The sequence below is a fragment of the Bidens hawaiensis genome, unplaced genomic scaffold (genome assembly GCF_021521415.1).
Source record: "Bidens hawaiensis isolate Kalapana, Puna unplaced genomic scaffold, B.hawaiensis_p1.1 tig00052513_1, whole genome shotgun sequence".
Classification (NCBI taxonomy): domain Eukaryota; kingdom Viridiplantae; phylum Streptophyta; class Magnoliopsida; order Asterales; family Asteraceae; genus Bidens; species Bidens hawaiensis.
The window spans coordinates 10,352-82,440 of record NW_027499450.1 but is presented as its reverse complement, the minus strand read 5'-3'; the positions used below and the strand labels follow the sequence as shown (position 1 = coordinate 82,440).

Here is a 72,089-nt window from a genome sequence, read left to right as displayed (position 1 = left end):
CCCCCTTTGGCAGGGTGTGATATGTATGCCCTACGTTAGTTATGATTACACGATATCTGAAAGTATCCCTACACAACATTATGTAGCTACACTACTAAGATAATGCTGCGCTACATTAATTGATTAAAAGAAAAAAAAATTGTGTAGGCTGTTAAAAAAATTATATAGATATATGTTGGTTGTGTAGTGATTTGTCATTTAATCATTCTCCAAGCATGTTGGTTGTGTATGTGTATGGTTGTGTAAGGATGTACTGGTTGTGCAGGGACGTGCAATTTAATAATCTACAAAATCGTATTATGGGTATAAAAAAGATAGAATTTAATAATATGTTGCGCATTTGGTTAGCGAGTGGCAGTTGATGTAGATATTTTAACCCAAAATGACCATAATATCGTTTCATGTGTTGTGAAGTAAACATGTCAAAATAAATGAATATATAAATTAAAAAAAGGACTAAAAGTTAAACAAGAAAACAAGTAAAAAGAAGCTAATTTCACATCATCTTATTTTTAATATATTGTTAGACTTGTTTAAAAATTTCATGTTAGCTTAATGTAATTAAAGAATAAATAATATCATTTAATTGTTAAAATAACTTTTGAAATGTAACTTATGTTGAATGGTTTAATTACCAAAAATAAAAATTTATCATTTTACTATAACACCCTTATATTTAAATAATTCAAAAATAAAAAGAAATGATATGATTGGTTATAACCTCTTCTCGCATTAACAATTACATTTGAAATGAACATAATCCTATATATATATATACATATATATGTGTGTATGTGTGAAGGGGGGTATAGAATGAAAATCCATTTGAGTTGTGAAAACTCTATATAGCATATGTTGTTACATTTAATACAAAATATCGAAAAATTAAAAAAAATGTTTTGCCATTTTTTACAATTTTTACTAATTGTAAAAAATTTACTTTTACATGAGAGAGAAAAAGTTATATTTACTTTTACATTTTTTATTAACTTTATTGTGGATCACAAAATTTAAACTTTAATTAAAAACATATGGTTTAAAATGGGTTTTTAAAGTTTTCACAATTCAAGTGAGTTTTTATATTAACATAACCCCCCCCCACACACACACAAATATATATATATATAGGGGTGGGATCTAGAGAGAACTCATCTTAAAGAGAAACCTAGAGAACTAATAAAAACTATTTTTAACTTTTTTTATAAAAATATTTTGCGATTTTTTTTCTTTCCTCCTTCTAATAAGATGATATTGTTCCTTAAAAAAAAAAAAAAAAAAAAAAACCATCGATGTAGTGCATATATACAATAGTGTTTTATTGCATATAATACAACACAATTGCATTATACAATACACACTATTGAATATATGCAAATACAAACACAAATAATTGTACTCAAAACAAACTATCGCATATACGTAATACAACACTAATGCACATATGCACTATATTATTTTTTTGGTATTTTTGTATATAATATAACATTATTTCATTAATACAATACAAAAAATTGCATATATGCTATTCAATATTATTGCACATATCAAAATACACACTAGTGCACATATGCAATAAAAAAAAGTCAATGTATTGCATATTGCACTACGACGAGTTTTTTTTTATTTTTCTTTTTATATTTTTTATAATTTTCGAGTGAATGGTAACAAAATATAAGAATAATGACAAAAAGGGAAATTTAAAAATACTTTTTTTAATTAAATTAAAAATATTTCTTTATTAGTTCTCTAGTTCTATCTTTAAGAAGGAGTTCTCTCTTGATCTTCTCCCTATATATATATATATATATGAGAGGGATATTTTGAGAACCTTGTTGAGTTTTAAGAACTTAAGAACTTTATTCTTGATCACACATTTAATTAAATAAATTAGAAAATGTGGTTAAGATTAAATATGATTAAAAAAATTAAGTAGAAGAGAGAATAAAGACGTACAACAATGATTATTCTAATTTAAACGTCCGTTACACCTATGTAAAAAGTCGACTCGGTGCGTACAAAATTATTTAATTTTTCTACGTACATGTAACCTACATATATTACATATATGTAAAAAAATTCAAAAAAAAGTTGTTACGTTGAGTTATTTCGAGTTCTTAAAACTCAAAGTGACTCTTAAAAGAAATCAGTCTTATATATATACAACCAACCAACCATGTGCTAGGGGTGTGCTTCGGGTTATTTATTCGGGTTTCGGGTTCTTTGGGTCCGGTTGTTCGGGAACAAATTGACCAAGAACTGACCCAAATAAGTTCAGTTTATTCGGGGTTCGGGTTATACTGGTCGGGTAAATTCGGGTTGGGTTTCGGGTTTAACCAATTATAAAAAAATCCACCTTTAACAATATTATAAATTAAAAAACTATATTTCAAGCGTTATAAAACCATAATATACAACCATTACAATAGCATATATTATTTAGCAAAATATGAAATTTATCATACAAGAATGCATTAGACAGGATGAAGGAGCGTTTTAGACTGTGGATTAATACTTGTGTAGATTGAAGAAACATGCTCAATAAATATTGATTTAAATACTATACTATTTAAGTTTTTGAATTGAATATACATTCTCAGCATACATTATGGTCATTAATACATTGGGATGTGAAAGATCCAATATTAATTGGAGTCTTGAGAACAACCGAACAAGAATATATAAGGTCATTGTACTACTTCACCGCTAAACTACCATATAAAATTAGGGATACATGCATCGATGTATTATACTTCGGGTTATTCCGGTCAACCAAAATCTGGGTATTTCAACCCAAGTACCGACTCGAATATTTTATCTCGGGTTCGGGTTAGGAGTTTAATCAGTTCAGGTGAATTCGGGTTGGGTTATTTGGGTCTCAGGTCGTTTCGATTCGGGTTTGTTATTTGGGTACGATTAAAAAACACACCCTTATCATGTGCCGCCCAATGAACCGATAAGATATGTTTGCGGTACCAATGTTTACTATTTATGTATAGTCTTAATATTCCTTTTTCAATATTTTTTTGAACACACTTTTCTCGTGTGTGAACCACTATGTATTTCTTCTTTAAATAGTCCAATCGCTCTTGGCCAGACTTCCATGGCTCATGTGAAGTTATTATTATTCAACTTCTTAAGAAGTAATATTGTTACATATTTTTCGATATCAATGTCACAAAGCTTCTAGTTTTATGCTCATTATTCATAACGTTATGATCCAAAATCTATGAACATAGTCTTTTTAAAAGACTTGGTTTTCCTATTTCAAACGGGCTGGCGACACAGTTTGTTGTCTGTTTGCCTTCTGTTTCGTTGTAAACGATATGTTTTAAGATGGTTGTGCATGGTTTGGTTAGTTTTGGGATAAAACCGGCCAAAAAACCAAAATATTTGTTATTGAGTTTTTGAAAATCGTCTGGTTTCAGTTTTTGGTTTGGAAGCAGGTTCGGTTTTGGTTGATTTGGTATTGCAATTTAGGCTTGAAAATTTTTGGCTAAAATAATGTTGGCCAAAATAACAAATTTGGGCCTAAGTTTTCCAAGTTAATAGTTAAGTACTTATTATACATTTGGGTTAAAATATATGGATTAATCTACAATAAATTATTTAAAAATAAAAAAAGGAAAATCTATATGTCCGGTTCATGTTTACTTAGATGAAAAAACAGAAACTGAACCAGAGCATGCCCCTATACATGCAAGAGCATCATTCTCCTAATATAAACAGCCAGAAAAAAGCCATTTGACGGATTAACATATAAAAAGGATATGGTGGATCAGTATGACGGTGATACGCCACCTAAGACAAAAGAACCAAAAAAGAAATGGTTTGTTGAGTGCTACAGTTACTAAGCAAAACCAATGTTGTGCATGAATTAGTTTGCTTATATAATACGGTGCGTGTATAACAAACGAAATGTACCAACATCGTCAATATATTATATGGATCACATACTATCATGGTGAATGAGCCACTTTTGGATGAAAATGTAGAAACTCCAGATGCTAATGAGAAATTTCTAGGCTGGATTAATCAAATATTTGATTTTCAGCTTGAGGGCATGACTGTTGTTATTGAGGAAGACTTTTGGATAAATCAGAATGTTGAAAATGATAAGTACAAAATCTGGTCAACGTTGAAGTCTTGAAGATGTTTACAAATCTGTTGTTACTATTGCAGTAGAATAAACATGGATTGTGTTATCTCTTGAATTATGAATATTCTTGATCCTTGATGATGAATTGCTATCTAAGATTATTTGGGGAACTCGGATGATATGAATTTGGATGCTCTTTTGTTTCCTTGTTGATGTGAGTAACTAGCTTTATCACTAGTGTCTTTGATAATCACAACGGTTCCGACTACTATACTTAGCTGCTGCCTTAATACCGAAAATTCATGTGAAAGGGTTGAGATACTACATGGGATACCTGGTTGAAGGATGCTTTACTTATTCTTTTTAACAACATAACTTGCCTGTCTAAAGTCAGACTTGCTTCTGTTGGTTTGTGGTGTAAATGTGTTTTATGGATTTTCTTGGGATTAACATACGCATTAAAAATTAGTGTATAATTGAATATAGGACATGGTGTTGATAGTTACAAGATGTTTTAGGAAAATCACGCTATAAGATGTTTGTTTTACTGTTACAGAAACATGGACCTTCCTAAGGATAATGGTATCATGGTAAACGGACATATTTTGGATGTAAATCAAATGAACGGGCATATTTTGGACGAAAATCAAGTGAACAGGCATATTTTGGACGAAAATCAAGTGAACAGGCATATTTTGAATGATAATGAGGCTGTTGATGAAGACTTTATCGGGTGGATAAATCAGCCTTTTGATTTTAATTACCAAGATAACGTGTTTTTTTAATGAAGATGCCCTTAATAATCAGCAAGATTTGTTTTTTAATGAAGATGAAGCCATTAACAATCAGGATATGCTCTTTTTGCCTCCAGGAAATGACATTATTTTAGAGAATGGCCATGGGCCAATGATGTCTTTTGGTAACGGTAATGTAGAAGAGGCGGACAATGAAGGTGCCAACGGTGTGTTCGATTTCAATGAAAATATAATGTTTTTCCCTCTTGGAGATGGCATGATTGTAGAAAATGGCCATGGGCCAATGATAGATGGTAATGGTAATGTGGAAGAGGCTATTGAGGGTGCTGTTGGTATTAATCAAATTGTAGAAAATGAGCCAAATGGCAATGTGAACGAGCCCATTATGGACTTGTTCTTTGTGCCACATATAGTGGCCCAAAATGGGATAATAGCTAGTGGTGGTTTTATTGTGGAGGAGCCAAATTTGGTGGATGAGCCTAATGCAGAAGCTCAAGATAGAGGAATTTCAGGGTATTTTTTATTTTCAGCCCAACATGCGCTCAATTGTTCACGAAGACTTTTGGCAAAATCAAAATTTGGAAAATGATCTACAAAATCCTGTGATTGAAGAGGACTTTAAAGATTTGGACTTGGATGATCCAGCTTTTGGCTTTTAGTTTTGTAACACATTTTAGGTGGATTTGTATATTTTTAGGTGGATTTGTTGTCAAAGATACATGATATGATAATACGCAATATGATAATACGCAGTTAATAATAGATGATCTTTGTTTAGTAAAGATTGAATGTTTGAACCTTTTTTTTTAATAAAGATTGAGTCATGTGTATGTGTGATGGTATTTTAACTCAAAACGGTCAAGTGTTTTCTCTAAAACGGGCCAAATGGTCAACTTAAAAGATTTTGCTAAAATGGGCCAAGTCAAAAGATTTTTTTTCCTTTCTTTTTTTTTAAAAAAGATTGAATCTTTATTTGTAATTTTGATAGTGTTTTAGCTCAAACAGGTCAAATGGTCAGCTTAAAAGATAAAAGGGGGTAAGTCAAAAAAATTTTTTTTACCAAAGATTAAATCTTTATGTGTAAGTTTGATAGTGTTTTAGCTCAAATAGATTAAATGGCCAACTCAAAAGATAAAAGGGGCAAGTCAAAAATTTTCTTTTTGTTACCAAAGATTGAATCTTTATTTGTAAGTTTAATAGTCTTTAAAAAAAAAAGATTGAAACTTTATGTATAAGTTTGATAGTGTTTTGGCTCAAACAGGTTAAATGGTCAACTCAAAAGATAAAATGGGGCAAGTAAAAAGTTTTCCTTTACTACCAAAGATTAAATCTTTATGTATAAGCTTGATAGTGTTTTAGCTAAAAGAGGTTAAATGGTCAACTCAACAGATAAAATGGGGCAAGTAAAAAATTTTCCTTTTTTACCGAATACTGAATCTTTATGTGTAAGTTTGATAATGTTTTAGCTCAAACAGCTTAAATGGTCAACTCAAAAGATAAAATGGGGAAAGTCAATAATTTTTCTTTTTTACCTTAAATCTTTATGAGTAAGTTTGACAGTGTTTTAGCTCAAACACGTCAAATGGTCAACACAAAAGGTAAAAGGGGCAAGTCAAAAATTTTCTTTTTCTAACCAAAGATTGAATTTTATTTGTAAGTTTGATAGTGTTTCAGCTCAAACAGTCGTCAACTCAAAAGATAAAATGAGGTAAGTCAATTTTTTTTTTTACCAAATATTGAGAAAATGACAAAAATGTCCAATTAGACCATAGTAATTCCTAAAATGTTCACACAAATCCTACCGTTTCTATTTTGTCTAACTCAAAACCAACTGGACGGCCCTTATTTTTTATAACACGATGACCGAGCGACATTTGTCAAGAATGTTTCCCGTCGGCACCTCGTTTTATGACCCGTCCGACAAAAACGTTTTCAGCAGCGCCTGGTTTTTTCAAATCTAGGCACCGGGTGGATCTATCTTGAAGACAGGTTGATTTTTTAGGCGGCGGGTGGATTTTGCTTGGTACCTCCTAGATTTTTCTAGGCGCCGGGTAGATTTTTAAAATCCATGCGGCTACTACATTAATCTAGACGCCACTTGGTTTTGAATTTTTTAAAAACTAGATTTTTTTGAGGTAACTCTTTAATAAGATCCTTCAAGAAACAGGGTTGTTTTACGGGTTTAAAACGATTACCTAGCAGCACAGCGACTTCAAATAATTTGATGCATTTCGTGCCCTCTTATGTCCAACCGCCTCTAGACAAGTCTATACACTAAACACTAAAAGATCAATATTTAAAATATAAATAAAAAAATCAAACTTTAAAAACTAGGCGCCTAAAAAAATCCACCCGCCACCTACAAAAAAATCCATCCGGCGCCTAGATTAAAAAAAAAAACTAGGGGCTGCTGAAACATCTTTGTCGGATGGGTTAGGAAACAAGGCGCTGACGGGAAACATTCTTGACATGTGTCGCTCGATCATTGGGTATTTGGGTTAGAAAAAAACGACCCGATTGGTTTTGTGATGTACATAAGAGAACATGTAGGATTTATATGGACATTTTAAAGATTACCATAGTTAAAATACGCATCTTTGTCATTTTACCAAGTTGTTTTAAATAATCACTTGCCATATTAATTAATATGCTCACAGATTATAATAAAATAAATTCTTCAAATCATTCACCGGTTAATATTCAATTGTTAGCTAGCGTTTGGTAGAAGGAAATGAAAACGAAATGGAATTGGTCTTTTCAAAGAAATGAAAAAAACAATGTTTGGTTGGCATATGGTAATGAAATGAACCATTCTATAATAAATGAAATTCTTTTTAAATATAGAATTTTCATTCTTTAAGGAGTATGCATTTTTTTTTTCCAATTCCTTCAAGGAATGGAATCAATAATAATAATAATAATAATAATAAAATATGGAAAATTCTCAAATTAGCCCCTTTTAGAAAGAGAAAACCCAAAATAGCCCTTTTTCCTCAATATTTTTTAGAATTTGGAATGCCCAGACGCATTGGGAAAAGATAATAATATAGAGGGAGCAGGCTAAATCTTTAAAGAAAGTTAGGAAGGAGACCATATTTAGGAAAATAATGAAGGGAAAGTCCAAATAATTTTAAAATCTTTGAGCAAAAGTTCAAATTTTTCCTAAACTTTTTATCTCAAAATACCGTCTGAGCGTCTTGAGAGACTGTTTTTTTATATTTCCTACATTTTTCGTCCATATTTTCAAATGCTAGGAAAAAGAGATTTTGAAATCTCGTCTTGAGAGACGAGATTCCACCACCATCACCCACCGTTCGCCTTCTACCACCACCACTACCGACACCATCCACCACCACCACCACCCACCGTTCGTCACCACCACCATTCACCCCCACCACCCACCCACCGTCCGCCACTACCATCGATCACCACCCACCACCATCGTCCGCCACCACAATCCATCACCACCACCCATCGTCCTCCACCACCACCGTCTACCACCCACCCAGAAATAATATCTCCGGCGAGGTACCCAAACATTTTCCGTTAACCCTCCGGTACCTCGATTTATCGTCAAATTCTCTCTCCGGCGAGTTACCCAACAACCTGTCCGACTCACCGGATCTGCAAGTCGTAAACTTTTTGTACAATCACTTCACCGGCGTAATTCTGGCGACGTACGGTACCTTACAGAAGCTTCAATTCATCTCGCTTGAACACAACAACTTACAAGGAACATTACCTTCAGCGTTAGCGAACTGGATTTAACTTACCCATTTTAGCGCCGACGGAAACTCAATCGGCGGTGTAATTTCGGCGGGGTTAGCTTCACTTCCGAACCTTCAAACAATCTCACTCTCTCACCACCTAGTCGGGTGGGTGGTAGACGGTGGTGGAGGACGGAGACGCTAGTGGTGGTGGTAGAAGACGAACGGTGGGTGGTGGTGGTAGAATCTCGTCTCTCAAGACGATATTTCAAAATCTCTTTTTCCTAGAATTTAAAAATATGGAGTATGGACGGAATAAGTAGGAAACATAAAAACACAGTCTCTCAAGACGGTATTTTGAGATAAAAAGTATAGGAAAAATTTAAACTTTTGCTCCAAGATTTCAAAATTATTTGGACTTTCTCTTCATTATTTTCACAAATCTGGTATCCTCTCTAACTTTCTTTAAAGATTTGGGCTGCTCCCTCTATATTATTATCTTTTCTCAATGCGTCTGGACAGTCCAAATTCTAAAAAAATTTGAGAAAAAATAACTATTTTGGGCTTTCTCTCTATAAAAGAGGCTATTTTAGGAAATTTTCCTAATAAAATATTATGATTATTATTATATTATTATTATTATTATTATTATTACATTATCATATTATTATATTATTGTTATTAATTTTATTATATTATCATTATTTTTTATATTATAATATAACAGTTATTATATTAGAGTTATTATCGTAATATTAATATTATTAAAATTATTTGACGAGTCAACACTTCATAACACGCATGCATGACTCAACATTTTATGATTATTTTTATTCGCTTTAGTGTTCTCGTTGCATGTCTTAAAAATGAGTTAATGCGAATTCATATTACTAATATTATTTATTATTATTACTACCAGTAGCAGTAGCAGTAGCAGTAGCAGTAGCAGTAGTAATAATAATAATAATAATAGTAGTAGTAATCCCTATATGATGGTAACTAAACATGGCAATGAAATGGTAATGATTAACTTCATTCCCTCATCAATTCCATTACGTCATACCAAACATACCCTTAATTGTTTTTTTTTATTTTGGTTAATATTTATACATTATTTTTTTCATCAATTACCTGTATAGTACACAATCTCAAACTAGTTAATATGTATACCTTTTGTACTCGCGTGTTATAGATATATAGTAGGTGACGTGTGTAGATAATGTAAATGAATATCCATATTAATATCAACATTGTTTGATCAGTATCGGTTTGGTTTGTTTCATTACTGGTAAGCTACTAGTAATTGATATGTTTATTGCACAATTAGTTAAAAATAGTAATTTACCCACGCGTTGCGCGGTAAAATCGGTCAGTGAAACCCGGTGTTGCCGTGACGAATCAATGCGAATTCAGTTAATAGTAGCAACGTTCGTTACGGTACTGGAAGTAAAACGAAATGGAAACAAAAAGATTAAAATAAAATTTGGGGTGTTGTCGTGGCGAATCAACGCGAATTTAGTCAATAGTAGCAACGTTCGTTACGGTACTGGAAGTAAAACAAAATGGAAACAAAATGATAAAAATAAAAATTGAGGTTGGCAAATGGGGTGGCGTCGGTTGGTCCCGGACAACGACAGCGAATCATCGCGAATTTAGTCAGTATTAGCTTCATTCGTTATGGTACTGGAATTTAATTAATATGAAAACAAAAAATAAAAATTGAGGTTAGCCAATGGGGTGACTTCGGTCGGTCCCAGACGCTAAGGTAGTGGCTCTACGACACTCATATAACATATTATAATTTTTTTTTGTTAACATATTTAAAACAATGTTTATTTGGCCGGTAAACCCGTGGCGTTGGTAAAACCCGATTATTGCAAAGGCGAGTCGACTCGTATTCGAGCGTTCCAGTGATGAGTTGGTAAACTGGGACGCTGGTAAAATCGGGGCTTTCCGGCGGAGGGTCAACGTAAATTTTGTCGATTTCATTTACATTTGTTACGTTACCGGAACTAAAATTAAGTTCGGTAAAACCCGGGAGTCGTTAAACCCGAGCGTTGTCGGTACTGGACGTTGCGCAGTGAGTCGGTAAAACCCGAGTATTGTCAGTCCCAGGCGTTATGGTGGTGAGTCGACACAAATTCGGTAACACAAAAAACAAAGCGATCGTTACGAATCTAGAAAAAAAGGTGAGTCGGTAAAACCCAAGTATTTTCAGTCCCGGACGTTGTGGCAGTGAGTCGACACGAACTCGGTAATACAAAAAACAAAACGTTCGTTATGAATCTAGAAAAAAAAACAAAAAAGAAATAGCATTTAACTAATAAAACAAAAAAATTTAAAAAAAAATTGTACCGTTAAGATGGTGTCACTTGGTCCAATCAGGGTCTTGCGATATCAACTATCGACTTTACTAATAGGTATATAATATTCCAAACGCGTACGATACAGAGAAAAGTTTGTTACCTCTTTTTACTAAAAGTTATTATATAATTTGATAAAGGCTACCACAAATTAGAAAGTTGTGTATCTACCTTTCAAAAAAAAAAGAAATACTTAATATGTGGTTTTAATTTTTTCTCTCTCCCAATGTTTCGTTTCGACAGGGACGGAATCAGAAGTTTTCACTTGGAGGGTCAAAATAAAAATGTTTTGAATTCGTTATTGTAGATTACATAAGTTAAGTAAATGGGAACTTTACCAAAGAGCTTTTGGCCTAATGTCTCCTTAGTGATTCTCGAGTTCAATCGAATAATAACTAATCGCTTTACGCAAGGTTGGATAACTAACATTTTTTTTTTCTTTTTTAATAATTAAATTACTTGAATACTTTTTTATTATTATTTTCATTAGTATTTTATTTTTTATCGCCCAATAAAATAATACAAAAGATATGACAAAACAATAAGTATGTAAATGATAAATATAAAATAAATCCAGGACAAATTTGATAACCTATTTAATAATATGCAGTAATTTTTTTAACAGCAATATGCAGTAAACTTGATTTATAAAAAACAAAGCTCATATCCAACTTTTTAACTCATATAGTAATATAGAGTAAACAAAATTATATTTAGCTATAGAAATTAGAAATATATAATTAAAATGGTACGGAGTACTTTGCAAACCTAGCCCTGCATAGTAGGCTTGTAAACCTTTTTTCACACCAAACAGAAAAAATATATATATTATAACTTTAGCCCATATTCCAATAAAATCATCGTCTCCTACTCTCCTTAGTTCTTCTTCTTTCTTCTTTTCTATTACGCCGAAGGCTACCGGAAAAAAACAACAAAGATTGAATTCCCACTCTTGTCTTTTAACTTCAGATACTCAAAGAGAGATAATAGAGGGTCAAACAAGCGAATGCTTCTCGGTTGGGTTATCTAATTAACGGGCGGTTTAGTCGACCGGAGGGTCAGGTGACCCCTGACCCTCCCCTGGTTCCGCCGATGTGTTTTGGTATAAACTTTGTTAAAAAGGTATTGGGTTTGTGTTCGAAATAGAATATTTTTATATGTGGCGGGACATTATAGTGAATTATTTTGGTATCTGTTAAGTTCGTTACAATACTGATACTAAATTGAACAGGTTAATATACGTAGAAACAGTAACGACACACTCGAATAGCTCATAACAAAAAAATTATTGTACTAAAATAAAACAAATACAACTTACGATTAAAACAACACAAATTTAGTTGGTATTTGTGTAATACGTTACGATACTGGCACTAAACCAAAAGTTAAATAAGAAAACACCCAGAATACTCGTATTGCTTAGATACAAAAAGATAACATATTTACAACAATGTTTGTTCAGTTGGTAAAAACCAGACGTTGCAACGATGAGTTTAAGGTACTGTTACGAATCACCTTTTATGTATCATGAAAAGTTTTATTCACACATACCATTTCCATGTGAACATGTGTATATTATTTGCAATTCCATTTTTAATATATACGTATTCCAAGCCCCAAGGTACCACATTCACTTGGAATACGATTAAATACATTACAGCTTCACATGTGAATACGTATATATTATTTCCATTTTCATCATCGTTTGACTCCAAGGTACCATTACAGATTTACGGATGTAACTCTCAGGCAACCTACACCGAAATGGAGAACTTAAACAAACCGATTATCAAACCCAATGTAACACCTATGCATTTTCATGCATGAAATCATTAGTCTTTTATACTCGTATTTAATAAGGTCCATGTATTAGTTTACCATCTATATTATTATGGAATCATATATTATTAATTTCTAGTTATTAATATTATTTTCATATGCGCAATTACATGTTTTTATGTACATTTAGTTATACATGGTTAATCGTTAACGTGACATGTTTAACCAGGAATGCCTAGATTTAATATTTGTCATTGTCAATTTTATCCTAAAGTAATTTTATTTATATCCTTAAATTCAAATTAAGAATAACCTTCTAGAATATTCTATTCTTGATCTCCAAGATTAACCTTATCCAAATTTGAATTCAAGTCCTATTCAAATTCTATCTCTAATTCATCATAATCTCTTCTCTAAACACCCCTATAAATAGAACTCTCTAGCACCCCTAAAATTCATTCCAAACCTGCATATTCCAAAGCCCCAAGGTTGAAAATTCGTGATCATCATCCTCTCAAAGATTCACAACTCGTTTCCTTCCTAGTAAGTTCTAATTTCCGTATAATGTTTTGTTCTTTCATTCTGCAGAAAAACCTTTTATTTCAACGCTTAGATCTCGGTCATAATATATCCAAATCACGAATTTCAAAAGCCTAAATTGGTTCTTTATGTGTCTAGTATCTCTGTAATTTTTGGTGTAAAATTTTATAAACTTTAAAAACGTTTTTATTATTTTTCTTTAACAAAGGGTCTTGCTGAAAATCCTAACAGATAACTTTAGCCTCAAAACAAATGTCATAACTCACTCATGTTTACGAATTATGACCCAATTTTTGGATATATTGTAGACCTTCTAATTATAAAAATTATCCAACTAGAATCTCCTCAATTTGTTAAAGTATCGATTTTTAGTTATTTTTCTACTAAACTGACTCAGAATCAGACCCCTCGGTAGTCTATGAATTTTATATTTTTTTTATAATCACTTAAATATTATAAAAAATATACATGTTAAAAAACTCATACGGTTACAAGATATAAAATTTTCGTAATCTAACTCAAAGGTTTACTATTTTTAAAAATTCGTGTCTTGAACAGTAAACAACCTATTCTTTTCTAGAAAAGATAATCTAAAACCCTAAACCATAAAGTATCACTTGAAACCCTAAAATCCAATTGTACTTCCAAACAAACACCAAGTCTATAGATATTCAACAAAGGGTTTTGTCACCAAGGCTAACGGCCTAAGAAAAAACCAAGTGGCGTGTCCGGGCGTGAATGGACCCACTTACCTTTTCCTGGGAACCTGAGGTCGGAGATTCTATTCCACTGAAATAGGGTCACATTCTAACAACTTTCTTGATCATTAGGGCTCTAAACAAAAGCGTTACAAGTCTCAGTTCATCAACGAATGTGAGTTCATAGCCCCTTTTACATGCTTTTAAACGTTTTATACTTCGGGGTGGAAACATGCATAATCAATTTGTTTTACATGTTATTTGATTCAAGCTTTATTCATGATATTCATTGTGTGATTATTACAAGTGTATACTTAATCGCATGTACAACCATTAACTTGTTAAAGCCCGTGGTAGTATGATGATAGATCTATTGGCCCGACCCGCCCACGCAGGCCTTAGGTAGAGGCTTGTGTGTTCAGAATCCGACGATCGTTAAACATTAAACATAATAGTCTAATCGTGGATTAGACGACTCGCTAAACGTGTCAGAGATTTGGTTGTAATCACAAAGTATACAAAGTAACTTAACACATATGGATTGCTTTCAACTTAAAACTTATTTTATTAAAACCTATGTTCTCACCAACTATTTTTAGTTGACACTCTCGCATGTTTTTCAGGTATTGGAAATTTGTTTGTTGAAGATTACTTGATGCAAGATATAGGATTGCATGATTGGACCTAGATGACTATAAAACAATTCATTGTATCTCTGTATTGCTTGATATTAAATTAAATTTAACGACTATTGTAACACGTAGTATCATGTGCTATGAACGATAACCGTCTCACCTCGACGTATTCCGCCATCGGTTGGGGTGTGACACCCAAACTGACAAGTGCAGGAAGACCGTTCATAGACTAAAAATAACACATTTTATTAATATAAACTACAATACATAAAGGAAATAAAAACGGTAAATTACAATAGTTGGAAGAAATTACAACTAATTTTAAACGAGATACAAGAAAGTAAATAAAGCAGTAAAAGGGGCTGAGGATTCGTGTTCAACAGTCAACACGGGTACTTTAACCAAATTGTAGGTTTCCAAAGAGAATGTCACATCGGACCCTTGAAGTATAGCCGGCTTTGATAGAAGGAGAAAGGTGATTGGCAGTCCCCGACCCGATCACCCTGCTAGGGTAAAAATTATTTTTAAATATTCTTATGAATAAAATATGCATTTTTAATGTTTAAACTAGATTACTCAACTTATTTAAGCTTATTTTTATAAAAATAAATTTTTGTACAACCCAAATCATAACCAAGCAAGTCCATTTAAATTTTTAACTTTTTAAACCCTACAAAAATCCATTTTACTTAAGGACCAAAATTTATTCGCCATTAACCAAAAAAAAATTTAGTGATTCTTAGAGACGACCCTGCCTTGAAAATAGGGGTATTAAAAAAATCCGATTCTTTACCCGAAATATTCGAAAATCTGAATCCAAATTATTCAAAAATTCGGATATCCAAAATTTCCGATTCGGATAGTGATTTTGAAAATTTCCGGATAGTCGGATATCCAAACTATCCGAAATATTTTTTTTAATTATTAAATACTAAATATTATTTACAAAATTTTGAATATTTAGATAGTTTTCAAATATTTCGGAAAATTTTTGGATATTTCAGATGATTTTTCGGATATTTTGGATAATTTTTGGATACTTCGGATAATTTTTGGGATATATCATACAATTTTTCTAACATTTCGGATATTGGGAATATATTTAAAAATAGTTTTTTTAATTTTTTATAATTTTTATTTTTATGATATTTTGAATATCCGGTTAACTATCTGTAGGTTCCCTGGATGGATCTACACGAGACATCTCGATGTACGTAGGTGCGGAATCCCTGCGAAGGTCGTTACGAGCGTAGAAAACTAATCGATAAAACACACGATACGAATAAACGAACACACGTTATATTATAACCGAAACATGTGATGTAATATCACTGATTACAGAGAACTCTCGAATACACGTCTGACGACTTACAATTCACGAACTGAACGAACTAGATCTCTTCTTTAACCTAAGCCGTAACCTAGGTATATATACACGACAACTTCGCTTGATATGTTCAGGCGAAGTTGTTGCTAACTTCGCTTGACTAACAAGTTCGCCTGATAAGCGAACTTGTCAGTAACTTCGCTTAAACATAAACAAAACACAATTAACATTACAGACTCGATTACAGACACTAGACTATGAACTACTGACATTATGCACCAACATTATCCGATTGAATATCTGAAAATCCAGATATCGAACTTTAAACACCCTACTTGAAACGTCTCAAATGAACTATACCCGCAGTCATATGTAAACGTGGTGTTCAACATAGAAAAAGAAACGATGAGAATCCAAATGAATATAAAAAAGATTTTGGAGCAATTAAAAGCGTCTATATTTGTTCTATCTTGCTGCTAACTCTTAACTATGTAATCACATTTTATGAATATAAATATAAATATTAATCTTTGTATCTAAGGGTGTAATCAAGTAAAGCCGAGGTTTGGCTCGTGAGTAATTTGTTTTTCAAACTAGATATTGTCTCATCTTTTAAGCCTATTTTTAAAGCTTAAGCTCGACTTTAGCTCCACTTATTATTTATTAATTATTTTACTTATTTTTATGCTCTTTTTCATATGCATAATATATATTGTATACTTATATTATTACTACACAATAAATAGAAAGTTTGGTTCCGCAACTACCCTATTGGACCGTTTGGCGGCACCAAATTAGTCCCTAGTTCGTTTGTTTTTTTGTTTTTTTTTTCCGTTTTAGTTCAACTACGATTTAGAATGTGATGGAAACTAACTTAATGCCATTTTTTTGTTTAGTTCTGTTATCATAACGAATGTGACGAACACCGACCGTATTCACATAGACTCATCGCCTCAACGTTCGGAACCGACAACGCCCGAGTTTTACTGACTGACGTAGGGTGTTCATCGGTTCGGTTATTGATTTATTTGATGTAACACTCACAAAGTTTCGGTCCAAACTTGACAAATTTATAAAGATAAAGGACCAAAAATATTCTTATGATAAGTAAGGGAAACAAAGAAGATAAAAGGAAACAAGAGCATATTATGTTAAGTAAACAAAGAAAACTCCATCCCACATGGAAAGTGGAAAAGAAATAAGAGCACTTTATAAGGAGGGAATTTTCCATGGTAATGTTCTTATGAGCCTAACCACTCTCACTGGTCCTAGCGGAGGGTGCGAAGCACCCGACGCGCACAGACACGGACTCGGACTCGAGCGATGGGTGTAATGTGGCGTTTTGATGGCGCAATCGCTCAAGTATTTTTGAACTATGGAAGATAGACCAAGAAGTGACGAGTTACCAAAGTCCAGGGGCTGAAAATAAACATTTTGGTTTTTTAGACCCATCGCGCTACGCGATGGGTAGAACATGCTGATCATCGCACTATGCGATAGTGTTTCTCAGGAGTTTTGAAAAAGGGGCGTCGCGCTACGCGATGGTCTAGAAGGAAGGGGGTATCGCGCTACGTGATGACCCGGTTAAGTAACCGGATACACGTGTCCACCCATGTGCCAACACGTGGCAGGACCTCAGCTATTGCGGTGTCGCGCTTCGCGATGGCCGAGGAGAAAGCCCCATCGCGCTACGCGATGGTGACCAAAACTATGCCTCTAAAAGGGGATTACGGGTTTGAAGCATATTCATCCCAAAATCACCTTTTCTTTCACACACATAACATTGGGGAGCGTGCCTGACCATTGTGAGGTTCCGAGGTCCCAATTTCTCATGATTCGTGCATGAACTGAAGTTCTAACGCTCTGTTGAGTCGTTAAGCAAGTTCGAAATAAGGTTCTAACGGTTTAAGCTTCAATAAGTGATAAGGAAGTAGAAGTGCTGCCTGTATAAAGCTTAGGCAAAATACCTATATAAGATAAGAGTTCTGCTTAAGTTATTATTTTATTATTATTTTATATGGCTTAGACCCTAGTCAGGGGTATAGTTTATACCTTGATCAAATAAATAAGTGAAATATAACTTTCATAAGATAAAACTATATATGTAATATTATTCTTTATTTCATATAAAGATATTTCTTATGAAATAAGAAATTTGATATATATGTTTCTTCATGATGAAGAAACATAGCATATAAATGTTTTATAAAAGAAAAGAATATCAAGGTAAAGGTTATGCAAAGAGGACTTAAGGTCTAAAGCTAGATTGTAGATCTAGTTATTTATAAAATGCTATTCTCGTACTATAGGTCCGAGATAAAGAACATACATTTGTCAGTGAGATACATTGATATAACAAAAGGTGAATACGCTCAACCTTTTTATAGTATGAATATGTTTTCGACGTAAACACGCCTATGTACTGTCTTTTTGAAAAGATATTTACTCTTTAAACTATGGACTATTATCCATATGTAAAAGAGTTATGGAAATATTTGCATGAGGGTTGGTTCAAATCCTTGAAAACGTTTTGATACAAGGTAGTACTAAACACTCAGGGTAAAATACACATGTGTGTGGATCCTTACATAGATGTACTGTAGTGGGCACACTACAGACATACGAAACCATGAGGCAAGTGACTGTCTCTAGGGCGAGTGAAATCCAATTATGTGGTTTGTGCATATGTTTAGTTCCGATGAGATGGGATTGAGACTCACTGAGTCGTTGAATGCTATTGGTGTTGTGTTATTACGAATTGTGAAAACCTTTTATCGAGTCTGCTTGTTCACCAGCATATAGCTGGCGTATTTTCAAACTGTTTTCAGGTAACCAGAAGTAATGTATAGTGGTGAATATGCCAGTGGAGATAGAAGATCAATAGACATAGAATGCAGCCGGTGGCTCAGCTAATTTTGTAATGATGCATATGTAAAACTTATTTTTAAACAAGAAATTTTGTAAAACAAACAAGGGTGTTTAATTCCCTATGTTATAAAAGTAAATAGTTTAAATTAACATTTTCTGCTGCAAACTTTAATAAATTGACAAAAGTGGTACCAACTATTGGTCACACGCCTAGGCCCGAAGGTGGGGTGTGACAGGTTGATATCAGAGCCATCGGTTTTAGCGATATCCAAATTAATTGATATAGTTTTTTTAATCAATTAATTCGGTTAACCAAATAAATCGAACTAATCGCCTAAAAGAAAAAAAACATAACCGAAAATCGAATCGTAAATCAAATTCAGAATTCGTTTTCGGTTTTAATCAAATCAAAAATCGAATTCTGAATTCAGATTCTCTTTTTTCGATTACGGATACGATTCGGTTATTGAGTTTTTTGGTTTTCGGTTATTCTGAACACCCGGCCGAGAAAAGCCCACTGGTCTACCTCATTTTTTATATTATTTTTTTGTTTTAGTTCCGATATCGTAAAAAACATGATGGAAACCAACTGAATTCGCGTAAGATTCACCACCTCAACACCTGGGGCCGACAATGCTTGGGTTTCCAAGCATCCAAGTTTTACCGAACCATGCCACCCCATTAATCCACCTCAAATTTTTATATTTTGTTTATGTTCATCATTTTGTTTTAGTTCCAGTATCGTAATGAATGTAAGTTTTTTTTTAAATTTTATAATTAAACATTTATTTTCATTGACTCACCATTGCCATGCCCGGACCTACTACACTCGGGGTTTACCAGCACCCTGGTTTTCGCGTCCGTTATGTTTTAGTTCGGGTACCGTAACAAACGTAACTAAAATCGACCGAATGCTTGAGTTTTACCACCGCACGGGTTTTACTAACCCGCCCCGGCACAATGCGCCGGGTGAAAACAATAGTTTATTATAATTATAGGGCTAACATATCGTGTATACCCGTACACGATAAGACACAAACACGTAACATGTATGCTTGCACACGACACGAAAACTTATAGTGTACATATATCCCAAACCCGGACACGAACCTGTTAATACCAGGTATACACGATAAGACATGAAGCTGTTAATACCGATGGCGTCGCTACAACTGCGAGGAGGCCGAATTGCCAAAGAATCGGAGATGTAGTGAGGTAGACCAGAGGATCGAAGGGTTGCGACTACTGGAGATGTGGAGGGAAACAACTAAACTACTCGAGATCCGGAGAGAGAGAATCGGAGAAGGGTATGTGCTCTGTCTGCTTGATGTTGGATTGGAACGATACGCGTCGTGTTCTTTGGTATAAAAATTTAGGGTTAACTATTTAGGGTATATATCATATTATATTATTATATATTTTTATGTATAAAAACAAATCTAATCAGGTACTAATGGGCACTTAACAGGTAAACGTGTATTTTTACCTGTTTAGACACGAAAATTAACAGGTCAATTCGTGCCTACTTGTTAAGTACACGAAACCTGTTAAGGCCATACCTAATACCTGTTAAAGTCGTGTAGGTTCGTGTCAGGTATTCGTGTGTCATGTCTAAATTGTCAATCCTACATAATTATCCCATATATATGTGTGTGTGTGTGTGTGTGTGTGTGGGTGTGTGTGTTTAAGTTCAGGAGAGAAGTCAAGTTATTGTGAAAAGTTGATATAGCCAATAAGATTTATTGTTTTTTTTTATTTTCTTTTACTTAAATATAGGGGTAGTATAGTAAATCATCATATTTAATTTATATGGAAACTATTGTTGTAAATTCACAGTTAATGCTGTAGATGAAATCTTCCTTTAATACATGTCTTCTTTAAACTCATTAAAATTGTTTTAAAACCGATTAATATAGTGCTTGGTCTGAAAATTCCCATCCACTCTCTAATTTTTTTTTATGTTACACAACAGCTATGCATCCACCATACTAATAAGCCATAATAATTATAAACACGACATCCTACACAACAAATGACATTCCCTACATACTAAAAACTAAAAAAACGTTCATACATAACTTCGTAGTTACCACATACACAACAAAGTAAACAACCTGCATACATAACTAAAAACAATTCCTACGTAATTTCATATACCCACACAACAAAGTAAACAACCTACACATAGAATGTCATAAACAATGTTACTGTATAAAACACAAACTAATTTATACCTACACAAGTAACTTAACATCTACCAGTATTCGTAATGGATCCCTACATTTGAAATATATTTCCTACATAACATAACTGATAGTCACACAAGTATATTTATATTTAGTAACTACACAATAGGCTCAAACATGTGTGTAGGATTAGCGGTTTAATTAACATTTTTTAGGGTTACGATGTTTAATAATTTTACATTCATTAACTACATAAGCATTAGAATATTTTCCAACATGGTAGAACGTTTTATACACAACATGTTTTTCATTGACTAAATTAAAATACACCCTACACAACAAAGTAAACAGCCTACATACATAAGGTAGAATGTTTCATATACAGTTTAGGCATAGACATACACAGTATAGGTTGAAACTTCATTTGTGTAGGTTAGAAGTTTCATAAAGCTACAAAATTTCATATATTTAGGAAATTCCATAAGTGCATCAATCATTTGTCGTTAATTTTTTCCCCTTAAGTAAGAATTTAAATAAAAATCTCTAATTAAAATGTAAGAAGATGCAGGGAGAAATAAATAAGACTAGAGAAAAAATGAAGAATGTTGGACTTTAGAGAGATACACAGGAAGCGTTTAGGAGTTACTATTTAATGCTATAAATTGATTGAGAGCATACTTTCCTTATCAAACTGTAAGACTAAAATGCCCTTTCTCTTAAAAACATTCTATATTTTTTTTCTTTTTTATTAAAAGTTTGCCATCATAGTTATGAACCATTGATTAAAATCAATGGTCAACGCCCGTGAATACTTGCTTTTAGATCTAGGGAAAACAATCACTTAAAGTCAACGCCCGTGAATACTCGCCCTGAAGACGCAACAATGCGGTGAGATAAAATTCGTTCAGTTTAAGGATGCAACTAGTGAATGCCACATACGCTTTAAACATGTAATAAACATTTATCTAAAAAAAATGATATCAGGACAAATTTCATTAACTTACATTAATTATTCACACGAAAAAATCAACCAATGTAAAGAATTTTCTTTTTAACGACCAATGAATTTTTTAAACGGGCTATAGGCTGAATTCACCATATGAGGATGCACTTGCTTTTATATTCTGGGAAAACCATCACCTAAGGTTAACGCTTGTGAACACTCGCCCTGAAGGCACAATAATACGGTGAGATAAAATTCGTCCAATTCAAGGATGCAACTAGTGAATGCCACATACGCGCCTAATCTCCTATCATCACCCGTTGCTGTCGAAACTAAACGACAAGGACATAAATTTTCTATATCACTCCACCACCAACTTATCGGATGATAGTATTCAATGCGATCTATAATCTTGTAATATTATTCTAAAGTCTTATTGAAAACAAAAATGATATCAGGACAAATTTAATTAAGTTTTTTTTTCTCTGAAAGGCCAACAAACATAGAATGCCTAGGTATTTTGTATGTAGCGATCCAATGGCAAAAGGCCATCGTCAGCTAACTTGAGCGTCTCCAAGTTATCACCAGTTCCAGAAAAAACCCACCCGCCTGAATGTCACTGGTGGTAAAACCCGAACGCCCTCATAATCAAACTGGAGATCACAAATATCCCAGTTTTCCTTTATTAAACCACTCATACCTTCTCCAAAATATTGTTTATGAGGATCGATCCTAAATCTCCATTAAAATCCAAACATTCTACCGGTTCACATTAATTATTCATAATAAAAGAAAAAACAAACCAATATAAAAAGAATTAGTAACTTTTATCAATTGCCAATAATAATAATAAAAAATAAATAGTATAATAATATAATAATAATAATAATAATAATAATAATAATAATAATATCCTTTTTCTAGATTTTTGCATACACTTTTCCCCTATGTGGACCAAATATGTGTTTTCTTTAAATATCCATCCTTCTCGAACCCACGAAAAGACCACCATCCATCCTCTCTACTTTTACTCTCTCCTCTCCACCACCCAGAATCTTCTAGAACACCCTCCATTCTCCGGCAACAACAACCCATTCAGGTAATCAATTATTGTTATTATTATTATTACTCAACTTCTTCTTGAGTAATAATATTGCTACATTTTTATTAGATGTCACAAAGTTGTATAGAATAATATATTAATATGACTCCGAGGTTTTTAAAAGACTTTGTTATGGTATTAAAAAGGGCTAGCGGCAGCTTGTTGTGTTGTTTATGTGGATGCTTATATTTTTATGTAAAGAATACAACACTTCGGTTGTGATTAATTAGTTTTATTATTTAGAGTAGGATCAATGGCGATGGATAAAACCGGTGACTCGCAACGAACGATTCCGACGCCGTTTTTGACTAAAACGTATCAGCTCGTTGACGATCCGGCATTAGACGAAATGATTTCGTGGAATGAACATGGAAACGCGTTTATTGTTTGGAAACCGGCTGAATTCGCGCGAGATCTGCTTCCCAAGTACTTCAAACATAATAATTATTCGAGCTTTATTCGCCAGCTAAACACTTATGCAAGAACTAGACCCTACCAATAGCTCTGTTCTGTTTTGATAGTGCCATTTATTGATGTGTCATTTATTTTAGAGTGAATTGTGTTTTTCGTGTACGTGGTTTGTCTAAGTCTGCAGTTTTAGTCAAATAGTTTCAAAATTGCGATTTTCGTTCTTGTGGTTTCATTTCGCTTGCAATTAAACCGGAATTCACTGAACCCATTAAGTCTAGTCGTTAAACCCAACAACATGTCCTTCACGTGAGGGGTAGTTTTGTCCTTTTTTCCCAAAACACACACTAGCCCCTCACGTGATGAGGCTTGCGAATTAAGACCGGGGTTTATTTGGGGAGAAAAAGGACAAAGCTGCTCCCTCAAGTGAAGGAATGGGTTTAACGACCAGACTTAACAAGTTTAGTGAATTCGGGTTTAATTGCAAGTGAAATGAAACTATGGGGACAAAAATCACAAATTTGAAACTATTTGACTAAAACCGCAGATTTGGACAAACCACGGGCACGAAAACCGCAGTTTACTCTTTATTTTATAACTTATGAGCTATGTTATATTTAGCTTCCTAACCTTTTTGTGTATTGTAGGGATTTAGGAAAATTGTATCGGATCGTTGGGAATTCGCTAATGACTACTTTCGTAGAGGTGAAAAATCTCTCCTACGGGAGATTCACCGTAGGAAAATTATCACTCCGACTACACAGCCTACGCCTGCGGTGACAACTTCAATCCCGATTGTAGCTATGCCCGTATCAACATCTGGAAATTCAAGTGAAGAACGAGGCGGATCATCAAATTCGTCACCAACGGCTACTATGATTAATAATAGCCAGTCTAGTATTTCAAGAACACATCTTATTGAAGAGAACGAGCGATTAAAAGAGCAAAATTGTAATTTGAGATGCGAACTCGATCATCTAAGAAGTATGTGTTGTAATGTGGTTACTATGATGAGTAATTTTATGGTGGGCCAACAGGAAATAATAGAGAATGCATCATTGGAGAAAGTTGTTGAAGGTGGCGGTGGTGATCCGATGGAGGAAGAAAAGATGTGTCCGCGGTTGTTTGGGGTGTCGATTGGGGCGAAGCGTGTGAGGAGGTTAGAAGAGAACGCGATTGGAGAACGGCCCGATGATGAGATGCAAGAGCAAACATCAATGTAAATTTGGAGTTGTATTTAGTTGTATTAATTTGTATTCTTGATGTATAAGTCTAGGCACAAGCCAAAAGAGAAACGGTAGTCTTCACATGAATAGACAACATGTTACATTGTTTATTTCATTTGTATAAGTAACATGACAAATGTTTGAAAAACTGATTTTGTGTTAAATAAAGTATAATAAAAATAAAAACACAACTGGAAAGGTAAAATGTTTGAGAATAGAACAAAATTTGAAAGTATGACATAATTATTTGCTTATTTTTATTATTTGTTTACTATTACTAAGAATTTTATCGGTACCCAGCATTTCAGATTTTTGATACAGATACAGTATCCGATACAATAGACATCTATCTTGGGATGGTGGGATTGAAAAACAATCTCAAACTATGTTTTCTATAAGTGGAAAGGATGTCATGACTATGTTCTTCATAGGTTGTATAAAAAACTTTAGTTTTCTTTTTCATATAATAAGGGTCTTATATTCTTCTAGACACCTATGCAAAATTGCAAATTGTCACGTTGGTTATGTGGGACCTACTTTAATAGTCAATTATATATCTGAATAGTCAATTGTAGTACATATTCCTATTGTCAATTTTGGGATTTTAAGTTTGATAATTTCTTCGGTAAATTAAGTAGGAAGTTAATAATAATAATTTATCTATATTGTTTGTTTGTGTTTACTTTAATCATACTTTACATAGACTAGTTAGTTGTATTTTCAAAGATTATAATTTGTCGGCCACATGATTCATGAACGTGAATCAACATAGTAAAAGTCAATAACTTGGGTTCACATAGTCCGATTAGGTTTCTCACACAAAAAAAAAAAAAAAAAACCCAAAGTGTAAGGTAGGGAGGGATGTTTCTGGTTTCACCGCTTTTGTTGAAAATTTTGGACCGAACTGTTAGCTATGATTTGTGAAAAATATACAATATGAATATCATGCATATACCTATATAGCTTTGTATTCCAAAATGATAAATAAAAAAACCTTCAGTTTGGTTTACACCGTTTCAACTTTCAAGCTGTTAAAACCAGACCATGTATATTTCATACCGAAACCCATCAGGCTTTTGTTTTTGGTTGTTGTATAGTTCAGTTATGCTTGTTAGAGGTGCAAATGCTGGTTAACCAGTTTTTGGAATACCAGTTATGGTTCCTAAGTGGCTTTTGAGTGGAAAATCCCTAACTTATGTAACCGGTTCGTTTATTAACCGATAATAACCTACTTAAATAACCATTAACCTATCGAAATTGAAATTAACCTTGCTAACAATAACCGTGTTAACATGCATATAATTTATTCACTATTAATAATGCATTTCATTAAAAAGTAGTGTTTACGTCAATACAAAAGGCAAACGGTTATTAATTGGTTTTAGTTTCGGTTCAGTTGAACGATTACGATTTGTACATTTAGTGTCGGTTTTGGTTTATGAGCTAGTTATGGTTTGCTTAATTATCGCCTAACTGGGCTGGACTGATTTGAGTTCAAAGTGTCCAAATAAATATCGGTTAAGAATAGGGGTGTCCAAACCGCTCGCGCTCGTTTGGAATTTGCTAGGAAAATGCTCGCTTGTTTTTTCGCTCGATTGTAATGAGCCGCTCCGCTCGGTTCGGTTTGTAAACGAGCCAAACAACGAGCAAAGGTCCGCTTGATTCAGTTCGGCCCGAATATTTTTAATTCATTATATATATATATATATATATATATATATATTTATACTCATAAATATATATTTTGTTTTAATAACTATCTTGAATATTGAAAACTGAATATTAAATATAACATCTTTTAATTATTAAATATTTTCAAGTACTTTAAATATAAAAAATAATTATATTTAGTTTTCAATATTTTAATATTAAAGATAATTATAAAAATAAGTTATATATTTGTGCATATATATTTATATAACAATTATTTTTTAATTATAAATTGTTTTATTATATTATTTTCAACTTCAAACTTCAATTTTATCAAAAATTACAAGCTACTACTAGTATTTTTCTAAAACTACTAATTTATTTTCATGCACATCATATTCAACTTCAAACGTGTTCCTTATAAAAGAATTTAAAGGGAAAAAAAGAAAAAAAAAGTAATGCTCCGAACTCGCTCGATACCGGTCGAAAAATGCCAGAAAATACTCGGTTCAATTTTAGCTCGGTTCGATTTAAAACGAGCCAAACAACGAGCAAGCCCTCGCTTGGTTCGTGAACAGCCCTACTAGTTAAGACACAACTTAACTCATAATCTAAAAAGAGTTAATGGCCATTTTCGTCCCTGTGGTTTGCTACTTTCGCCACTTCAGTCCAAAATTTGTATTTTTGTCAATTTAGTCCTCATAGTTTTAAATATTAGCCAATTACATCCTATCCGTCTAACGGCATCCAGCTATGCCGTTAGTTTAAGGGTATTTTTGTCTTTCTCCTTTTTATTTTGAGTTATTGGTCATTTTCGTCCCCGTGGTTTGATACTTTTGCCAATTCAGTCCAAAGTTTGAAATTTTGTCAATTTAAGTCAGTTTTTTTCTATAACCCTAGAGAGCATTATCCAAGCCCAAAACAAGTCTGCATTTACTCTGTCGACAGCAGTAATCATACCCCCTCCTCTCGTATTTAGTTTCTAGACGGTTCCTAAACTCTCCCCCATGGTGGAATTCAATGGTAAAGTGGTCAAAGCAATTCCGTGAAACCGAATTGTACGAAAAAAATTAAAAATCGTTTCTTTGATGAATGCATAATATTTAGGGTTTAGAGATTAACATATCATAACGAAAATCTGGGTCGTAATCAACTATTATACATTAATCAACAAAACAATTTTTAGTTTTTTGTGTATAATTCGATTTCAGGGAATTACCTTGACCACCTTACAATTGAATTCCACCATGGAGAAGATTTTAGGAAATGTCTAGAAACTAAATATAAGGGGGGGGTATGATTACTGTTGTCAACAGAGTAAATGCATACCAGTATTTGAGGTTGCTCGATGGTTTTGGGTTTGAATTATGCTCTTTAGGGTTATAAACAAAAAACATAAAAAATAAAAAAAACTGAATTAAACTGAACATTAAATTGACAAATTTTCAAACTTTGGACTGAATTGGCAAAGATATCAAACCACAGGGACTAAAATGACCATTAACTCAAAATTAAAAGGAGAAAGACAAAAATACCCTTAAACTAACGGCATAGCTGGATGCCGTTAGACGGATGGGACGTAATTGGCTAAAATTTAAAACTATGAGGACTAAATTGACAAAATTAAAAATTTTGGACTGAAGTGGCGAAAGTAGCAAACCACAGGGACGAAAATGGCCATTAACTCATCTAAAAATAAAAATAGTTTTAAACAGGCCCATTTTAATAATTGGGCCATCGAACAATCCACTAAACAGCCCAATAACAGTTTCAGAGGGAAACAAACAGATTAAACAACTAAAAAAAAACTAGGGTTTTGAAAATTGAAACTACCTCTCAACGATGAAGACGAAGAGGAAGAAGACCAACAAATCGAAAGCTTCATCCTCCGAATCTCAAGCAAACACTTCATCGGAATCACCACCGGATCTCCACACCGCCGCCGTGAAGCTCGCCGTGGCACAAATCTGCACCTCCGTCGGATACAAACGCGCTCAATCGTCAGCTCTCGAAACCCTAGCCTCCGTCACCGTGACGTACATCCAGTCGTTAGCTAAGTCCGCTGCGGTTTTCGCTAACTCCACCGGCCGTACGGATTGTAACCTCTATGACGTCATCCACGCACTCGAAGACGTTCATTATGATGTCGGATTTAACGGCAACTCGGATGTTGTTAACAGACGGTTATCTGTGTTTAGTGATTCAACAATTTTTCGTGATATAATGAGATTCGTTAGGTTCACTCGCGAGATTCCGTTTTCGAAACCGTTGCCTCGCCGGCGGCAGGAGCCCCGGCGAAATCCGCCGTGTTTTGGCAACGAGAGTGATGAATTGAGACTGAAAATGAGACACATACCGACGTGGCTGCCGGAGTTTCCGAAACTCGCCGGAGAGATAACGGTTGAAGATGAAACCGTGTCGGAGATGAAATCTGGTACGGTAGAATTAAAATTAATTAAGGAAGTGAGTAAGCTGCCGGACAAGAGGAAGAAGGTGAGGTTTACGATAGGCGGTGGCGGTGAAAATGTAATTAAAATCGGATCTGGAATTGATGAATCAATGATGATGATGATGATCATGAATTAATGAAGAACAATAATTATAAATTTGAAGATGAATTATTATGCTGATTAATTTGCAAGTTTTGATTTTGAATATTGTTTAAAGTTAGAAGTTTAATATAAGTTTTACAAATTAGAAGTTTTGTGTAAGTTACTGTTTTGGATGATTGGTTTTTATGAGGTGTGTGAAGCTCATGGAATGAAGGAGTAGAGGTCACGAGTTCAAGGCTCAGCTGCAGTTAATTGATTATTACATTATTATGTTTATTAGTATTAGTGGCCTTGATAGGTTATTTCATAAAGGGAAAAATAATGTATTTTATTTTATGTTTGAATTGATTATAATTTAATGAAAGAAAAATGTTATATCTTTAGGTCTTGTTTTTTAACAAGCCTCACAAATGGCTCTGGAAACTGCTAGTTGTTTAAAGTAGTAAAGTTGCCTCACTAGATCACTTGTCATATCACTCTTACTGATTGCTTGTCAATTCCACAACATGCATCCAAGGTGTGTAAACGAATAGAGCAAGCATGGACGGAACAGGGTATATTCATGTTTGTTCGTTTAACTTTAGTCAGACACGAACAGTTAAGCGAACCCTTTGTTAAGAAAATGAATGTGTTCATGTTTGTTTATGTCCATTCGTTAATAGTTCAAACGAACGGTTTGTAAACACAAACGAACAAAAACTTCACATGGATGATTGATGAACGAATATAGCCAAAATAATAGAGCAAATACAAACTAAAAAGTAAACGTAAACATCAAATTATTAGGCTTAAAATTAATAAAACTAGACTAAATATTAATACATAATATTTTAATTTCATCAAGCTAGACTAAAATTTAAATGAGTATATCAAACAAATCATTCTAAACAAATGCACATAAAGGAACTAACATAAACAAATGAAAAATATGAAATGGTGGTGAACAATGGGCACATGCAGACATATACAAAGCTGAGTTATATCCCAAAATGGTCCGGGTTGGTCAAGGCACAGTCAAAACCGGTTCGAAAGAAACCGAATCGGTTTTTAAATCGGTTTGAAAGCAAGAATGTTGAGCCGGATGAAAGCAGTTTGGGAACCAAAAAAAACATTTCTTAGCATGTTTTTAAAATCGGGTTGGGTCCAAACCAGTTTGAGAAAACGAGACTACGAACCAGCATACGAACTAGTGGGTTGGCCCGAGTCCTAACCATTTTGATCTAAACCTGTTTATTGACACCATTAGGCTCATGAGTGACACTTTGAAAATCCAGGCCCAACTAGATCCGCTAATAGTTGTTGAGCAGCCCACCAACACATTATTTTATTAAATTATTTGCTACATGAAGCACTTCATATGAAACTTCCAAACTTGAAATTATCCACTAAGTTTGACACTTAAACACATCAACACCATCCACTTAAAAAAGAAACTACTCAGTCACTCTCCAAGCACCTCCCTAGAACCACCACTCACCACCCTCACCTCCCATATATACCTCCACATCCTATCACTCCACCAACCATTGTTTTTGCGGAAACGGTTTTTTAGATAAACCTGTGACAAAATTTCAACTGTTTCATGTCTCAGTTATTTAACATTACTCAAAAAACCCTAACAAATGAGTAAAACCTGTCTTGTGACCTCTCTTTTAAGAAGCAACCAGGCTACCACTAAGTCAAAACACCCATGATCACCAACCAATAATAAGTTCTTATAAATGGAGATCACTATAATATCAGCCCAAGGCCTAAAGAAACTATCTTTTTTTACTCACAACCTCCAACCTTTCATCCAGCTCACCACCACCCCTCCTGGTGCTCACCGAAGCCACGTGTACACAACCACGGTGGACCATGAAGGAGGAGTTAATCCCACTTGGGGTGACAAGTTTGATCTTTCCAATATTATTGACCCTAGTGAATTTTTCTATAATAAATGTTCATGCATTTATTTATATTTATACACCAACCGGGTGTTATTGGGTCCTAGGTTGTTAGGGTGGTGTGGGATTCCGGTGGCGGATTTTGTCGATGGGATGGCGTCGGTTGGGACGGTGAGGTGGTTGAGTTATAGGTTGAGGAAGAAAGATGGTTCCAAGGGTCATGGTGTTGTTAATGTGATGGTGAAGTTGGATAGTTCGGTTTTTCGAAAGAAAGGTGGTTCGGATGTGCGATGGTTGCCGGAGGTGAATGTTGGTCGGGTGGCGATTGGGATTCCGGTGAGAACTTTGCCGGTAGTTAATTATATAATTTACTATAAAACGATTAAATAGTGTACGCCATCATTGGCGTCCCCACGACATGTCCCATAGTAAATCAGATGGTATAAAAGTATGATAATGTAGTAAAAAAATTTTAAATGTTTGTGTGAAAAATGAGTTGTTTTTTATTATTTTATAATTTATTATTCTTGATAAAGTCAAAATTATAGTTTACCAAGAAATTGTGAGAAGAAAAAAAATGTCAACTTCTTGAATATGATTTGCTATGAAACACGGTTTTAAGTTTTAACTTTCAAGAGTGATGACTTGGTCTAACAACACAAATATGAAATTTGGTTAATGGGTAGATGTTGCTTTCAAACTCACGATCCACAAAATAATAATAATAATAATAATAATAATAATAATAATAATAATAATAATAATAATAATAATAATAAAAATAATAATAAAAAAAAGTATCTTAGTTTCCTTGATTTGGATCAACAGCATAAAACAAAAATTAATATAGTCATATGGGCAATTTAAATATGTGTATGATATTTTCTCTAACTAAAAGAAATAAATGATTTAATTGCTTACAAACTTATATAGCATGTAATATGTATGACTAATGGTATGTATGACCTGTATGTAAAAGTGGTGTCTCGTAATCACACTCTACATAAAATCTTTTATGACTTAAATGAATATTTTGATTAAATTGCCCATCACTTGCCAAGGTGTGTTATATATATGGTCTATTTTTTTTTCTTTTAATGTTTATTTCATGTACATTAAGTTGATAAAAGTAATTCTGGTTTTTTATGCTTTACCAAGGGTATTTGACTATGTGTAACAATCTCATGAGTGAAATCTGTTGTCACGTCACCGTAACGTAAACAGAAGTGGTTTCAATTTTCATCATTAATATATTTTTTGAAAAAGGAATGCAGAAACGTGTGCTTAGATTGAAAACACAATAACTAGATAATCAATCAACAAACAAATTCCCAAACACAAATTATTCACTACTTGAGAGTAAACATTACACAAATCATGGATGTTCACAAACCAGAATCAAGCAAATTTCAAGAAATGTACATCCTTCTTTATTAGTAGAGCTAAACATTATCAAAGATTGATGACTTTGGTAACGGGTAACTCGGTATGGTCAACACAAGTTTTCTGGATATTAATAAGCTTAAGAAGACTACCGACAGCCAAAATCGCCTTCGGGTTAATATCATGCAGTGCCCGCGCATACAGACTCCTGCACGCACGGCATGCAGCCTCATGCAGTTCTTTGTTCTTTCCATTATTCTTATTTATACCCATCAAACAATGTCCTAATATCCTCAACATTGGCTGCAACATCTCCCATGGCAACAATATCCTGCCTTCATTCTTGATGTCACTTTCTTTTCCTTTTATTTGATCATTTTCTATTTTACCCTCATTTGGGAAATCTTTGAAGTACTCTCCGTCTTGGCCCGCCCACACGACGCAAAACTCACAAAAATCGAGTTTTGATTGAGCCGGAATATCAACGATCTTGCTATGGTAAAGCTCGAGTGCCACCCCGATGATTCGTGCGCGTTTGGTTGACCGGATGGTGCCTTGAGGCTCCAACCCGGGGGACACGACAACCAAATTAAGCTCGGTTGACATGGTCCGGTACGGGTGTCTGCTTTCATGGTAAACACTCGGATGCGAGAGATCCGAGATGTTTATCGTGATCGCCTGCCCGTTTCGTGAAGTGGTTTCGCTGGCGTATATTGCCAGTAAAACCGCTTCGAACCCGGCCAGGGGTTTCCTTTGCGGAATCCGCGAAAGGTAAACCCCGGCTATGATGGGGAGGAAGCGCAGGACGACGAGTTGGAGGTCGGGTTTGGAGGTGTGGAATGTGTCGTAGAACCAGCGGCATAGCTGGTTGTCTCCGGCACCCGAGTCGGGTTGTCGAAGGTGTTCGGAGATTTGCGAGGCGAGATCAGGGTCATTGAGGAGGGAGAATGCGGGTGAGTCGGAGGATGAGACGTGCGGTGGGACGGAGGAGATGATGGTGGACAAGGACTGGATGGCGGTTTGGGCATCGGAGAAAGAATCCGACCATGAGACTCGTTGTTCGGTGGACATTGGGTGGTTGTAGGCGGTGGTTTGTGGTGGTGGTAGTGTTTTCGGTGAGGTAATGGTGGATCTTGATATTGCTAATGTGAAACGGTTTTACAAAATTTTGGAATATGTTTTAAGTGGACATAAATTTTTACCTTTTTTATTGGATTAACACCAATTTGAAACTAACAATAACAAATATTATACATCAAAATTTACGACTAATATATGTGTAACATTAGGTGGCAATGACTTAGTTGAGCTCTCTCTCTGACTTAACAAATTGCACAGATATTATGTGAGCAATTAAGCTCCACTAGCATTCAACTTAACATATAATCATATACTCTTCCATTTAACAGTGATAATAAATAACAGTGATATTATGTGAAAAAATACTAGGCCAGACCACATACTTCGGAAAGAAAACCGAAGCTGCCCCGGTTGTTTAAGACGTCTTGACGGCTCGGTTTTGGTTGTTTTAAACCCATTGTTTTTAGGAAGCATTTTTGCATTAAATAATTAAAATATTGAGGGTATAATATAATACATATACATATAACTTTATATTCCTATTTCCAAAATTTTAAGGATCGGTTTGGTTTATATGGCCGGTTTCAAGTTCCAAACCGTAAACTATCAAGATGTCAAAACCAAACCGTATGTGTTCCAAACCGCAACAAAACTAACTTATCATGATAAAGAAAGACTTAAACCAGAAAAGCTGATGGTAATTTCTCATATTCTTGATTTGACCTTCAAGATTGCTAAAACCATATTCACAATTCACAAAAGTAACCATTTGTTCTCACAATTCATGGTAACAAGTTGAAACAATATTATTCAAAGGAACTTTCAACTACAAGATAACAAGATATTATACCCTCCGGTATCATTTGGTCGGCGGTTTCTTGTATCCCCACGGGTTCTGTTTTGCCCAGTTCCACTGATCCCTGCACATCTCCTCAATCCCATATTTTGCCCTAAACAAACACACAGCAAATTAGTTATTAGACATTTAGGCATATGACTCTAATATTTACCAAAAAAACGGAATAATATAAAATGAAAAAGGCATTTGGTTACATACTTCCAGTTAAGCTCACGTGCAGCTAAATCGGTAGATGCATACACTTCTGTTGCATCTCCGGGCCTTCTCGGGCAGAATTTAATAGGGATTTTCTGAAAATAATAAGTTTGTTAGTGATACAGATTGTACAATTATTATAATGGAATATGAGATGGAGATGGTTAAAGTTATGAGGACCTTTCCAGATGCTTTCTCAAAAGCAGTCACCATTTCGAGAACAGAGGTCCCACGACCGGTCCCAAGGTTACATGCAAAACAGCCTAAAGAACATGATATATGTCAGCATGAAAAAAGTTTAGACGATGAGGTATTGAAGTATAACCATTTGTAATATATAACAGTTGTTGCTGACCTATATCTTCTTTAGTGAAAAGCTTTTTAAGAGCGGTAACATGACCATCAGCTAAATCCATCACATGGATGTAGTCACGAACCTGTTATCATCAATCATAACAAATTATATCACATTATTAATATTTTATAAAATTGATTTTAATTCAATATTTGCATACCGCAGTGCCATCATTTGTGGGGTAATCATGGCCATAAACGTTCAACTCTGGTAATCTACCAACAGCAACTTGTTGGATATAAGGCATGAGATTATTTGGGATGCCAATCGGATCTTCACCGAGTTTACCACTTTCATGAGCTCCAACAGGGTTAAAGTACCTCAGCAAGATTATTTTCCACTCGGGATCTGCAGTGTGAATATCTCGAGCAATCTCTTCAAGAAACAACTAATCAAGACAAAAAGAGAGGTTAAAATTATATCTCAAGCTTAAAAACTCGCTTATACAACTGCAGTTAAGTAAATAAAACAGGTTAATAATACCTTTGTGCGCCCATATGGATTCATTGCCTTCAATTCAAAGTCCTCGACACATGGAATTCTCTTGGGCTGTCCATAAACAGTAGCAGAAGACGAGAAAACCAACTGCACAAAAACAATCAAGATTAAGATTAGAACTATAACTTATAACAACAGATTTGTAAATCCGAGACCATTTGCAGATTCAAGACGGACCTTCTTGCAGTTGTACTTGGCCATGACTTGGTACAGAGTAATTGATCCAATCAAATTGTTATCAAAGTAACGAAACGGATGAGCCATACTTTCAGCCACAGCTTTGAGACCAGCAAAGTGAATCACAGCATCAAACCTACAGACAATTAAAGATCAATTTTAGGGATTAAAGAACCATCTGTAAAAGGTTAAAGCACTAAACACTTTTACATGAAAATTAACTTACTTATCCTGGGAAAACAGCTTCTCCAGGTCTTCCTTATTCCTGATATCACCCTGCAACCACCAAATTCAGTTCATATTATTGAGAAGAACTAACATTCTTGAATGCAAGCTCAGGAACATAAGGTAATGGTGTAAACTACATAAAACAGTTAATTTGATCATCTACCATATGTTGCGATCAATTTTACTTCAACTAAACTAGCATTTAATAAGACAATATGTACAATTACTGGAGCACACAAGTGCAGTAAACAATACAAATTAGGGCTTCGAATTTCTAAAACCACACACACTTCAGATTACTCTTCTTCATTCGATTTAATTGTTCAGAATTTCTATAATTCTCACATATATTCCAGGAATTTATCTCCATATACAAACTTATAAATCTCAATTGAACTTTTGTCAACAACACATGAAATATACCACATTAAATTGAAGATTATCAGCAAAACACAGAGAATCAACTCTAATTAAGCGTAAACACACGAACACACAGTAAACAATGCAAATTAGGGCTTCAAGTTGCTAAAACCTCACACAGTTCAGATAATTCTCCATAAACAAACCCCTAAGACTAGTAGATAGAAATTTACACATCTCAAATTGAATTTTCGGCTCTAAAATCTCTATAAATCTCACATCATTCATCTAATTTTACTTCTGATTAAGCTAGTATTCAATAAGACAATATGTACAACTACTAGAGCAAACAAGTACAACAAGTTTTCAAATCAAACATATCATATACGAATTAGAAGAGAAGTTGTTGCAGTTTTAGGTCAGTGACATCTAATCCTTTCAAATTCAACTTCCGATTCTAAAACCTCTACAAATCTCACAATATTTGTCAAATTCGGTACAAAATAAATCAAAAATAGCAAGTTCAGGAACTATACCACATGCAAGCGAATATTATCAGCAAAACACAGAGAATCTACTATAATTAAGCCTATATACACAGTAAACAACACAAATTAGGGCTCCAAACTAGTAAACAGCAATTATTCAATTCACGCATCTCAAATTCAACTTCCGATTCTAAAACCTCAACAAATCTCGCATTATTCATCAAATTCAGTACAAAATCAATCAAAAACAGCAACTATACCACATGAAATTGAATATTATTAGTAAAACACACAGAATCAGCAATAATAAGCCTAAGCAATGCAAATTAGGGCTCCGAACTAGTAAATAGCATCTAATCAGTTCACGCATCTCAAATTCAACTTCCGATTCTAAAATCTCAAATCAATCATCAAATTCCGTACAAAATCATTACAAAAACAGCAAGTTCAGTAACCATACCACATGAAATTGAATATTATCAGCAAAACACAGTGAATCAACTATAATTAAGCCTAAATACACAGAATCAACAATAATTAAGCTTAAACAACGCAAATTAGGGCTTCAAATCAGTAAACAGCAATTAACACATCTCAAATTTCACATTCAGTTCTAAACTCTCTACTAATCTCTCATTATTCATCAAATTCCGTACAAAATCAATCAAAACATGCAAGTTCAGGAACTATACCACATGAAATCGAATATTATCAGCAAAACACAGAAAATCAACTATAATTAAGCCTAAACACACAGAATCAACAATAATTAAGCCTCAACAACGCAAATTAGGCCTGCGAATCAGTAAACATCAATTCACGCAACTCAAATTCAACTTCCGGTTCTAAAATCTCTACAAATCTCACATTACTCAAAGCCTAAACATACAGAATCAACTATAATTAAGCCTAAACACACAGTATACAATGTAAATTAGGGCTCCGAATTAGTAAAATAGCAATTATTCAATTCACGCATCTCAAATTCAACTTCCGATTCTAAAACCTCACATTAATCATCAAATTCCGTACAAAATGAATGAAACCAGCAAGTTCAGCAACAATACCACATGAAATTGAATATTATCAGTATAGCACAGAGAATCAACTATAATTAAGCCTAAACATACAGAATCAACTATAATTAAGCCTAAGCACACAGTATACAATAGTATACAAAGCAAATTAGGGCTCCGAATTAGTAAAACAGCAATTATTCAATTCACGCATCTCGAATTCAACTACCGATTCAAAAACCTCACACTAATCATCAAATTCCGTACAAAATGAACCAAAACCAGCAAGTTGAGTAACCATACCACATGAAAGTGAAGATTAAGCGAGAGCTGAGGCCCTACGAGATCTCTAACTCGATCAACAGCTTCCTCAACGGAGTTATCGAGGTTATCGATGATCGTAACCTTGAATCCTTGATGCAGCAGTTGCACCACAGTGTGTGTGCCGATGAATCCAGCACCACCGGTCACCAGAATCGATGACGTCATCGCTAAGAGTTTGTTTGTTACAGAATGAAAGCTTGCTTGTTAGTAGTGTGAATGTAGAGAGAGAGTTTGTTTGTTTTGGGATAAGCACGAAGGATATAGTGATGTGTGTGTGGGTATTTATAGTGGAGTGGGTGGGTAAGAGGCCGTTAGAAGTAATAACTGATTTTGTTAGGCGGTTACAGATTATTGTTAGAGATTAACCTTTTGAATGCAAGGATTAGCAGATGAGCTGACGGTGAGCTGGTAAGAAAGAGACGTAAACGAACTGAACGTGTGATGAAATGTTTGGCGGAAAGTCAGTTATTTAATAAACGAATGTACATAAACAAAAAGTTTGTGTTCGTTTAATTAACCTAACGAGCATGAACGCATGTTTCCTTTGTTCATTTATGTTCGTTTAAATATTAATTGAAAATAATTAAATATTATCTTGATGATTTTATATTTGTTCATTTAAGTGTGTACATTTATGTTCGTTTATGTTTGTTTGTGTTTGTTTATCGTTGTTAAGTTATGTTCATTTATGTTCGTGAATTGTTCGTTTAGAATTTAAACAAACGAACATAAACGAATATGAACATGTTCATTTTTTTAAATAAACGAACACGAACACAAAATATGTGATCGATTGATTGTGTTCGTGTTCGTTTAAAGTTAAATGAACAAACACGATCATGCCCTTGTTCTTGTTCGTTCGGTTTGTTTATAGGCTTGCTGGATGTTTCATGTAACCCAAATTCGATTTTTGCCCCCATCAGTTAGTTTTAGAGGCAACAGGGTAATGATGAGAGACTAGGCGAATATGTGGATATCACTAGTTGGATCATTGAACTGAACGAGTTTATCTCACCTCACTGTCACGCCTTCGACGCGAATGCTCATGAACGTTGCCCTTAAGTGAGGTTTTTCCTCATATCAAAAGACGAAAATATCTTAATATGATAAATTTAATCAGTAGCTCATTTTATTGTTTGACGTTAAAAAAAATAACGTAAGAAATAAAATTGTTACGGATTTAAATTAAAAGTTTTTATAAGAGTGTTTACTTGAATTGACTTTTTAGTGAAATGAAAGTTGAATTAAAGGAATTAAAGAAAGTTGGTTATATACGGGAAGTTGTGAACGTATTGATAGATGTATTGGTATTGGATAAGTATTGATAGAGCGCACGGTAATCAATATTGACGGTAACTAATACATGTATTTGAACTGGAATGCAATCAATAATGGCTGGTATCGGAATGTAACGTAACGATATCAAAATGTATAGTTGTTACAGCCCCCGTTAATGATCACCCGTCATGGTTGTCTTGACAATGCCGCTATAAACCCAGTGGGGGTTGGGCACAATTGTCGGGGGGATTGCTGGGACGGGGTAGCGGCGACAGTGAGTAATCGAAATCTTATTATTTTTTGGTTGAATTCTATTAAATTTTGGAGTTATTGCTAGATTTCTTTGAATATATGATTTTTTTAATGAATCACAAGTCAATTGCCAACCAAACACATTGAAAATAGAATTGAGTATCGATGTAACAAATTCCATGACCCAAACACGTTAGTTGTGAAGGCGTAAGACAGTGTCAAAAGCCATGCCACCAACAAAAACAGACGCCAAATCACAACGCCACCAATAACAATGTCGAAGTTATCCCTTGTTTACCCTCCAGCACCATTCTCTCTTGGTTGGTGACTAGGTGGGGTTCACTTAAAACTCTACAATTATATGCAAACAAACACACATTTATTACTTTTTGTTTCTTTTCTTTTATTTTAAATATTAGTTAAACCGAGTTAAATCACAAATTAAGAATGAATAAATTAAAGTTTTATTATTTTCATAACAGTAATAACGTGATACCAATGTAAAGTTAATTAATTATTAATGACATTTTAAACCAACTCTTCGCAAGCCGTATACGACATCTCAGATTTCAATCATAAGCAGGATAAGATAGCATCTTATCTAATGTTATATATATTTTCTCTCTCTATTTCAATTAAATAATATTTTTTTATACCTTTTTCAATAATTTTTCTTTTTCCTTCACTCACAACCACTTTAAAAAAATATTAAAAAATTATAGGGTGTGAACAGTAACTTTTCAAATATACAGAAAAGTCATTGTTTTTTCTAAAATATAAAAATTCTTCACTCACAACACCTAAAATCACTCTCTAAATTACAAAAACATCTCTCACATAAAATAAAGGGTTGGATGAGAATGCGCTTATTAATATTAATATTAATTAGTTAAATACCAATACAATATTTCATGAACAGCCACAAGCCCACGAACCAACGTCACCGGGTAGCCTGTGTTGGACGTTTGGAAGCAACCATTCTTTGAGGAAAGCACAATAGCTCCCTGGTATGTATCATAGCTCAAATGATTCATCGAATAGACGAGACCTTGAAAGCAATTTTTTCAAGTGTAGAAAGAGTCTGTCTATCTAGGAAGGTTTTGATGATAAGACATAGATAGGCGTGCAAATGAGCCGAGCTACTAGAGATCGGCTCGTTAAAAAGCTCAATCAAGCTGAGCTTAATCGAGCCCGAGCCCGAGCCCGAGCCTGAAAATAAGTTCGTTTGATAAACGAGCCTGGGCATGTCATTTATATAATTTTTTAAAATATATATTTAATAATTATTAATTAATATATATAATGTTATGATAAAATAAATAAAAATAGCTAAATAATATATATTATTTTATACATAAAGTTATAATAGAAAAAAAAATATAAAAATAATTTTAATTATATAAAATATAGTTGATATATAGTAAACGAGCCGAGCCCGAGCTTAAAAATCTACTAACAAGCCGAGCTCGAGCTTTGAAAATAAAGCTCGAAACGAGCCGAGCTCGAGCTCAGGCTCGGCTCGGCTCGGCTCGTTTGCACCCATAGATATAGAGATACGAAAAGCGAGAACATAAAAAGCCATTGGTATGTCCGTGAGTGTTTTTGGAGGACTGCCAGAATATATCAATTTCAGTTTACCTCTGTGTTTATTTATAACAAATAGTAGTCTTTAAAAATATGTAAAAAACTATCAATTTTTTGAAAAACAGAAACTTTTTAAAAAGTTGTAACAATTTTAAAGTTTATTATATTTATTCAGATATGTTAATATATATATAATAAATGCAATAATGGAAAAGTTTGTTGGTGAATGATGAAGATGCTATTGATTTTTTTCATGTAACTAGACAATAGACATTAGACATGTTTATAGATGAAAAAGGCCCATACAGTAATTAACAGATTATCTCTTTATTCAAAAACAGTGTATAAGATATATATACAAACTTGGAAAGGTACACATGCCAAAAAAATGGATAAGATGATAATATAGTTCTTTTCTAGGTGGGCCCCACTGGCCCAATATATAACTAAAATACAAAACATGCCCACTAGAACCAACTAAACCTTTGTTTTCTAAAGATAAGGATAAACAAAACTATCAAAATCATTAAAACCATACTTTAATAATAATAAAATAATAACAACAACAACAATAATAATAATCTATTATAGACACCATCTTCAATTACAAAGCATAACAAGGCAAAAACATAATTATTCACATAACATGTGCCACTAATATGAATGTATCAACTTTTGCTGTAGGAGCTAAGATCCACCCATATGACTATTTCAACACGTCTCGTTTCAAAGCGTCAGTGTCACGTTCCCTGATGATGATGAAGTAACGGGACAACTCGCCCTTGTCGGGTCCCACTCGGCATCAAACATGTAGACCAAACGTCTTCCTAAAAATGGTTGAGGTAGTCGAGAGTATGATGAACTGCGATTAATCGATGACAAGCCTAGCGTAAGATCAAGAGGGCTACGGCAAGAAGTTTGACCGTTTGACCGCCTAAATTCGTTCGTTCCAGACCCACTATTTTCCAACACATTGATCAAGTTCTTGAGTTTTGGTGGATTGTGACTTGTGGAACCAGGTGTTCCAAGACTTAAAAACAAGTTATCCGGTTCGGTTGTTGGTGGTTCGACTATGTGGACTTTTGAATATCTGGTGAACCCCTCGGGTTGAGTATTTCCAACGTCCACATTCGTCGAACTTGTGTTTGATACTTCTATGCTTCTCTTTTTTGTTGTAGGTGGCGAGTTTAGATTGAAACTCTTCTTTGAACCATTCCAGTGATTCTTAATTGCATTGTCGGTTCTGTCACGAAAAAAGAATAAGTTAGTTGTTATTAATTCATAAAGAATTCTGTCTTGATGTAAACACTATATTTTACTATAACTAAAACCTGAACAAATAATTTAACTAAAAAAAAAAAAATTTACCTTCCGGGTAGGAACCGAGCAATTTCAACCCATTTATTACCGAATATCTCATGGTAATGCGCAAGAGTCGATTCTTCATCATCTGTCCATGCATCTTTCTTGATTGGTGGATCTAAATGATTGTACCACCTGAAAAACCATAATAATATGTTTAAACTATAAAATATCAAATGAAAATGTGAATAATTTCATAATAATAGTTTTTAGTTATTACCTTTCGCGGCATTGTTTGCCAATTCGACCAGCCAAATGTCGTGCGATAAACGACCATTTCTTGCAGCCATGGATTCCAACCAACTGTCTAATACAATCATCCTCCTGCATAGAATTTATAAATAAAGTTATTAACTAATTAATTTAACAATTAATACAGCAAAAAGGGGTAGCGGCGCAGCTTGTTGCCCGCTTGCCTTCTGTTTCGATGTAATCCAATAAACAATTAATACGGCAATTATTGTTTTTAGATTTTTTAGTTAAAGTTTGTGTTCTTATATAATCTAAGTTAGGGGTTAACAGTGGACCTTTGTGTTCTTCATTTAACATAAAAGTTAACAAACACGCGACAAGATACCTCTTTGGTCCAAGGTCCTTTAATGACATCCGGATTAAGAACCTTTTGCCAACGATGCAGGCATTGCGTGTCCGTTCGTCCTGGAATAAGTTCAGCTGCACAAAAAAAAACAAAGAAAATAAGATAAAAAGTTTAAAATAAATGGTATTTATTTTGTTGCATTTGATAAATCTGTAAAATAAAATGTTACCTATTTTCTTCCAGTTTTTAACACTTTACTTCTTCACTTGTGCAGCTAACATAGTGTCCTGCAATGCAAAATATATGTAATATTAGTATCTTATTTTTGCAGCCAAAAGATTAGTAAAAGAAGAAACATATATTTTGATTGCAACAGTAGGGGTGTAAGCGAGCTGAGCTGAGCCCGAGCTTGACTAGACTCGAGCTCGGCTCGTTTAACTTATGGGAGCTCGAGCTTGGTTCGTGAATAGCTATGCAAGCTCAAGCTCAAGCTCAAGCTCGGCTCGGGCTCGTTTATTACTTATTAATTTATTTTTTTATATATTTATAATTATCTTTCAATATATTTTAATTATAGTTTTATATATAAATGATATATACATTATTTAGTTTTCATATATAAATACTTATTATTAATCAAATATTTATTAAATAATAATTATATAAATAATAGGCCCGTTTAGGCTCGCGAGCTGGCTCAAGCTCAATAAGTGAAGCTCAGGCTTGGGCCCGGGCTTGTTTATTAAATAAGCTATTTAGGCTCGAGCTTGGCTCAATTCAAGCTTTCCGAGAGCCGATCTCAAGTGCCTCGCGAGCGGCTTAGCTCGTTTACACCTCTAACTGCAAGAAGACTACATAAGCCACAAACTAACCTGTTCAGCGGTCCAGCCTGCTTGCGATGAACGTTTAGTTTGACCGCTGCTTCTACAAAAACAAATTAAAAAAAAAAACGTACATCAGTAATCTATGATAGGATAAAGAAAATATAATATCGTTATCTTTAATAATGTGGTTAAAAGATAGCTAAAAAAGATTTTATGAACCATCAGTGGAGTCAAACGGGTCGTGTTTGCAGGTTGGCGGGTCCCACCCAACACAAACCCGAAATTTTGACAGGAATCAGAACCCAAAAATAGTGTAAGACACGCTAACCTGAACACGACCTGCGCATTTGTGGGCTGACCCGAAAACGACCCGTTTCGCCCGAAGAATATTGATTGTTTGTTGTGTTTTCACATAATAATACTTCAAATTTGCATTTTTATAACAAAAAAAACTACAAATTTGTATAAAACAATGACATTTAAATTATAAAATATTAAGTCAATTTCGTTTTTAGTTTTAAATTTTTACATAAGATACCCGACCAATATTATTTATTACATAAAGCACATTTTAACGAAATAAAAAATAAACGGGTTAAACAGGTCAGCCTGCAAACCCGTCGGGCTGACCCAAACCCGTTTATAGCAAACCCAACCCCGCAAATTTCGTGTCGTGTTGGAAATTCACATGACAGCATATTAAATCTTGGTCAAAGTTAACTCGAGAAGCTTACCGACGACTACAGTGAGATCCTGGAGTGTTCGCGTCACTGCCATCAGAAACCGATGAACTCGAACTGAATCCAACCTCTTTTGCCATCACTTCTGATGCTGTGATTTCAATATTCAATACCTACATATTTGCAAATGCATTAGTGTTATTTGCAAATAAGAACTAGTTCTAGTAATTGTGTTTTCAATAAAGCATGCAGCTTTCTCAGTTATATAAAAAACAAAGTGGGAAAAAACATTAAACTTGAAAATTTTTAAATCAGTTAAAGTAATTAATAATCCAATCTCAGTAAAAATAACCAAATCATACCCTATTTTGATTATTTCTACTGCAGTAACACAAACAACTTTTAATCTAGGGGTGTGCACGGTTCGGTCTAGTCAGTTTTGGGCTAAATGCGAACCTAAAACCGAAACTTCTGGTTTTGAATATTTGAAAACCATTTGGTTTCAGTTTTTGCTTTTTGCTTTTCGCTTTTGCCATTTGAGCTTGGAAATTTTGGGTGAAAAAAAAAGGCCAAAAATAATTAATTTGAGGTTAAATCACTTTGTTAATTAATAACTAATTGATTATTAATTTATTATACATTAGGTTTAAAATATTTGAGCTACATATTTATTAAATTCATATAAATCACTTAACATAAAAATAAAAAATAAAAGTATACAAATCGGTTCGGCTTTTTCGGTTTTTACTACATGCAAAACCAAAACCAAAGCGTATGCTCAGTTTTATAAAAAATATAAAACCAAATCGTCAGTTTTTGTTTTGGGTATATCTTTTTTCAGTTTTACATGCAAAACCCTAACCCTAAAACATGCAAAACCAAAACTAAACCGCCAGTTCAGTTTTCACAATCACAAGAACATAAAACAAAAATCCACCAGTTTTTCTCGGTTTCATGCACACCTCGAAATATATTCTACAACAGTAACGCAAACAACGGTTAATCAATCCGCATTACAATTGATAGATCAAAACTAATATTCAATGATATATGTATACATATAATCGATATATCAACAGCTTTGAAAGAACAACAAACCTTAGGGTTTTAGCGACAATGTAGAATCGAGAGAGATGTAACGATCACAACGTAAGAAAATATAATAATAAGTGTGTGTACACTTTGAGAAACTAAAGGGTTATATTTATAGTTAAAGATTTATGGGTTTTTACTTTTAAGCCGTAGTAAAACGTTCATATTAAGCTTTTTTTATGGAAGTGTTATTAATATTATTCAAAATATCATAAAAACAATTAATTCCATATCTTTGTATAGTTTAGAATATTCACTTACTTTATTTACTTTCACATTCAAAAAATTAAATTTTTTGATTTTTTTAAACTAATTGGAACTTGAGTTAGTTTAAATATGTTGAAATATTAATTAATTATTAGTTGAAATCTTTTTGATAATATGATTAATTAAAATCTTTAACTTTTTGTCACTTTTTTGATTCGGCATTAAATGTTTAATTAATATTTGGATATATTGTAGAGTTTTATCAAAATAATCCTAATTATGGCATGATGATTTTGTGATTGCTTTTAAGTAAATTAATCATATTTCAAAAAGATTAAAGCGTGTAAAATTCAATGATTTTTAGCCATAATCTTATTACAAATTAATTCTTTATATTATTATAGTTTTTTTAATTCACTTTATTTTATAAAAAAAGTATTTTTGTTTTATGATAATCAATGAAAACTTTAACCAGTTTAAATCCGTTATAATACAAGTAGAATGAAAGGGTATCTTATTCTATAATAATAAAAGGGTGATTTTTGACTTTATTTATAGTTTTTATAAGTTGTGTATATTTTATAATGTTTTTTCCGAGTCTACATGTGACGGGATTTCAATCGTCCCAGCTATTTGACGTTTTAGCTCTGAATCGAAAATCTTTCTACAGGCAGAAATTCTAACAACTAGGAACTCTCGACCCCCGACGAGCCGAGGGGACCTCTCTTAGGAGTTAGGACTTAGGAGACAACCAGACTATGTTAATGCTTATCAATATAATTTTCCATGTTACAGGCCCAATAAGACTATTATTGGTTGGGGCTTCCATGTTTATTTTATCAGTCCAAGTGTCCAACCACTTCAATGATTCTAATTTCTAAGCTCTAACATTGTGGTCTACAAGCATTAACAAAGGACAAGACAAGAAACCATTTGCAAACATATGTATTATTAAACCAAGATTACAAGTAGATACATTAAGCACATGAAAATTTTAAAATTCATTGTACAAAATACACTTTACGCATTTCAAGAAAAGCAAGTCTAAATCGACTCGTATCCTTTTTGGATTGCATTGAAATTAAGATTATACTTTGCCTGTTGATTCGGATAAAACACTCCAAAGTTTTTCTCTAGTTGAGGTTCCTTGTTGATTTCATCAAACATTGCGAACAAGTATGTCTCTATGGCTCTTCCTGGTCTCTTAGGTGTACCACGTGGAGCGTGTGCAACCATATTTGTGTAATATGTGCGCGCATTGTCAAATGTTGCTGCAAATGCACCGGCTGATGGCCATCCGGTTTCTGACACCACAATTTGCAATGAGGACCCTCCGGCCCGCTCTAATGCCGAGTATGTTGCATCTAGTATTGCATCAAAAAGGTTTTGGTATCCATTTGCTCCATCTTGTACTACGGTTCCAGGAGAAGTAAACGTCGCATAGGCTAGTGATATGTCTGTCGGATTTCCAGCATAACTAAATAACAAAAGACAAAATGAGATGAACTTGAAGGTAAATTAATCATTCAATAAGGTTTATATTTGTAAGATTTTTATCAGGTCTATGCACAAATGGGGTGTTCATCAGATCAGATAGCGGGTTATTTGATTTGTTCGGTTCGGATTGTTCGGCTTTGAAATTTTAGAACCTATCCAAAATCCGATCCAATCTGAATTAGGAACATTCCTATCCTATCCGAATCCGATCCGAATTGAATTCGGATGAATTCGGATCGGATTTGGATAATCCGAAATTATCCGAATAATTCGTATAATAAATATACAAACTTAAGTTTTATTAAATAAACATACAAAACTGCAAAATAAAAATAAAACACTATAAGAAGAAAGAAGTTAAGTGGTGCTAGAGAGTATAACGACGGAGTGATGACATTTTTGCTTATGGTGTGTTAGGTTGATTGAACAAATAATGAAGTTATGGTTATAAGGTTATTGTAAATGTTAATGGACTTGGTTATATACACTAATAACATGCTATAGATTCGGATATCTGAATAATACGAACTATTCGGAATTTTTTGAAATCCATATCCAACTCTGATCTGAATCCGAATTGGTTATTCGGATCGATCCGATCTGAATATCCGAATAAGAATTTGAATCGGATTAATCATGTTTCGATTGATTCGGATTTCAGATTCCTTAAACACCCCTGTTCACAATCACATTCAATATTCTCAATTTTGACTTTAGTGTCTTTTTATATTTTATGCCAATAAGTATGAGCCACCACTTTGGCCAAAATGGTGTATTTATTGGGTCATAACATTTTTAAAAATTCTATAAAGATCATATAGTTGCAATATATTGTGATAATCTAGGATGAAAAATATACCTAAAATATGGATAGATATTGACCAACAATGGTGCATTGACAGCAACGAGGAACCCGATGATCGGGTCAATGTAAGCCCTAGCATCGTCTCTGAATGCACCTTGTGATGGAGGATAGCTGACCCCGATAAAAGACGTGTCAATCGAAGTTGAAATTTTGATTTGATCCTTGAGGCCATAAAACGCAACGACTTCATTAATGTTGGTCAAAGCAGGGTGCACCAATGGAGCCAACGTGCTATCAGACGGCTTAACCTCGTTTCCAACTGCTATGTAACGAAATTTGACACTTGGATAGCTCATAATGTTTCTCCAAACCCAATCAAATGAATTGTCGCGGCTTGCAGCAACGTATTGTAGATCAGAATTCGGGATCCCTACCATCACCTCAATGTTGGATCCACTCAATGCTTCTAGAGCGGCTTGGTTAGGATCATAGAGTCGCATTCGCCTGATGTTGTTTGAGTTGTATAAACTTATGACTTGTGCCGCAGATGGAAGATTGTTACCCATCATTCCGTAACATACTCCAACTTGTGATTCTACATAGATTAACAATCTCTACTCATTTAAAAAATTGTATAAATTATAAGACAAGATTTAGAAGTTATAAACTTTTCATGAATTTAGACATGTGACTCTTTATAACACTTACACATAAACTTAAATAGGTGACGAAATCATAAGTTTTTCAAAGTTTATATGTTTAATTATCACAAGTGTGAAATTATAACGGCTAAGTTACAAGAAAATAACGCCAATAGATACCCATCAATGATTTTAGATAAGGTGTATTGGTTTTTATTAATCTGGCTATCCTTTTTTGGTCGTTGTCGGTACCATTAACAAATTGGCTAATAACGATCCCACATTTTATCATAGTTGTTCCCAATGGTCCGCAAATAATAGAATGCTAACGTTGTTAGTTGCATGTCGCCGGAAAAACGGTTTTGTCCGGAAAGTCACTTTTTTTTTTCCGGAAAACTCAACCTGAACACCACCACCAACCAATCCCCACCACTTGAGCACCACCAACCGATTCCGAAGATGGTTCTAGGGTTCCGATCTAAGATTACAAAGATGTTTGAGACGAAAATGTTGAGTTTTTCCGGAAAAAATGTGAGTTTTCCTGCAAAAAACGTTTTCTCATATACCTGCAACTAACGACGTTAGGATTCTGTTAGTCAAGGGCCGTTAGGAACAAATGTGGTAAAAGATGGGATTATTTATCAGCCAATTCGTTAGTTAGAACCGACAGCGACTAAAAAATAATAATTAAAATAAATAAAAACCAATACACCTTTAAACAATTAACCGAAAATGCGAAAGCAACTTGGCACCCCAAATATGATGAGGGAGGTAGATGAACCTGTTGTATCTAGGAATGAAACTAGAAGACCAAAAATAATAAGTAGAGTAGCCATTGAAGACATGTTTGGTTATGTAACATTGTAACATATGACCCTTTATATAATGGGCAAATAGCCTTAAAAAGAATTTAAATATTGAGGCGGCTTTTGTCAAAATCATGACTTGTGAGCAAGTGGAACCATAAATAAAAAGGATCTTATTCTTATCCTATGTATGTAGCTTAATATAATATGAACATAAACCAATTGATACATTCAACACTAATAATAATATCTTTAATGGATGAGACATATGATTCAATCATACTATGAATTGTACTTTACGTTTCTAGGACAAATCCTAAGTGGAACATAAGTAGATTAAGATCGTTATAATAGAATTCTCTTCTAGAAAGTCGTGGGAGTGGTGTAGGGATCTCTGATGGGGTGTCGAAATGACTCAGTTTCTAGAAATGCAAGATTTGATTAATAGATTCTCGATTTCGAATGCTAATGATCGATGGGTTTGGTTGTTGCAAGGGATGTCTGAATTCTTGGTTAAGGGTATTCAGGAGAGAATTGATAACAGTACACTCCCTAGTGCTTCTAGAAAAACAAATTGGTTCTCTTGTTTGCCTCGAAAAATAAATATTTGCGGGTGGAGGGGTGTGGGAAATCATTTGCCAACGAGGACAAATTTGGCTACTAAGGGGATAGATATTCCGTCAACTATTTGTCCCTTGTGTAACTATGGTACAGAATCCGTTATTCATGTTTTTTGAGAGTGCGTCTCGATTAAGAAGATCTGGGATTTTATTGAAAGATGGCTTAATGTGAAGTTTCCAGCTTTGCGGTTCCCAACTGATCTCATGGAGTGGGTTGAGAACCTGTCTTTTAAGAGGCTCAAGAAAGAAATTGTGGGTGCGATTATATATGCTGCTTGGTGGGCAATTTGGAAGCTTCGAAATGATACTGTTTTCTTGAAAAGACATGATGTATTTGTTGTTGTTTGATGAGGTTACTTCACTTTCCTTTGGTATTCGAGTAGAAAGAGTAAGTGTAAAGCTAATTGGATAGAGTGGTTGAAAAACCCTCTTTTATTTATGTAATTTTCCTTCCTTGTTTTTGCCCGACTAGTTTCTTGTTAGTCGGTGCTTTATATAATATCCGCTGTTTAAAAAAATAATAATAGAATTCTCTTCTTGGAGGATTGTAGTAAAATTCTCTTATCTACTACTACGAACTATACTTTATTGGTTAAACTCAAGTTTTTCTTAGAGAAACTTGTAATTTATTAAACATTTAACGAGTTATAATGAACATATCAGCTGACTCTTTATCGTGTAACATCGGCATATTCTCCTTATACATTGAATATCTTATGTATGTGTGTAAACACACTAGTTCTTATCATGGCGGCCTAGTGCCTACTTGGAGTTTTTGTATTCTATTTTGGGTGAATGATGGTGATGGCTAATAATGAATTGAAGCCAAACGGTTTCTATAATAATAATAATAATAATAATAATAATAATAATAATAATAATAATATATTTAACCTTTTGCAAATATCAAAAGAAACTATATTAATAACTCTATTTTTACATGTTTCTCTCTTTTAAAATATAAAAACTCAATATTTTGATAGGGTAAAGTTAAAATATAAAGGGAGAAAAATAAAAAAAGTATGAAAATAATTTGTGACCACACAAAAACCCTCTTAAAAATAAGTTCAAAAAAAAAAATAGTAAAAAAACATAACTTAAAATATAAATAAAAAACAAAAAAATTTAAAAACTAAAATGTTTCCCCAACATTCCCGTTCAAAAAAAAAATCTGACGAAAAGACACAATGCCAAGATCAAATACACAATGACGAAAATGAATAAAAGACACATTTATAACTAGAAAATGGCATAATAGATCGCAAAATATAACACAATGCCGAACAAAATATAACAAAATGTTAAGTAATATAACATAATATCAAGAAAAAAAAGACACAATCAATGACAAAAATAAAAACAAAACCCAATGAGAAAACAAAAAGACACAAATATGTTTTTCACTCAACATTGCGTTTTTTTTAGAACGAGAAAGACGGTGGAAACATTTTTGTGTTTTTTACTTTTTTCGTTTTTTTAATTAAATTTTGAGTTATAATTTTATTATTATTTTTAGAGGGTTTTTTTTATGGTTACAAATCCTTCTCATCATTCTTATTTTTGTCCCCTTTTGTAAAATAATTTGACCCTGTTACCCATGATTAAGTCAAACACATGTAGAGAAGGTAATTTTTTATATTTTTAACTCCCTAAATGCTATAAAGAATATATTTTTGTTGTGTTTTTATAGATTTAGAAACTTAACCGTGTCTCAATAGGGTGGTGGTCTACTAACAAAGACAAAGACTTTAACCATCCGGATTTGAGAGAGAGAAATCATGGTTCCGTGCCACATACGACAATGATTAAAAGAAATTTATTGTTCAAAACTTAACAACGTAAGATAAGAACACCATCTTATAAAATAAATATATATTTCGTGGTATTAAGCATAGTTTCACCACATGTAAACCAACGGATAATGAATTAATGGTGATAGGACACATGCCACAAAAGTTATTTCCACTTTTTATGATCTATAAATGTTACTTACACATTACAATTACACACAACAAAACAAGGGAAAATCTAGACGGCACGTCCCTATTTTCTAATCATTAATCTTCCTTATGTTCTTTATAATTATTTGATTTGATATAATTATTCGATTTCTTTTTACCTTTTGATTTATTTAAAACTGTTTTTAAACTATGTTTGTTATAATTATATTATTTTCTTATTTTTATAAACCAATACTTTATAGATTCCTACCTTCTATCTTACTCTTATTTATTGCTAGTTTTGTATTAGGATGGTCTTATAAGTTATTTCACGGTTAGGGTGTTACATTTTTTCATGGTCGTTTTTCGTCCTTTTTTTCATCACGAAACATTACATACATATTCTAATTCATGAATCAATATCTATATTCAACAGTATGTAGTGTCATACAACTATAGTTTAAGTGATCCACCAATCTTTTATTAAGGAGCAAGGGCATGAGTTTGGTTGAGAGTTGAGAACACCATGCTGATAACGTGATAAAAATTAGAGAGAACCGAAAGAAAAAAAATTATTTTATTCGTCTACATACATAGACATACAATATTATACACTAGTAGAGTGAAATTGTGGAGAAACCCTAAAGCTCATAACAATTGGGCTTGGTTATAAAATCGGTTGCATTTATAATAATTAGTTTTTTTTAGTATTATTATTATTTTTTCTTATAAAATCGGATGTTTGCATAACATGGGACCACTAATCTTTGGGCTTAATTAAGTTTTTGCAGTCCAACCATTTTGATCATTATGAGTTTTTTGACATTTTTAGTTTACGAACATTAACAAAGGATACAAGTAGAGCACGTTAACATTTACAAACATATGTATGATTGAACCAAGATCACAAGAAAACACATTAAGCAACAATTTTTTCGAATTCGCCCTCCGACACATTATGTCCATGAAAACCAAGATAATTCGGCTCGAACCCCTTTTGGATCGAGGTGAAATAGAGGTTATACTTTGCCTGTTGATTTGGATAAAATATTCCAAAGTTTTTCTCATATTGAGGTTCCTTATGGTTCTCATCGAACATGGCGAACAAGTATGTCTCTATGGGTCTTCCAGGCCTCTTAGGCGTGCCCCATCGCGCATGTGCAACCATATTCGTATAGTATGTGCGTGCATTATCAAATGTTGCTGCAAATGTACCGTCTGATGGCCATCCGGTTTCTGAAACTACAACTTCCACCCAAGGCCCTCCTGCTTTCTCTAATGCTGAGTACACCACATCTACTATTGCATCAAAAAGGTTTTGGTATCCATATGATCCATCTTGAACTACGATTCCAGGAGAAGTAAATATCGCATAGGCTAGCGATATGTCTCTTGGATTATCAACATAACTAATGAACAAAAGGTACGAGGGACTTAAAATGTAAATTAACCATTCAAAGGGGCATTAATTGTAATATACTATCAAGGTGTTTTTAAGTTATATTTAAATGGATCATATGATTTAAATAAATCAATAAAATGAAAATGATGTAGACATGATTTATGAATATGATAATCATAATGAAAAATATACCTGAAATATGGATAGACATTGACCAACAATGGTGAATTGGTGGAAACTAAGAACGCGATGATCGGGTCAATGTAAGCCCTAGCATCATCACTGAACGCACCAACTGAAGGAGGAAAATTGGCTCCGATCAAAGTTGTGTCAATCGAAGTTGAAACTTTGATTTGATTCTTGAGACCATAAACCTCAATGACTTCTTGGATGTTAAGCAATGCAGGATACACCAATGGAGCTAACGTGGTATCAGACGGCTTAATCTCATTTCCAACTGATATGCAACGAAACGTGACATTTGGATAGCTCATAATGTTTTTCCATACCCAATCAAAAGAATTGTCACGACTTGCAGCAACGTATTGAAGATCTGAATTCGGGACCCCTATCAACACCTCAATGTTAGATCCACCCAATGCTTGTAGAGCGGCTTGGTTAGGATCATAGAGTCGCATACGCTTTATGTTGTTTGTAATATATAAACTTATGACTTCTGGCGCGGATGGAAGATTGTTGCCAAGCATTCCATAACATACTCCAACTTGTGATTCTACATAGATTATGGTCTTTATTCATACAAGTCATTTAATGTTTTTGTTTAGATAGTCGTGTTTATAAAATGTTATGTTTTATCAAACACGACTAGAAGGTAGAAAATGAACCAAAATTTACGAAAAACATTTGGTTTCAACTACTCTGACAGTGACAATTAGTTCTTTTCTCAAACTAGTTTCACGATTTGAACGTTTGAGAGAGGGGGAGGGAGAGAGAGATGAACCTGCTGTATCGAAGAATGTGACAAGGAGACCCAAAATAACAACTACAGTAGCCATGGAGGACATATTTGACTATGTATGTAACATATACACCCCTTTCCCCTTTATATAATAGGCAAGATCGAAAACCATACAAGAATATAAATATTGAGGTGGATTATGATTTGTGAGCAACTGACTAAGTGGAAGTTAATAAATAACAGTTGAGGCCAAAGACCTAGTCCTAAAACTAATAATAAATATTAATAACTAATAATGACATGAATTATACTTTACGTTTACAATACTAATACTAACATCAGCTAGCATATTCTTTTTATCATTAAACATCTATGTATGCGCGACACATTTTTATTATTATTACTTTTGTTTGCCTATTGGTTTTTGGATAATGGTGAATTGGTTGTCACATCAAACAAACTTAAAGAAGAGATTTAAAATGCAACTTATTGGCAAATATTAAAGGCACAATTACAATTATTGTACATTAAACAGAGACGGACTAAAAGTCCTTTAAAAAGTAAACTTTTGTTTGTTTTTTTCTTCAGACTAACTAGCATCTAAAAAGTCGTTAATTCCTTACATGTGTTAGGCATGTGAGCGTAAATAGGTAATTCTTAATGATGTTAGCTCGAGAGGAAGTGGTTCGACGCCGACTCTAAAAGTGTAATTTTTTTAAACGATAACGCAAAATGCATGGGAATGTATCGCAAGTGAAAACATCATGTTTAATCGTCGATCAACATCAACGATGCTAATTAGCCTCTCTTTTTTTTAGTGAAGTTAGTTATTTTAACTTATTTATAGTTATCGCAAAACTAGAGTACAATGTAGAAAACATTACTTAGTGAATTTTTAATGCTAATGAAGGCTCACACATGTTTTTTCTTAACTCTAGAAATTCTATATGGTGATCAACATAAACATTGAGACTGAAGAGGTATGTACCCGCCTTAACATCGAGCGGGGCGGGTCAACCCACAAGATATAGACAAGAGGCTTGAAATCAAGATATCATGAAGGCACAAAGCCAAAACCTATGCGCATGGCGCATATCACATATGCTCACGCACCATATATGCTCACGCATATCACATCTGCGCGTGGCGCATCTGCGCGTGGCGCATATCACATGCTCACGCATATCACATCTGCGCGTGACGCATCTGCGCGTGGCGCATATTACATATGCTGGCGCATATCACATCTGCGCATGAAACATCTGCGCGTGAGAATAAAGAGAAGACCTCGCGCATCCTCAGGATAGGCGCATATCACACGTGCACATAATCAACCTCGTCCTTATCCAAATCAGGATAAGGACAACCTTGATTGTGCTCGTCAGACAACCTTCCAGAAGGTATCCTTTAAGGAATAAGAATATGCTGATGTTGACAGCTGCCAATGAAAGGTGGACAACTCAGCAAAACCCATGTGCTACCACGTGATTGCACATGGGTCAGGTGAAATACCTGGGTCAGTGAATAATCAATGAAAAAGCACCAGGTGTCCTAAGGACACGTGGCGCAAAGCAACAAGAGGAGGCCAAAAAGGCCCTAATGGGATCTGAGCCCAATCGTTGGAAACCCTAACACTATAAATACCACACCACCTCCACAAGGGGAGGTAAGCAAGAAAATACATTCCAATTCCTTACTCACTCTCAGATTATTATTATCTTCTCCTACAATCTCTTATTCTCACACCGGAGGGTTACCCCAAAGAGGACCCCTCTGTCCCTTTCTGAGGGGTAAGTTCACGGTGCTGCTCGTTTTGTAGGTGGAAGAATTCATACTCCGGAGAACCATCGGTGAAATAGCATACTCATACCCGAGGAAAGTTGATCGTCTACCAGTGAGCCGATCCACGTTTCTTCATTGGCGCCATCACCTGTTACAACGGCAACAAAATCTCATCAGTTCTCTCTGAAAAACTTCACCATGGTTTCTGGTGTTCGAAACAGCGATCAAGTTCTGGAGGATATTGAGCGTGAGGATGTTAATGAGGGACAGCAGTTTCTGAGGGTGCCGCGTGATTCTGCGCGCACCACCAGTAACCATCCCTTCATCACAACTCCTCATAGCCAGACTGAAACTCCTCCAGACGATCTCACGTTCCAAAATTTGACCGGCGCGAAACAAAAAGGACCAATGGGTCCAGAAGATGAAACAAATGACCCTAAAGAATGGCTCATAAACGAAAAACGGCGTTTAATGGACAAATACAATGAGCTGGTCAAACACAAAAAGTTAGCCGACCTAACACAAAGGCTTGCGTTTGATAAGCAAACCATTCAAGGAACAACAAAAAGGGCGCGCGCGCCGGAAGATGGTCACTCTGTTCACACTGAACACGCTGATTTTAGTGATGAAGAAGTGCACAGCATGAGGAAGACGCGAGATACTCATGCAGGAGGCTCACAGCTCCGCGCGCACATGAACATGGCGCCTGGAGCCAAAGCCGATCAGGATCTGTACACACCGTACAACCCACCAGCGAGAGGGCAAGTGGACGTAACCACACCGTACAGGCCAGCCATCTTGGTGAAGCATTCAAAATTCACTGAGCGCATCGCGAAGGCTCCCATTCAACACAAAACCAAGATGCCAAGTGGGTTGGGCAAGTACGATGGCACAACAGATCCAGACGATTTCTTACAAGGTTTTTATAACACTGGAAACCTAGAAAGCTGGACGATGCCAACATGGTGTCACATGTTTGCTCGCTGCCTCACGGGCGCGGCGCGTGTCTGGTTTGAAAGCTTGCCGACTGGGCAAATCGATGGTTTCGAAGAGCTATTGGAGAAGTTCCAAGCTCACTTCGTACAGCAGCGCAGACACACGCGCGACCCTGATGACATCATGCACTGCGTGCGCAGGAATGATGAAACGATTGAAGACTACATAACTCGTTTCAATCAGGAATCTCTTGCAATTGGAGGTATCACTGAGCAACTCTTGCGCGTGGCCTTTATACAAGGTGCGCGCAGTGATCAACTCCGCAGAGCTCTCGTGAGCAGAGATGGCATGCCAACCACTTGGGCCAAGCTAATGGAAGCATCGCGAGTCTTCGCGCGAAATGAAAAACAAATTGCCCAAGATAGAGCAAGAGAAAGAGGGCACCAAGCAGAAGCACCGCGCAACAACGAAAGGAGGGGCAAACAAAACTCTGTATGGTCCAGGTTGCAACAAACCAGTTTTTCTCCCGCAGAAAAGCAGGCGCAATCAAGCTCACCCCAGCCCCAAAAAGACAGTCGTAATCGCGGAGAGGGTGACAAGAGGGAAGGCGGCAGAGAGCCTAACAGACCTCTACCAAGAATATGGATTCCCCTCACTAAAACGCCTTCACAAGTGTTAAGCACAGAGAATGTCCAGTTTAAAAGCCCCAAGCCACTACACTATAAGGGACCACCAAACAGTGGCAAGTATTGTGAGTTTCACAAGTCCACAGGGCACAACACCGATGCATGCCACCATTTGAAGGATGCGATTGAAAGAGATGTGAAATCAGGCAAGTTGGCTCACCTGGTGAAAAACCCAAGACCAGAGAATGAACAACCAGATGGAGCCTCAGCCAGCAAAAAGTTCAAAAGAATCTGTGTAGCCGAGGGAGGAAGGCAAGGGCAAAGATCGAGAAAGAGAAGCGCGCAAGTCCAAGGAGATTGGCGCGAGCAACAAGTAATCTTCCCAAGAATCAGGGGAGGCCCTTCTATCAGCAGTCCTCTAGTCATCACTACACACATTGCTCATTATGAAGTGTCAAAAGTCCTGGTGGACACTGGCAGTGAATCAGACATCATGTATGAGCAATGTTTCAGGAAGTTGGATCCAGCAGACCAAGCAAGGCTCGAAATTGTGAATGCACCAATCTCGGGTGTTTCAAATGAAATCATTCACCCCTTAGGTCAGATACAATTTGAACTAACTATGGGGGATGAGACACACAAGCGAGCTGAAATTGTCAACTTCTTGGTCTTGCCCACCACTTCATGCCACAATATGATCTTGGGTAGAGGAACGATTGCCCAATTCAACGCCATACCGTCGCCAGCGCACGGCGCGTTGGGGTTCCCAACACCAACAGGTGTAACATTTGTATACCGAGATCATTTGTGCGCAGTGACAAGTATTCCGCGGGAAGGGAGAATGAAAATTCCAATGGCAAACAACGCGCCAGAGGAATGGATTCTCAACCCAAAATTCCCAGAGCAAACAATCACAATTGGAGCTACGATATCAGACGACACAAGGTTGAGAATGAAAAGATTGCTCACAACGTATATGTCGGTCTTCGCGTGGCAACATTCCGATATGACTGGGGTTCCGCGAGACCTGGCGCAACATTCTCTCAACATGTTCAAGTCCGTAGAGCCAATTGCTCAAAAGAAGAGAATCATGGGGGATGAGAAGGCAAAGGCCATGAATGAGCAAGTAGAGGATCTACTGCGCGCAAACATCATCCGCCCAATACGATACCAGACATGGGTAGCCAACCCTGTGATGGTAAAGAAGAGCAACGGGTCATGGAGGATGTGCATTGACTTCAAAGACCTCAACAAAGCATGTCCAAAAGATTGTTACCCCCTCCCAAACATTGACGCGAAGGTGGACTCTGTGGCGCCATTTAAGCTCAAATGTTTTTTGGATGCCTATAAGGGCTATCACCAAATTCAAATGGCACCACAAGACGAGGACAAGACTGCCTTCAGAACCGACAAGGGTGTTTTTTGTTACACAAAAATGCCCTTTGGTTTGAAGAATGCGGGAGCCACCTACCAAAGACTCATGGAGGCGGTTTTCAACGAGCAAATTGGAAGAAACCTAGAAGTCTACGTGGATGATTTGGTGATCAAAAGCAGGGCGGAAAAACAAATGCTCAAAGACATCGAAGAAACCCTTTGGCGCCTAAAGGAAGTAAACATGAAGCTCAACCCGAGCAAATGCACATTTGGCGTAGAAGAAGGGAAATTTCTCGGTGTAATGGTCACCAAGGATGGTTTCAAGGTGAACCCAGAGAAGGTGGAGGCTATCCTTGACATGCCCTCACTATCCACCATGAAAGAAGTTCAAAAGTTGAATGGTAGATTGGTATCAATCAACAGGTTCCTAGCGAACCATGCAAGCAAATCTACCCCATTCGTTAACACATTGAGAAATTGCCTAAAGAAAAGCCAATTCAAGTGGACGCCTGAGGCCGAGCAAGCTTTCAGTGAGATAAAAGAATGTCTGATAAATCTGCCTGCGCTCACAGATCCACTTCCTGGCGAAACTCTAACATTGTACCTGTCAGCAGGAGAGCGCGCCATCGGCGCAGTGTTGTTGGTGGATCGCAAGGGAATCCAAACACCAATCTATTATGTGAGTCGGGTGCTGACAGATCCTGAGACGCGCTACTCCATCATGGAAAAGTTAGTTTTGTCACTAACACACGCGTCGCGCAAGCTTCATAGATATTTCAATGGTCATCCTATTGAAGTTCTGACTGGTTACAACATCCAGCAAGTCTTGCGGCGTCCCGCGCTCTCAGGAAGGCTGACAAAATGGGCGCTGGAATTAGGAGAGCACACGATCGCCTATAAGCCCCGTCCAGCAATAAAGGGACAAGTCTTAGCTGATTTCATCGCAGAAATCCCTGAAGGAAAAATTGAAGAGGCTCAGCGCGAGGTAGACCCTCCGTGAGCCAATAATGAAGAAAATGTTTGGAGATTATTCACTGATGGAGCTTCAAACAATGAAGGGTCCGGCGCATGCCTCAAGCTGGTGGATCCAGAAAGTCATGAGTATACTTACGCAATCAGGTTGGATTTCAAGAGCACCAACAATGAAGCTGAGTATGAAGCCCTGCTGGCTGGTCTGCGCATCGCGCACAAGTTCGGAGTTAAAAAGCTAGAGGCCCATGTTGATTCATACTTGGTAGCAGCATAGGTCAATGGCCTTTATGATGCCAAGGAGAACACCATGCCTCTGTATTTAGAGCAGGCGAAAAAGCTCATCGAGCAATTTGACTTCTTCAGAATCATACATATTTTGCGCAGTGAAAACAAGTCTGCTGACGCGCTGAGTAAGATGGCATCAACCAGCTTCGATCACTTTGGCAAAGATGTCAGGGTAGAAGTAATGAGCAACCCGTCGGTGGGAGCGAAGTCTGTCCTTGTAATTCATACAACCCCTTCATCATGGATAACTCCAATAATGGAATTCTTGAAGGAGGGAAAGGTACCGGACGATCGCGCACAGGCGAGGAAGATAAGACACAAGTCGCAGAACTATGAACTGCTTGATGGTACATTATATCGACGCTCTTATCTTGGACCGCTCATGAAATGCCTAGATGCTGAGGAAGCAAGCTATGTGATTAGAGAGATACACGAAGGAATCTGTGGAATACATGCTGGCCCGCGCATGGTGGTTGCCAAGGCAATGAGCGCAGGTTACTATTGGCCAGGCATGTACTTGGACGCGTTAAAAGAGATCCAAAAATGCAAAGCGTGTCAGAGCTATGCACCAAACACCATGCGGCCAAAGAACAACTTGATTCCGGTGACCTCCGCATGGCCTTTCCACAAATGGGCAGTTGATATTGTGGGTCCCCTACCGCAAGCGCAAGGGCGAGTAAAATTTTTGGTAGTGGCAGTAGACTATTTCACAAAATGGGTTGAAGCCAAGCCACTAGCAAAAATCACAGCCGAGGCGATGAAGCAATTTATTTAGAGCCACATCATATGCCGTTTTGGCCTGCCCATGGAAATTGTGAGCGACAATGGCAAACAATTCACTGACAGGAAGATATCCAGTTGGCTCAAGGAATTGCGCATCAACCAAATCTTCACTTCAGTATACCACCCTCAGGGGAATGGCCAAGTGGAGCGCGCGAACCAAAGCTTGCTAAATGGGCTGAAGAAAAGGTTGGAGGGAGAATCCCATTCATGGGTCGAGGAGCTACCTAATGTCCTGTGGGCGCACAGGACATTAAGCAAAACCAGCAATGGCGAATCCCCGTTCAGCCTAACCTATGGAACGGAGGCTATGATTCCAGCAGAAATTGGATGCCCATCCCATAGAGTGCTCATGATGAGTAAGATTGATAACGAGCGCGAAAGAAGGTTGGATCTCAACTTACTTGAAGGGCGCAGAGAAGCAGCTATCATCAGTGAAGCCAAATATAAGAAAAAACTAGAAAAGTATTACAATCAGCGCGTGAAAGAATGCCACTTCAAGAAGAATGATTTTGTCCTTCGAAACAATGAAGCTAGCCGCGCGATACCCCCGGGAAAGATGTCCCCCAATTGGGAGGGACCTTATCAAGTCTCGGAATAATTGGGAAAAGGCGCATACGCTTTAAAAGATTTGAATGGAAAGAAGATCCCGCGCGCATGGAACGCAGCACAGCTTAGAAAATGTTTCATGTAAAAATTGTCAAGTTTGTAATCAAGGCTTTTTAAGCCATTATGAATAATGATACGCGCTATCTTCTCTTAATGTGTGTTCTATTACTTTTTGCATACATGTTTCACACTTCCCTTTATTAATTTTGAGCAATATGACAACATTGTATTGACATCAAAACAAAAATAAAACGAAGTAAAACATACATGCGCGAGCTTCAAGCTCAAACGCGTTAACGAGTTTTAACTCTAAAACGTCAGGGCCTTAGCCCAATAATATGAGCCTTAGCTCAGGGCCTTATCCCAATAATACGAGCCTTAGCTCAAATCACTCACAAGATCCATCCTACATGCTGCGCAGCTAGACCATAAAAATACCTAAGCACAACTAAGGCAAAGCACATGCCAAAACATAGTTGTTAAGGTCTCAGGTCGAGGTCGCGCATGGAATTGTAATGGATATCAGAGTAACACATACTGACACGTAAAGGCTAAAAAACTCATAATTCCCTATAATAAATGCGCGATAACGTCGCGCAAAAGAGAAATAATGAAACGCCAAGGCACGTGTCAACATAGTCAGGATATTGCAAAATCACTTAAAATATGACAAGGATTAAGTAAAATAATTTCCTTACAACCTTGTTCTTATTTCAACGTGCAAACATATCTTATATTCAACAAGCAAACATGCAATATAAAGAGATGAATGGGGAATGCGCAAGATGCGAATAAGGGAAAAACAAAATTTCATTCCAAAACATAGAAGGTTACAAATTTACAAAATGATGAGATACAAACTGCAAATAATAAAAAAAAAAAACATGAAGGGCTTCTCAAGTCTCTATGTCGACGTCAGCCTCTTCATCGCCCTCATCATTACCTCCCTCAGCATCTGGCGCAGCCCGCTCCTCGTCATCTCCAAACTTGCCATAGTCAAGCTGTTCGTCTTGAATGAAGTCGTCTTCTATCACAATAGTGTCAGGAGCGGGTCCTTTGGCCACGCCAGAGCCGCTAGCAGAGGCAGCATTGCCCGCGCCATCATCGCCGCCACCAGCCCCTTCACACTCGTCAAGTAATTTCTTTAGAGCGCCGAGATCGGGCTGATCAGCAAGCAAGGCTATCTGCAAAGCATAAGGAAAAGTGTGAGTACAAAAAGACTAGGAAAATAAGTCAAGGTAAACTCATTAAGGTTAAAATACCTGCTCAAGGATGGGAATGGGAGTATTCAAATACTTCTCCCCCACCTCGGCCATGTCCGCGCAGACAACGTCGAGCTGATAAGGGTAGTCGGATGGGTTCTTCTTCAGCATGCTATATTCACAGCCATCCTTAAACCCTTCAGCTCGACCCACCAAGCGCGAGGCAGCGTTGCAATCCATCACAAGGGTCTGAAACTCGTCTGAGTATTTCATCGCATAAGCGCAACGAGTCATACCCTGTGAGACTAGCCATTGGCGATCCTGCGCGAGGGAAGAAACAGACGTCTCAAGAGCAGGAATCTGAGAGTTTAACAACTCAACAGTTTCCTTGGTCTGTTTCAGCTCCTCTCTGTCGGACGCTGCTGCCGCCAAGGCCTCTTTCCTTTCCGCTCGCGCAGCATCGAGCGCTTCTTGGCTAGACGCTGCCGTCGCCAGGGCTTCATCCTTCTCTGCCTGCGCGGCCTCAAGCTCCTTCTTCAGGCGCGCAACCTCACTCTCTAATGAAGATTTTTCAGTGATAGACTGCACAAGCGCTTGGTCAAGCGCCTCTGCATCCAGCTCCAAGTCGCGCACTCGCCGCGCATACTTGGCTGCGTCCGCCTCTGCTGCCTGCAGCTTCTCCCGCGCAGCCTGCAGCTCATGCCCGCGCTTCACGAAGGCAGCGTTGGCACTTGCTCGGTTCTCGCTGAGTTCTGCTTGGAGTTTCTCAGCTCTCTCTCGAGCGTCAGAAAGATTCCAAGCAGATACCTTAGCCTCTTGCTTGGCCTCCGCAAGAGCATCACGCACCTTTACATAATCATAGCGAAGCTCTTGGGAGGCAGCAAAGAACGCTGACCCAGCGAAAAGATGGTCGTTGAGCAAGTCCACGCGGGCGCGCTCCTCCTGAAACCTCCTTTCAGCTGGAGGCACGGAGTGAGCCCAGAAGTCTTCACACACCCCCATGGACTGAAATGAGCTATCCTCAGTAATATTCCATCTCGGGCGGTATATGTGATCGGCTTCCTGCAAACACAAAGCAACGTTCTAGTCATCTAAACACTAATATGGAAGTCCGCGCAGCGGAGCAAAACGAACTTATACCTGCGGGGAGCAAGCAGAAAAGTCAGCGCCAGCCCCATGAGAAGACTGCGCCACGAAATCTCGTGGCGCTACAGGGCTTGCGCGGCCGCCATCGGAGTCTTCAAAATGGGCCTCCTCATCTTCCTCTGTAACAGGCCTTTTCTCCTGCGACCTGGAAAAATCAAAACCAGTCTCGTGAGGAGGGCTGCGCGCAGGAGGAGGTGAGGGAGGTCTCGACGCCGCGAGATCAGCGCGTAAAACAGCCTCCTGCTCCTTAGTAATCCCAATGAGGGGAGATTCAGTGCTTGCTGGAGCAGGAGCAGAACCAACGGCGCTGGCGCCGGCGCCAGCAGTGCCGCCAGCAGCTTGTGTGCCAGCTATAATGCCTATGAAAAAACCAACAAAGAGAAATGATTCAAGACTTGATCTAAAAAGAAAAAAGTCAGAAAATAAAAGCGCAATATATACCTTGGCGCACCGCCGTTCGCGAGTTAAACATCGCCATGAAGTACATTTTCCCCCTTTTTGAGTGCAAAACAGGGGACTTCAAAGCAACCTTCGGCGCAGCCTCGGTACCTTGTTGCGCCTGAGGTTGATCCACCAAGGTCGCCTGCTCTACAAGCATTTGAGTGAGCAAAGATTCATTAATAACTCTATCGGAATCACGTTCATAAAACCATAAAGTATAAACAAAGTATACCTGTTGAAGAGGAAACAGCAGGCGCAGCGCCGCTTCCCTTTTCCGCCGCGCGAAGAGAGGAGGTGGCGGCACCATACCTCGTGTGGACAGGAGGACTGCCCACACCTTGAGGCAAAGTGGACAAGGAAACCTTGGAGGTAAACCCCTTGGTTTACTTAAGTCCCTTCGCCTGAGTAGGAGGATCCTGAGCAACAGGGGCATCATTTTTCTTCTGTTTTTTACTGGCCCCTGCGCCAGTTTTCCCTTTAGCTTTACGCTTGAGTTGTGGCACCTCAGCTTCCTCCTCCACCTCTTCTTCCGCGAGCTCCAGCTCATAGTTCTCGAGCGCATCTACAATACGTGCAACAGAAATGTTAACCAAATTTGGTATTCTAAAGGCATAAGCATAAGTACAAAGGCCTACCAGGCGCATCGCTGTCAAAGCAAAATCCCAAATCAACAGGGATGAACATATCAGCGAAGCGATCGGGGAAGCCAACTTCCCCAGCGCCCAGCGCGACAGAGCCACCCTCCATATGCTCATCATAGGCGGCGTGGACGTACTCCTTGCTTACTGCATAAAACAAGACAAATGATATCAGCAAAACGAATTATATTCGCTCAGAAATAATGCAATGAGCTAATAACTCACATAATCCATCAACTTGGATAACAGGCTCAGTCGCGCTGTCGGCCCACCTCCTGCTCATGCCAACCCCCACCAGCGCCTCCTCGCAAATATTCTTGGCGGGGGATGGTTCAGCAGTCAACTTATTAACCCATGCGCCAGTTGGGTTCTTAAGAACATTCACATCCGCGGGCGCAGAAGTGATCGCGCGCATGGTCATGCGTATGGGAATCACACCAGCCTTAATATAGAAAAATTTCTCAGACCAGTCATGAAGGCTCTTGAAGGAAACAGTGCAGCACTTGACCTTCTGACTGCGAGGAACGAATGAGAACCAAGAGTTTTGGATTTTTGGCTCATAAAAAAATTGAAAGCGCCGAGGGGTTGGCTCCTCGCGCTGAGCTTTGCACATGAACTCAAAATGAGTCATGCGCACAAGTCCAAAAGGATGGACTTGGGATATGTGAATCCCATGAAATTTAAGCAGCGCACCCATAAACCTTGTCATCGGGAGACGAAGGTTGCAGTGAGTGAAAAAATGACAGTATAAGGAGATATAGCCGGTGGGCGGATCTGCCGCCGTTTGCCCGGCCGCCGGGAGCATACAGCCGTACTCAGGGAGAAAACCCTGAGAGGCGATGAGACTGTCGAAATCAGACTGTCTCAACTTGCAGGGAATCTCATCCCACCTCTTCACTGTCTTGCCCTTCCCCACCTCCTCTGACGAGGCCTCAGCAGCCCGTTTTCCCTTGCCGGTCTTCTTCAAAGTGGACATGACTAATGATTTTACACGGCTTCTGCTGGGGGAGATTGTGGCGTCTGGGTTATCAGACATACAACTGTGAATCAAACAGAGGTTACTTCAAGAACGGAAATCTGGAAGCAAAAGACAAGCTCTTAATCGGAATAAAAATGGAAGGAAAGAAAAAGCTTTGAAATAACAATGAAGATGAAGAATAACAACTCAAAAGGCTTGCTTTTATAGGCCCAGGAGAGAGAGAAACAGGTACTGATCAGAGTTCACGCGCCCCCACTCGCAGGTGCAGGCCAACGCGAGCGCGACACGTGTTCCTGACACTGTGTGAGGGGACATAAAAGGGAACGAAACAGGTACTGATCAGAGTTCACGCGCCCCCACTCGCAGGTGCAGGCCAACGCGAGCGCGACACGTGTTCCTGACACTGTGTGAGGGGACATGAAAGGCAACTGTAGCACCTCGAGCACACGAAAAGTCTGACACATGTCTCCATCTCTGACGCATGTCAGCACCAACCAACCACGTACATGGACGATTCATTTTAACCAAAAGGATAGAATTTCGCGCAACGATGAGAAATAAAAAAGGAAAAGACAAACCCTATTAAAAGAGAACTATTAAGTCTAATATCTATCTTACCTCGCTCGTGCGAGACAATACACACATTAGACTGGGGGGGCTTGAAGAGGTATGTACCCGCCTTAACATCGAGCGGGGCGGGTCAACCCACAAGATATAGACAAGAGGCTTGAAATCAAGATATCATGAAGGCACAAAGCCAAAACCTATGCGCATGGCGCATATCACATATGCTCACGCACCATATATGCTCACGCATATCACATCTGCGCGTGGCGCATCTACGCGTGGCGCATATCACATGCTCACGCATATCACATCTGCGCGTGACGCATCTGCGCGTGGCGCATATTACATATGCTGGCGCATATCACATCTACGCATGAAACATCTGCGCGTGAGAATAAAGAGAAGACCTCGCGCATCCTCAGGATAGGCGCATATCACACGAGCACATAATCAACCTCGTCCTTATCCAAATCAGGATAAGGACAACCTTGATTGTGCTCGTCAGACAACCTTCCAGAAGGTATCCTTTAAGGAATAAGAATATGCTGATGTTGACAGCTGCCAATGAAAGGTGGACAACTCAGCAAAACCCATGTGCTACCACGTGATTGCACATGGGTCAGGTGAAATACCTGGGTCAGAGAATAATCAATGAAAAAGCACCAGGTGTCCTAAGGACACGTGGCGCAAAGCAACAGGAGGAGGCCAAAAAGGCCCTAATGGGATCTGAGCCCAATCATTGGAAACCCTAACACTATAAATACCACACCACCTCCACAAGGGGAGGTAAGCAAGAAAATACATTCCAATTCCTTACTCACTCTCAGATTATTATTATCTTCTCCTACAATCTCTTATTCTCACACCGGAGGGTTACCCCAAAGAGGACCCGTCTGTCCCTTTCTGAGGGGTAAGTTCACGGTGCTACTCGTTTTGTAGGTGGAAGAATTCATACTCCGGAGAACCATTGGTGAAATAGCATACTCATACCCGAGGAAAGTTGATCGTACCAGTGAGCCGATCCACGTTTCTTCAGAGACCTAGACAATTAAAGTTTAATTTCTCATGAACATAACTGAATTTTAAACTAATGGTAAACCATGAATGGTTGGTTCAAGACTAATTAAGATCTTCTCAAGCAACACCAATACACAAATTAGAGGTGTGTTTTTGGAACAAGTACTGTTTTATGTATCTAGCTAGTAAATGAGATTTTTAGGACAGTGTCAACACCGATGCGAACCTTCCAATCAAACCAGCACCCTTGAACACGTTCTTGTAGTCGTCACTTGCCGATGATGGCACCTACAATATTATTTCAAAATCAGAAATAATGAAAGTGTATATATATATATGTGTGTGTGTGTGCGCCAAAATATTAATATATCATCTTTATTAGTATCTTTGCCCAATTGTTTTCGGGTCGGGTTTCATTTAGATTTTCAAAGACAAAAAACCCGAACATCCCAAACCAAATATTCATAACCAAATGCTATGAATATTTACCTCGGTAACATTATAATTGAGGCGCCTCTCGATTTTCTCCATCATCATGTTCTCCGTATCGCCACATAGTAAGTTGAACACAACTCCTGTGGCATTGTAAACATGCAGTTTGTAAGGACATCTATAACTTTGATTTAACTGATTAACTATATAAATGAATCAAACATTAAACACAAATCAAATGAATAACAATATTATTACCCTTGTCTCTTGTGCGGGTGGAGTATATTCTACAGTGAGGCTCTGAATGATTACGCAATTCACGAGGAAGATTATAGTTAACCACCAGATTAACCTGCAGCAGACAATAATTAGATTATTATAAGGTAGCATGCATGATGTTAGGAACAAAGCGACGCGGCGGAAGCGAAACAACACAGATATGCACAACGATAAACACGCGTAAACGAAAATATAAACGACACAAGAATTTAATGTGGTTCGGTCCTCGCGAGGGGACCTACGTCCACGGGCTGCAACTAGGTTTTTCATTAGCTCAGAACAAACATAATTAGGAACCAAAATCGGGCCTCCTAATAAAACCGGCCCAAAGGCCTTCATAACCCAACAATGATAGAAAAGACAGGGGATTAGAATGAAATTAACCTTGGATTGATCAAAGCCAAGAGCAACAACATCTGTTAATATTAGAACCTGTGCGAGCCCGCGTTCGAATTCTTTGAGCAACTGAACCCTGTCTTCTGGTCTAGCAACACCTTGAGTCGATGTTACCTTGTAACCATGCTCCACAAGTGCCGTACGTAGCATCAAAGCACTTTTCGAAATTCTTACATATACAATTACTTGCCCCCCAAGCGATGATCCTGGCAATATCTTATCCCTTATTACCATAATCTTTGAAGCCTAACATTCACCTTGTAAAAACAACCCATTACGTACAATACAATCAATCCTAGGTTTGCTTGTTTGGGAGAATATATGATATACATGGTCAAGCCCATCGACCCATTCAAGCCCATACACGTCAACTAAAGACTTAAAGGTGCAAAATGGCCCCTATAGTTTGCATCTTTGCAATTAGAACCACACCGTGAACCCAATGTTTTTAAAAAGGCCCTTAATTATACACTCACTTTGCACGCTATGGTCGTGTAATTTATAGAATATGATCTTTTCTACATACAAATGTGCTAATATTTACTTTATACCATAGGTATTTTTAGCACCCTTTAACGTTTACACTATTGCAAAATGCACAAATAACGGATATCTCATTTTCCTGGATGTCTTTTTCCACAAGCTATGCATACTAGATGTGAGTATTGAAAATTTACTATTCTTTTTCTCACCATCTTTCATTTTTCCAGTTCTCCGTCGCCTTTCTTGCGCTCCTCGTTATTTATGATAATATAAAGCTAACTTCATTGCAAAGTCGGCTGTTTGAGGCATTTGAAATCTTTATGTGGGTAATCCTCATATGTAGTGAGTGACTTTATTGGACTTAGATGCCATGAGATAGGAAACAAGTTTGCAATACTCATGAAATTTGGTGTTGTATTGCTTGAGATTGTTCCAATGGATTTGTGTTTTATGAATAAATAATTAAATATCTCACCCCTCATATATCATATATGACCATTTCTAAGAGCTATATGTACATGATTAAAGCAAGAAAAATAAAACAAGTGGGTTCGAGATTTAAGGTTTAAGTTAACCAAATTTCCCAAATCAAAATCATTCAAGTCCTAATAACAAAGTGACATACATTTCTGCAGGCGAACACTGACTTTCTTTTTTACTGAATAGTAAAGAATGACTTTCACGTTCTAATTCAACAACAACAATCTTAATGAATGTCTTTTATGATGAAATTAGTTCTATGATGACTGTATTTTAAGTTAAACATTTAAAACTTAATGATTTGATCTTTTAATAAAACAAAATATAGAAACTCAACGGAGACCAAAGTGAAACTAATAGAATTCACATTAAATGACTTATAAGTGATAATCCCGTATAATAATCAATTTAAATGTAATGCAGTAATATTCAAATTGTTATACTCAAACAAAGCAAGAAAAAATAATAATAAATTTTGAATAGAATTATAAACAAATAATATGATCCTATATTTAATCTACTTTTATACATAATTTAAAGATAGAAAAACATTTAATTGGATGGTATAACTTCTCGCACTAAGAAACACTTATGAAATTAACCTAATTTCACACACACATATATGTTTTTTTCTTTATATTTTGACCATTTTTTGTATTATATTTTAGCCCCATTTTGCTCCCTTAATTCACTCGTTTCTAGTACTTGAAAGTTGAAACAAAGATGGAAGATGAAATAGTTTATGAAACAAAGGTACGTGATGAACGGATGAATGATGCGCTATCTCCCGGCGTATCTGACAAAGAGCGTCTAGCCTATGACACAATGGTTCATTGGCGTTAATTTTGGCTAAGACGATAAAAACGACTAATAAAATAATATAAAAAATGTATAGTTCGTAAATTCGTGTTATTTTTAGTTAATTTTTGAGAAGTTGGTCTAGTGGTAAGATGCTTGCCTTCCCAATGTGGAGACGCAGTTTCGATTCCCACTTAGGCTAGTTCGAAGGACATATGGGTGAAAGAACGAATCATGGATTAATCCTGGGTTCGAACCCGATAGGGGGCGAGGGTTCACGGATTCCATCCGGTTCCTTCGCATCAAAAGATAAGGTCTCACGGCGGTCGAGGAGTCGACCTTGGACATAGCCCCAAAAAGATATGAGATTCTCCGTCGTTAAAAAAAGGCATTTATTTTTTTTGTCCGTTTATAAACTATTAAAAAATGATTTAGATGTTGTTTTCAATTTTTTATTTTATTATATTTATATAAAAAGAGTTTTTATGGACCCGACCTGGACGCAATCTCCTTTTCTTAAAACGCCGAAGTAGCACGGAACAAACAAACAAGGACTAAATGTGTCAATAACAAAATTTAGTTTGTTATAATCAGTTTAACAGCTACTTTTTTCCATTATATAATATGTTTACAGTACTGATAGATTTCTAAACATATTAACACCTTGCGCTGCAAGCAACATTCATCTTCTTCATCCCCAAAACCCTGAATTTTGTCCTTTGAGTTTCAGTTATCACTTTTAGGTAATCTTTATTTAATCTTGATTTGGTGTCGACGGTAGCTTCTTGATTGTTGGGTTAGTTTTGTGTAGGATCATCATGGCTAGCTTGAGGTGTCTCTCGTTTCAAGCTATAGGAAGGCAAGGAGGACGTATGTCTAGAAGGTATTATACCGTGTAGAATTTGTATCTTATATTAGTCTAATCCTTCAGACGAGACCACAAAAGTGTTGATGTCTAATCGAGTGAATACCTCTAATTTGCAGCATATCAAGTTATCCACCCTCATTTTCATTATCGGTAGTCCAGGGGTTCAGTAAAGAAGTCCTGAAGGATTGTCATGCATATCTATGCAACGTCATATCTGAAATTCAAAACTAAACCGATGAGGCGTAAATACTATTATTGATTTTAGTATAATTAGGGATTAACTAGTTGATCAGGTTAGCTGTAATATGAATTTAAATAAGCAATGTGCATACTTATTTGATCTTATTATAGTTTATAATCCTATTGGTACTTAGGGGCAAAGACCTAATTCATGGGGGTTCTAAGGGGCAACGGCCCCTTGGCAGGGGTCCAGGGGCAACGCCCCAGATAGCAGGGTCTAAGGGACAGAGCCCTTGACTGGGGTCGAATCTTGATCATACGATTTCCGATCAATTTATTTGTGAACCATAAATAGTTTTGATCTGAAAGTGTGATCACGACTCTCAAAAATCCAAGATACTCGTTTGTAGATATTACCCTAACAAATATTCAGGATCAGAAAGGCGTAGATATTTATTTAAATAATCCCTAAATGCACCCACCGACCGGGGAAAGTTAACTCCAATCATAGTCGTGTCAATCGAAGTTGAAAATTTGATTTGATTCCTGAGGCTATAAACCTCAATGACTTCTTGGATGTTAAGCAACACAGAATACACCAATGAAGCTAACATGGCATCAGATGGCTTAGCCTCATTTTCAACCGATATGTAACGAACCGTGACATTTAGATAGCTCATAATGTTTT

At 36.3% G+C, this 72,089-nt stretch overlaps 7 protein-coding genes and 1 pseudogene across 7 annotated transcripts; 2 read left to right on the top strand and 6 right to left on the bottom strand.

Annotated features, from left to right (window-relative positions):
* The first annotated feature begins 23,252 nt into the window (after positions 1–23,252).
* LOC143599694 (heat stress transcription factor B-2b-like) lies at positions 23,253–24,715 on the top strand. Its single transcript, XM_077077594.1, has 2 exons — positions 23,253–23,477; positions 24,055–24,715. The coding sequence occupies exons 1-2, from the start codon at positions 23,253–23,255 to the stop codon at positions 24,628–24,630; spliced, it is 801 nt and encodes a 266-aa protein (XP_076933709.1). The 3' UTR covers positions 24,631–24,715.
* Positions 24,716–30,494: 5,779 nt separating this feature from the next.
* On the top strand, positions 30,495–31,111 carry LOC143599693 (BON1-associated protein 2-like). The gene has a single exon (XM_077077593.1). The coding sequence runs from the start codon at positions 30,557–30,559 to the stop codon at positions 31,109–31,111; it is 555 nt and encodes a 184-aa protein (XP_076933708.1). The 5' UTR covers positions 30,495–30,556.
* A 1,062-nt stretch (positions 31,112–32,173) lies between these two features.
* Positions 32,174–33,175, bottom strand: LOC143599692 (uncharacterized). Its single transcript, XM_077077592.1, has one exon. The coding sequence runs from the start codon at positions 33,173–33,175 to the stop codon at positions 32,174–32,176; it is 1,002 nt and encodes a 333-aa protein (XP_076933707.1).
* An 852-nt stretch (positions 33,176–34,027) lies between these two features.
* Positions 34,028–37,902, bottom strand: LOC143599690 (bifunctional UDP-glucose 4-epimerase and UDP-xylose 4-epimerase 1-like). Its single transcript, XM_077077591.1, has 9 exons — positions 37,664–37,902; positions 35,495–35,544; positions 35,269–35,404; positions 35,077–35,178; positions 34,754–34,981; positions 34,594–34,675; positions 34,419–34,501; positions 34,242–34,333; positions 34,028–34,134 (listed from the first exon to the last, which is right to left on the bottom strand). The coding sequence occupies exons 1-9, from the start codon at positions 37,847–37,849 to the stop codon at positions 34,044–34,046; spliced, it is 1,050 nt and encodes a 349-aa protein (XP_076933706.1). The 5' UTR covers positions 37,850–37,902; the 3' UTR covers positions 34,028–34,043.
* A 3,622-nt stretch (positions 37,903–41,524) lies between these two features.
* Positions 41,525–46,330, bottom strand: LOC143599691 (transcription factor MYB3R-3-like; annotated as a pseudogene).
* Positions 46,331–46,503: 173 nt separating this feature from the next.
* LOC143599695 (lichenase-like) lies at positions 46,504–49,289 on the bottom strand. The gene is made up of 3 exons (XM_077077595.1): positions 49,226–49,289; positions 47,858–48,398; positions 46,504–46,978 (listed from the first exon to the last, which is right to left on the bottom strand). Exons 1-3 carry the CDS (start codon positions 49,287–49,289, stop codon positions 46,546–46,548), a joined length of 1,038 nt encoding a protein of 345 aa, XP_076933710.1. The 3' UTR covers positions 46,504–46,545.
* Positions 49,290–52,691: 3,402 nt separating this feature from the next.
* On the bottom strand, positions 52,692–54,058 carry LOC143599696 (lichenase-like). Its single transcript, XM_077077596.1, has 2 exons — positions 53,405–54,058; positions 52,692–53,219 (listed from the first exon to the last, which is right to left on the bottom strand). Exons 1-2 carry the CDS (start codon positions 53,917–53,919, stop codon positions 52,730–52,732), a joined length of 1,005 nt encoding a protein of 334 aa, XP_076933711.1. The 5' UTR covers positions 53,920–54,058; the 3' UTR covers positions 52,692–52,729.
* Positions 54,059–67,683: 13,625 nt separating this feature from the next.
* On the bottom strand, positions 67,684–68,826 carry LOC143599697 (DEAD-box ATP-dependent RNA helicase 38-like). The gene is made up of 4 exons (XM_077077597.1): positions 68,581–68,826; positions 68,176–68,269; positions 67,975–68,120; positions 67,684–67,773 (listed from the first exon to the last, which is right to left on the bottom strand). Exons 1-4 carry the CDS (start codon positions 68,824–68,826, stop codon positions 67,684–67,686), a joined length of 576 nt encoding a protein of 191 aa, XP_076933712.1.
* Between the last annotated feature and the right edge of the window lie 3,263 nt (positions 68,827–72,089).

Bases quoted from the DNA above. Each gene is read 5' to 3' on its own strand.
- LOC143599690 (XM_077077591.1), bottom strand. From the start codon at position 37,849: ATGACGTCATCGATTCTGGTGACCGGTGGTGCTGGATTCATCGGCACA. The intron at 35,545-37,663 runs GTATGGTTACTC...TGGTGGTTGCAG, and splicing joins TTAATCTTCACTTTCATGTG to GGTGATATCAGGAATAAGGA. The intron at 35,405-35,494 runs GTAAGTTAATTT...AATTGTCTGTAG, and splicing joins AAGCTGTTTTCCCAGGATAA to GTTTGATGCTGTGATTCACT.
- LOC143599694 (XM_077077594.1), top strand. From the start codon at position 23,253: ATGGCGATGGATAAAACCGGTGACTCGCAACGAACGATTCCGACGCCG. The intron at 23,478-24,054 runs GCAAGAACTAGA...TGTGTATTGTAG, and splicing joins TTCGCCAGCTAAACACTTAT to GGATTTAGGAAAATTGTATC.
- LOC143599695 (XM_077077595.1), bottom strand. From the start codon at position 49,289: ATGTCTTCAATGGCTACTCTACTTATTATTTTTGGTCTTCTAGTTTCA. The intron at 48,399-49,225 runs GTTCATCTACCT...TAATCTATGTAG, and splicing joins TTCATTCCTAGATACAACAG to AATCACAAGTTGGAGTATGT. The intron at 46,979-47,857 runs GTATATTTTTCA...TTTGTTATTTAG, and splicing joins AATATCTATCCATATTTTAG to TTATGCTGGAAATCCGACAG.
- LOC143599692 (XM_077077592.1), bottom strand. From the start codon at position 33,175: ATGTCCACCGAACAACGAGTCTCATGGTCGGATTCTTTCTCCGATGCC.
- LOC143599693 (XM_077077593.1), top strand. From the start codon at position 30,557: ATGGAGATCACTATAATATCAGCCCAAGGCCTAAAGAAACTATCTTTT.
- LOC143599697 (XM_077077597.1), bottom strand. From the start codon at position 68,826: ATGGTAATAAGGGATAAGATATTGCCAGGATCATCGCTTGGGGGGCAA. The intron at 68,270-68,580 runs GTTAATTTCATT...TGTCTGCTGCAG, and splicing joins TTGGCTTTGATCAATCCAAG to GTTAATCTGGTGGTTAACTA. The intron at 68,121-68,175 runs GTAATAATATTG...TCATTTATATAG, and splicing joins CACCCGCACAAGAGACAAGG to TTAATCAGTTAAATCAAAGT.
- LOC143599696 (XM_077077596.1), bottom strand. From the start codon at position 53,919: ATGCTTGGCAACAATCTTCCATCCGCGCCAGAAGTCATAAGTTTATAT. The intron at 53,220-53,404 runs GTATATTTTTCA...TTTGTTCATTAG, and splicing joins AATGTCTATCCATATTTCAG to TTATGTTGATAATCCAAGAG.